Source organism: Triticum dicoccoides, chromosome 7A (assembly GCF_002162155.2).
Source record: "Triticum dicoccoides isolate Atlit2015 ecotype Zavitan chromosome 7A, WEW_v2.0, whole genome shotgun sequence".
Classification (NCBI taxonomy): domain Eukaryota; kingdom Viridiplantae; phylum Streptophyta; class Magnoliopsida; order Poales; family Poaceae; genus Triticum; species Triticum dicoccoides.
Window position 1 is genome coordinate 410701597 of NC_041392.1, and position 72089 is coordinate 410773685.

Consider the following 72089-nt stretch of genomic DNA (forward strand, 5'->3'; position numbering starts at 1 on the left):
AGCACTTGATGAATACCCATCTGGGATGTTCCGGTGTTGTAGACACGCGGCGCAAGACCTTCTTTGGGCAGTCGTCGCACGTAATGAGTGGCAACGGTGCACCGAAGAGCTTTTGGGCCAGCACCGAGCCTGGCCGACCGCCATTCTTGTATCTGTCGGCGGACCGCCAATGGTGTAGATCTAAGCGGCTAGAGGAGGAGTCAGTACCTGCATGCGGCCTTGCGGCCTTGTCGAGGCCTTCCGGCTCGGTGCCCGGCCAGTCCATGGCGCGGCACGGCCTCCCACAGCCGGGAGAGCTCAAGCCCAACCGGATCCGCTCCAAATCCGGCCGCTTGGTGCGAAAAACACTAAGCCGTGGTTGGGTAGCTCCGGGGCGTGGAGGGAATGGGGGCTAAGCGAGCGTGTGTCGTCCCCGAGCTACACGTGCTGGAGTTGGCCTAGCGGCGTGGCGGACCAACCATGTGGGGGTGAGAAGTGGCTTCGCTCGTGTGGGGGATGGAAGCCATCCCGCACGGGCGCTAGGTCTGACAGGACGACCTTGTCGTTGATGTGTGACCTCTATGGCAACCATCCTCTCCCCACTAGCCTCTTCGTTGACAGGTGGTCCCGTTCCTACATGTTAGTGAGATGAAGGCGAGTCCTTTTCTACAATTTCCGAACGGACGTCTATGTAGGCCGGGGCGCCTCTTCGTGTACCGTGGCAACCGTTCACTGACTCTTTGCCTTTCCCTCTCGATTTGGAACTGATGTGGCACGCTCTTCCTCCCTCCTCCATTTGCCTTCACCCTTGCTTCTGCCATTGTTCGATCGTCTTCTCCATGGAGGGAACAGACCGGAAACAACCCCATTATTCTTGCCCCGATCTGAATGATGACGTGGTGGAGGAACTCATTGATCGATGCGACGTCATCACCTCGGCTAGCATGGCAGGTTCGTTCAAGACCATTCTCGACTCAACTAATAACATCACTACAATGAACCCAAGGGTCCCAGAGCGGTTTGATCTCCCCTATCTTCTTCACCGTGACCCTGCTCACTGGTGTGCGGACGACGGAGGCCTCACCTTGTGCAAGTTGGTGCCGCTTGATAATGATACGTGTGATGTTAAGATGCCATCGCTTGAGGGTAAGGCTTGGGCAGGCGCAAATGGATATTGGGTTGTTTATATTTGGTACAACTGCGAGTGGGAACTTGTGAACATGTACACTCGTCACCAGGTTCCACTTCCAAAAATCTCACACTGCCTAGAGGTTGAGCACACCGGTATTCTACGTACGTTCAACTACGATCATGGTGACTGTCATCTACAGAAGATAGCAATTTGTCGAGTTCCCAACCGCTCTTGGGGTTATAGGAATGCTTTTTTTGTCGCTATCTTCGACAAGCTTGTTGCCGTCGTTAAAGGTTCGACTCGATGGATATTTCTCAAAAATCAGTTTCTATACATGGATGAGTATTGTGATGCAATTCAATATGAGGGTCTTGTGTTTTCTGCCACCACTCATGGCACTATTTTTGCATGGAATCCTTATGCTTTCGGTACGTTTGTCTTCCACTGTAATTATAATTGTTTCATCCACATGCATGCGGGTTAGCTAGTTTCCCTTTACTAATTAACCTTCTTGTGTTTCCAAGGTCATGTGAATATTCCACCACCTATACTTGAAAAGTTTTATAACCAAGGGGGAGATGACGATGATGATGATCACGAGCATGAGGACCCATATAGGAGTACTCAGTGGCGCCTGGTAACTTATTCCGATGGATCACCTCTTCTTGTCTGTATACAGGGCACCGCTGATGTGACTAAGGAAGCAGGTGTTGTCTCCCATGGTCGCACTCTCCGGACCTATTCCGACATCCGTTGCACGGTATTCGGGATGGATACTACTGTGCTAGCGCCAACACCTCCCCCTGGTTTAGTATTGATACTCTTGGAGGAAACTCTCTCTTCCTTGGACGAAACTATCCAATCATGGTGAAAGGTGATCCAGCTACTGTTGACACAACTTTACTACCATTTATGAGAAGCAACTGTATCTATACCTCGGACATTGCTATACTTCCCTGCCGTGGTTATCACAATATGGGTCATGAAATAATCCGCTTCAGCCTGGATGATCAGTCCAGCGTTGGTCTCGAGATTGACAGTAGCTGGCCCTTCCCAGAGAAACTCTTCTGGTTCAAAGCAAGTGTTTCCAACGCCGAGGAGTGGTTGAGCTGAAGTTCATTTCATTGCTTGTTATTTGTTGTGTGATGAAAACTTTAGTATTTACTAGAATGTTTTGTTGGAACTAATCTATAATCCAACATGTATCCTCGTTGTTGTTGTGTGTTGATGACTTGTTGTATGTAATGAATGGTACATTTGCATATGCATGTCATAAACTCAATATATAAATGGTTTTCGACTCACTTCTTGGAGTGTTAGTGTCGTAGTAGTATGAAGTTTCCACATCACATAGAGCCAACAATAGTTAGTTCTAGTTAGATCAACTAGAGCTAGGTGTCGCACGGAGGCCGAGAAATATGGTGATAGCGTGACTGAGTGAGGTGGGCTTGTACATAGTATGATGTAGGCACATGTCTTGCCATGTTTCCTACTCCTCCAGTCTAAATGTGGACAAGATTTGGTCGAGTCCTTCCTCCTTTTGCCGACACGTGGGACATCCAGCACCCAAGTCGTGTCATGCAAGAAAATGGAGTGGTAGTTGAAGCCACATGATGTCCATCTTGGGTTAAACTATAAATAGAATCTTACTACTCTTGAGTAACTCCAAAAGCGGCCACCGAAGATCTTTATTGGATTTTTTTCATCACCAGCACGTCGAGGTGAAAGATGTGAAGGTTCAGTGGGTCCTCTTGCGTTTTCACTGACATGTGGGACCGCATGTGAGCAAACAGATGACGGGCTCCGCACGTCTGCTGGCTGGCTGAGAAGAGAGATAGAGGAGGGCCGAGCATAGACTCCAAGAAATTTGTTCTACATAGCCAGCACCTCGATATAGGCTCGATATAGTGGGGTGGCATGGGCCATAACTAGCATTCTCGTCTACCAGTACAGCACATGCCACACACACGAGTCCCATCCGACACCAATTTTCTTGGAGTCCATGCTACAACCATCTCTTCTCCCTCCCGTTTTCTCCGCCATCGCGCAGTGGGAGGGGTGGGGGTTTGCCGATAGTCGGTTTGCTCAACTGCAGTCCCACCTGTAAGAGAAAATGCAACATAGCATGCATTCCCCCTTGAGCGGCGTGCCGGACCAACTGTGGTGCGACGCGAACACGGCAGGCTTTTCCTTTTGAACTTGTAACTTGTAAAATTTGGTTCTCCTCCATGGCGCGACCGGTAGATAGAAATAACGATTTTCCCTAGAGTAATGAGAAGTTTGGTTCTGGCGTGGTTCATGCATGGAGTATGTATGAAAATTATGAAGTTGATGTGAAAGGTAAGATAATTACTAGTAGTACCATATAATACTACATGGGTTTGACGGAAAGATAAAGATACATACATATCCATCAACGACATCCTCACGCCCTAGTGCGCCGGGTCACCAACCGACGTGTGACGAGCAGCGGCGTTGGTGGCAAGCTCAATGTGCTTCTGAACAATGCCGTCCAAGGTTGCCTTGTGGGTCAAGAAGGCCAGCGACCTATCGTCCTCCTCTGGCACGTAGTAGTCCTTGTGGACGGTTTGCGCATACATGTGGGTGATTATGTCGACGGTGTCTTGCTGCGCCAGGCGCTGCGTGGCGAGCGCGACCGCGAGGTGGACATTCTCCGACGCGACGGTGGGCAGTCACATGGCCACCAGTGCGTCGAAGAGGTTGTCACCATAGAGGCCGTTGAGGGTGGCGGGCATCGCAGAGCCTGGGCGCGTGGGCTGGAGGCGTATGTCAAGGTCAACCGTGAGCTTCTTGATGACAGTGAACTTGTTGAGGAAGTAGACGAGGACCTTGTCGAACAAGGAGACGAAGTTGTCGTCCAAGCGGCCTCTCGCCCTAGCGGCCTCAAGAACGACCTGGAGACATTCCTCGGTGCCGGGCCGCAAGCCGGCGTCGTGGACCATCTGGCACAGCCGGCTGATGCTCGCGCTCATCGCCTCCATGGGCCTAGCTTCTAGTCAACTGATCTTGCGATTGGAGTGGTCACTCTTACCCTTGGTTAGGGTGCATAGGTGCGTATGATTTCGTAGATTGGACTAGCGGGGAGCCTTTATATGAGAAGTGCAGACTGCATTGCATTCACGTGTGTGTTGACCATCTACTCTTCAGCCCTCTACTGCACTTGTTGTTGGCTGTATGACAGGTGGGCCAGCCACCTATTGGGCCCACGAGTCATTCACCCAAACGCGGGTGCAGTAAGTCAATGAAGTTGCACCCCCCTCCGTCCCAAAACACTTAGGCACGGTACATTAACTCCCTCCTTGTTTTTATTTCGTGACATATCAACCAATGAGAGATGTGGGCCATGCATGCTTTCAATGACTTGAGACTACCAAACATGACATGCAGTGGTTAGTTCATTGCATGCAATCCTATTAATTAGCAAAAAGACATTAAGTTCTCTCGCTTTCCCCTTTGTCCTGGTCACAATGCACAAGAGCATGGTTAATAGTATAGCCAGCTGCTGGCTATATGATGTTGCCATGTCATATAGAGCCATCACTTGTAGCCACTCATACAATAAGGTTAGCTATAAGGCTGGCTATAAGAGTACTACCTTTTCTCATCTTCTCTCTCTCTTTCTTCATATGTATTGTAGATCGGCCTAGGAATCTGCATATAGCGGCTCTTGCAGGAGTGCCCACTCCTCTTTTTCACTTGCTCTAAGATGACTTAGACTAGCCACAGTGGCAACGAGTTAATGAGGAGAGAGGTAGTTTGAGTAACTTCAGTAGTAACATTGAATCCAACTCAAAATTTTTGCTTATGTGGCAACGTGTTAATGAGGAGAGAGGTAGTTTGAGTAACTTAGCTAGTTACTGTAACATCACATGTCCCAATGCAATATGAGTCTATAACCTAATAAATGAGGCTTTGCATGTCACCATACTTATGTTACTACCCACTATGAAAGGTAGTAACATAGTTTAGGGATATGTGTATGTTACTCTTCATTGTGGCTAGTCATACACCTAGATGGAGGGAGTAGTCTCAAGTCATTGGATTCATACGCACGCCACGTCTCGTATTGGGTGATTTCTTTTTTCGTGGCAAAAAACAGGGAACGAGGTGGGTAGTTAATGCACCACGCCTAATTTTTTTGGGATTACTATTTGGTTTTCATAATGTGACTAATGCACCAGTATGGAGGGAGTACAATAGTAGTCTTTGATTGCAATTTTTTGTTGGTAGCTTACATAGCTGAGCACTCGATGAGTACAATAGTAGTCTGATTGATGAGACTTCAGATTTGTGCCATCTACCGGAAGGAATAAAACAATACGCCATGTATTTATTTACAGGGGGAGTAGTACATTTTTTGTGCAGTTTGTCTAATTCACATCTAGATGTTTTCCAAGGATGTCACATCTAATCTCCCACAAATAACGTAGGAACAAGGAACAAAAAAAACTGAGACAAGAAAAAAACAGGCCACAAACATAGTGGACATCATGTTAGATGTGACATAACTATGTCACATCTAGATGTGTCCTAGACAGACCTTTTTTGTGACATGCATTACTAGATATTGCTAGTCAAAGTACTAAATCCAGATGGACGTGGTACTACTACTAAATCCAGACGGTGGTGCTAGTACTAGTAGTAGTACTACCAATGTAGTAGCACTGTACTACCCATTGGTCAAATTATTACGTGCTGCTCCTCGTAGTGAAGTGACAAGACCCTGCGCCGGAGATGACACTTGAGTATAGGCGTCGTTTTCGGCATAACATAGTCAGCCTCACTGTATGCAGTCAATATCATCATGGCTGTAGAGCTATCCTGCTTACAACTAGCCGTGTTCGACATAATTTCCCGTGCGTAGATGCCCATGCATTGCACAGAATACCAAGATTGGGATGGACAGCGCTGGCAGCGGCCATCGCGCCAGATTTTTCCATGGCCTTCTAGATGTGGTGGGGAGGATATAAGGCTGATTGTGAGACAAGGAGTTGTTTGTAAATAGGGAACAAGTGCGGGCATCTTTTTGCAAAACTGGAGAAGTTTGGTTTGTATGCGTCAGATCTAGATCCGACGGCTATTGGTCAAAGATGGCAGGCAAAACATCAGCACCAACTCAGGACCTCTTTGATTCGCAGGATTTTGAAAACGCGGGAATAGGACACGGCAATATTACAAGTTTCAAACTGATATTACAAATGTTAGGAGTAATGTTGCACCTACGAAGAGCGAATCTAGGAAATTTACGTAAGAACTTTCGTTACTTTAGGTGGATGCAGCATTATCGTACAAACTAAAATCCACCGCCCTGACAAGTCACTAATGGGCAAATAAGTTTTCGAGTCTCTGGCCACTTGGTGTTTCAAAAACAAATTCAGCTTCTGCATAAACTTCGTCATTTAGGCTTAGACGTTTGCGGTGATCAGCACACCATTCATTGTTGCACCAGAGAATGCAAAACCTCATTACCTTGAGCACACTTGCCTCTAGAACAAAGAACATAGCCAATTTAATCTCAGATGTGCTGCCTCGGTAGTTGATCAAATCGATTTCTGTGAGATCGAGATCAAGGCATTCGATGAGATTGTTATAGTGCAGCACATTTTTCACTTTTGGGTCTTCTTTTATCTGCAAAAGAAGAGAACATATTAGAGCAGTTGGTTGTATAAGATTGTTGTGTCATCAAGAGGTACCAATATCATTCACTCATATGATAGGGTTGGCTGACTAGTGATATTTTTTTCACTCTTTTCCTCTCTCTTTCTCTTTCCTCTCATTTACTTAGGAGCACATGAAGAACTTGGGCATTTGTTATCTTCCACTATGTGGCCGATGCCATATTTCTCAAAAGTATGCCACACAATATGCATCGATGTCAAATCAAAACATTTTGGCACCGCTCTCGCGATGTGAGAGAGCTGGCACCGCTGTGCACACAGACCCACGTGTATAAACAAATCAATCAAACCAACTACACCAGCCTCTTACTCTCCCAAACAAGTGTTTTTTTATTGCCTCGGTCCTCTCTCTCTCCCACGCAAGTGTTTTTTCATTGCGTGAGTTAATTTGGCACCGGAGCAAAGTAGGTGATCCAGATTGGGGCACCAGGTGAGCAATGGAGGGGCATCGATGCCAAATGCATCACAAGTGAATTTGGCACGTGTTTTGTCCTACATAGTGGAGGGCCGTTATAGCCCACTTTTGTACTACCTCGTATTGAGTGTAAAATTTCGACCATAGATTTACCTAAGAAAATACCAATGCATGTCACCAAAAATTATACCATTTGAAATTATGTTCATATACGAATCCAACGATATAATTTTTAGTGACATGCATTAACATTTTGTCAGTTAAATCTATGGTCAAATTTTGATACTACAAAATAGGAAGAGTAAACCAGGACAGAGGTAGTACTTGCTCTTAGGGTAACCATAGAGTTACTAGTCTAAGTTACTTTCCACTATGACTAGCCTAGGCTACTATAGTAGTATAATAAAAAAACAATGCAGGTGATCACGTGAGAAAAAAATACTAAAAACATTTCTTTCGGTGCAGTGCATAGATGCAGTTTTGAACACTACACTTGTCATTGTAATTTGGCAAAATTACGAAAAAAATTGACCTACGTTGTGATTACCGTTTACTAATAGGAAAAAGTTTCACCTCGATGAGTAGATTCTCCGTGCACGGAAAGCATGTAAGGAATCCAACAACTTGATCCAGATTTGGGCCGATAGATTTTATTGTCAAGATCTTCCCTGTGCGCATAGACTGGGTCAAGCTTGTGGGAATCATTTTTTGGAAGATGGTCATAAATACATCAAGAAGGAATTTAAAAATGTGAATTTCAAGAAGACGGAGAATAAGATGAGTGTTGTACCTGAACGATTACGGATCCAATAAAGAGTTCGGAGAATTTGGCAGACGAGCACACCAACACTGTCAATTTCGGCGTGTCAATGACCCTGATTTTTGTTGGACCTTCTAGATCGGCTACAAGCAATATCTCAAGGAAAGGCGCATTCTCAATGACCATAACGTGGAACAGCTAGAGTGATCTCTTCCCAATTGATGTCTTGTTGCGGGGCCAGCAAGACACATAAATCCATCAGAGATTCGTCGAGGGGATGTGGAGGCTAATGAACCCATGGATCTGCTCAAGATGAAGGTACTCGAGCGTAGTATAGCTGCTGAGCAGGTGCTCCATAGCCTGCTTCGAGATGCCAACGTCGAAGAGGTCGAGTTGCTTGAGTTGAGGGAGAAGAAGGGTGGGCGCGGCATTAATCCAGGGAAGATAGCAGGAGTTGAAGCTGGCGCGGCATAGCGTTGGCGTGAGGCGGAGCGCGGACGGCGGCACAGAGCAACATTGTCCAGCTTCGAAGCTGAGCTCCTCGAGCTGATCTAGGGCAGGGGATAAGAACCACTCGTCGAACTTGGCTTGGACCTTGCAGTTGGTACTGAAAATTTGGATGTCAAGGCGTCTGGCTGGCCCAGGGTGCGATGAAAGGATCTTGGAGACTGCGGCCATGCATTTGCAATCCCCGTCGCAGAGGTAGCTGTCGACGGTGAGGTCGAGGGGGACGCAGCGCCACAGGGGCGTCACCGCCGGGAGAGCAGAGCGGTCCGCACGGCAGATTTGGTGGGGAGGAGGCCGATGATGACGAGCAGCATGTCATCGGGGAGGCTGTTGATGAAGTCCAAGCTCGCCAGATGTGGTTTTGGCTCGAGCCTCCTCCGCTTGTTGGCTTCCTCGCCGTCCATCTCAACCAGCGGCGATGATGGTGTACACGTGTGCTGGTGTGTGTTGTGTGCTGGCCTGCTGGGTGTGTGCGAGTGCGTCCTTCTGTGCATGCCGCCGCGTAGTGGTGAATTGTGCGCGAGTGCGTCCTTCACGCGGAAGAAGTGTGTCCTCAATGCGCCCTCAATTTACTAGCATGCGGGGTGCTACCTCGAGTGGTTTCAAATTTGTTTACTTCACCGCGTGTCAGATGGGCCTCTAGTTTACTTATTTTCACCCGCTGCCACATGGGCCAGCACACGAAGATAGAGAACACGAGCTGACAAGGCAGCATGTAGACAGGTTGACCGGTCAACTAAACAATATACGGAGCTATACACTGACACAGTGAGCGTATAATCCGTCGGTATAGCGAGTTTGAGTGAGAGGGGAGGTCCATGAGAGATAGCAGAGAGAGAAAGAGCTACTCCCTCCGTTCGATAATGTAGTGCCAACATTTTTTTAAGTCAAACTTTTGAAACATTGACCAAGTTTATAAAGAAATTACTTATATCTACAATACCAAAGATAAATGATAGTATGAAGTAAGTACATGTTGTGATGAATCTAATAATCGTTCCAGATGTAAATGTTTTTCTCCACATATACCTGGTCAAACTTTTCTGAGGTTTGACTTTTCAAAACATCCATATGCTTTTGGACGTGAGAGAGTCCCTAACTAGAGAGAGAGAGAGAGAGTGTGTGAAATAGAAAGAGTGAGTGAAAAAAGTGTGTGTGCGTGTGTGAAAGAGACATGGGCAACACACGATAAAAGTAGAGAAAATGCGTGTGTGTCTTATGCAAACATATCACACATGCATCTTCGACAACGGAAGCAAGGTGAGGAGATAGTGTGTGGTTGTTTACAACCGAGAAAGACCCCTAGCACGTGGCCAAGAGGGGTCTGGCAAACAAGGGAGAGAGGTCGAGAGAGACGTACGGAGAAAATGCAGACATTGGGAAGGAGAGAGTGTATGTTTGTCATAGAGAGATCCCATGGAGATTGTGATGGGACTACATGGGTGGGAGATCGAGTGACAAGGTGTGTGTGAGATAGAAGATACCCTGAGAGATATCGAGATAGACGTATGGATGGAAGGAGATAATACGTGTGTTTCTGATGGCTTGTAACGCCCCGAGACCGATGTGCCAGGTGTCTTCCAGTTATTTGATGTCGTTGTCATGTCATTTGCTTGCGTGTTGCATCTTATCATGTCATCATGTGCATTGCATCATCATGTTTTAAAACTTGCATTCGTCCGGGTTCTCCGAGTTCTCTCCGTTGTCCGTTCTGAGCCCAACCACACTTGCACGCGCCCGCAGCATGTCCAAAATAGTATTTTTATAAGTGGCTAGAAAATGTTCTCGGAATGGGTTGAAAGTTGGCGTGTGGTCTTATTATAGTGTAGATAGACCTCCTGTCAAGTTTCATCGCATTCGGAGTCCATTTGATGCCCCAACGGATAACTATAGCGGCAGTATAGCCGGTCTATCGTCGGACGTTTTCGGTCTCCGGAAACTGCTGCCGGGCTCTCTCTCTCTTCTCTCCTCTCAGCCTCGCCACAGTCCACCTAGGCCCACGCCTACCCTCTCTGCATAGTGCATCCACCCCTCGCGCGTGTCCGGAAGTTGTCCTGAACCCGACCCGGGGAGTCGTCACCGTTGGATCCGGATCATCCCCAAACGTCTACAAAACGTCTCCGCTTTGTTAATTGGACTCCCAAACCAATTTATTCTCGACCGCCTGATTACGATCGGACGGACCGAATACCCCCTTACCCTATTTCCCCTACCTATATAAACAACCTAACCCTAAAATCTCGGACGGCTGTCCCATCCATCCCTCACTCGCCGCCGCCGCTCATTCCAAATCCTCCTCGATTTCCTCAGCCACCCAACTAGCCTCCACCTTCCCGATCCACTCCACCCGAGCCAACCCGCAGCACCACCTACCTCACTCGATCCCGAATGGATCAAGGCGCTGCTTTCGCTCCCACATCTCCTCTGGATTCATCCCGAGACCAACCAGGCCCCGAGAGACCTCGATCCCCTGCCGTTGCCGGCAACCGCGTCACCAGGATCCAGCAAGGAAGAAAGATCCTCGCGCCAAGCAACCCTCCTGGCCGGCTCCCTCCTCCCGTGCTTCAAACCAGGGCGGATTGGAACCCGTGCTTGAGCCCTCCTATACCTCTCCTCGAGCTCGGTCACCTCAACGTTGTCCTCCCCTTCGTCTTCCCCTTCCGTTCCTTCCTTCCTCCTTCCATGCCGTAACTCCCTCCAACTCCCTCTGTTTTTCTTTCACAGGGAGAACAAGACACGCCGGCCTCCATGGATTTCGCACCGGAGCTCCATTTGCGCCGGATCCCCCTCTTCGACCTTCGTGGACTTCATTCCGCGCCTCCCTGTGATCGTCGGGGCCACCAAGTCCCACGCCACCGCTGGTCTTCTACCTGTCGAGGAGAGGAGGACGAAGCCCCCTGCCTCGAGCCACTCTAGTGCCGCTGTTCCTCTGCTTCGTCTGCTTCCAGCAGGACCACGAGGCGCGCCCACTGCCCCAAGCTCACCGTCCTCCCGCCGGAGAGCCCCACTAGCAGCGCCGCCAGGCCTCTGCTCCCGTTCCCGTCGCTCCGCCGCGCGCCAAGTCCCATGTCGTCTTCGTCCGAAGCCTCGCTGCCGTTTTTCTTCAGATACGAGCAGATCAGCACCACGTCCTGCTTCCTCTGAATCGAAGACAGGCGCACTGGCCTTGTGCGTTGACCGCGCCAGCGCTCCCCTGCCTCGTCTTCGCCATGGGCCTCCAGCGCCAAGGCCCATCCGCCGGTCTGCTGCTTCCCCGGCCCAGCACGCCCCTCTTTTGTTTTATTTCTCTTGTTTGGCCAGCCTGTAGTTTCGGCCTGAAGTGTGATTTTTTTTCCACAGAACGTTTTAGCTAATTTTCCAGAGAACGTAGATTTACAGAAAACCCCTTGCACAACATGCATATAATAACTCACAATCCGTGCAACGGATTAAAATGAATTATACATGAAAGTTGCTTAGAATTTTGTGTAGATTAATAATATCCAACTTTCATCTATGTTTAAAATGTTTAAAATGCTGTTTGGTTAAATTTGCTCGTATGTCATGTTAAAATGCTTTATTTCATAACTAAATAACCGTAACTCGGTTTGTAATAAACTTTATATGTAAATGGAGTAGAAAAATGCCTAGTTTAACATGATGCACTCTTCTAGCATGTTTAACAACTCTAAAATTATGTTTAGGGCAAAACATTACCAAACCTAATATATGCATATGAGGAGTTTTCGGACTTGTTGTTTTGTTGTTCCGGCCTCATTTAAACTTGACTAGATAGGTAGTTTTACTTTGCTTCACCCTCTTGCCATGTTTATCAACATTTAATATTGTTGGGTACATAAACGAGATCGAACTAAATAACTTGAATGTGGTGTTTCGTCAATATACAACGGAGTTGTATGTTGAGCTCAACTTAATTTGTAGGATTGTTTGTGCATTTTGCCATGCCACGCTTCATTAAACTGGACATGCATCATACTTGATTGTGCATCATGCCATGTTTATGTGGTGGTTGTTTACTATGTTGTTTGCTTTCTTTCCGGTGTACTTCTTCTCGGTAATCCGGTAACATCGCGTTTGTGAGGATCCGTTCGACTATGTCCGTTTGTCTTCTTCATGGACTCGTTCTTCTTCCTTGCGGGATTTCAGGCAAGATGACCATACCCTCGAAATCACTTCTATCTTTGCTTGCTAGTTGCTTGCTCTTTTGCTATGCCTATGCTGCGATACCTACCACTTGCTTATCATGCCTCCCCTATTGTTGAACCAAGCCTCTAACCCACCTTGTCCTAGCAAACCGTTGTTTGGCTATGTTACCGCTTTGCTCAGCCCCTCTTATAGCGTTGTTAGTTGCAGTTGAAGATTGAAGTTTGTTTTCTTGTTGGAACATGGAGATGTTGTTCCTTGTTGGGACATGTTTACTTGTTGGGATATCACAATATCTCTTATCTAATTAATGCATCTATATACTTGGTAAAGGGTGGAAGGCTCGGCCTAATGCCTGGTGTTTTGTTCCACTCTTGCCGCCCTAGTTTTCGTCATATTGGTGTTATGTTCCCGGATTTTGCATTTCCTTACGTGGTTGGGTTATAATGGGAACCCCTTGACAGTTTGCCTTGAATAAAACTCCTCCAGCAAGGCCCAACATTGGTTTTACCATTCGCCACCTAGCCTTTTCTTTCCCTTGGGTTCTGCGGACTCAAGGGTCATCTTTATTAAACCCCCGGGCCAGTGCTCCTCTGATTGTTGGTCCAACCTGTCAGCTGCTGGTGGCCACCAGGGGCAACTCTGGGCTGGCCTACCGGAACCTTGGACAATCCGGTGTGCCCTGAGAAAGAGATATGTGCAGCTCCTATCGGGATTTGTCGGCACATTCGGGTGGCTTTGCTGGTCTTGTTTTACCATTGTCGAAATGTCTTGTAACCTGGATGCCGAGTCTGATCGGAAAGTCTTGGGAGAAGGAATATCCTTCGTTCACCGTGAGAGCTTGTGACGGGCTAAGTTGGGACACCCCTGCAGGGATTTGAACTTTCGAAAGCCGTGCCCGCAGTTATATGCAGATGGGAATTTGTTAATGTCCGGTTGTAGAAAACCTGAAGTTGACCTTAATTAAAATACATCAACCGCGTGTGTAACCGTGATGGTCTCTTCTCGGCGGAGTCCGGGAAGTAAACACGGTGTTGGAGTTATGCTTGACGTAGGTTGTTCTAGGATCACTTCTTGATCATAGTTGTTCGACCGTGCTTTGCCTTCTCTTCTCGCTCTCTTCTGCGAATAGGTTAGCCACCAAATATGCTAGCCGCTTGCTGCAGCTCCACCTCATACCTTTTACCCTTCCTATAAGCTTAAATAGTCTTGATCGTGAGGGTGTGAGATTCCTGAGTCCCCGTGACTCACAGATACTTCCAAAACCAGTTTGCAGGTGCCGATGATACCGTGCAGGAGACTCAACCAAGCTCAAGGAGGAGCTCGATGAATATCTTGACCTTTGTGTTGTTTCGTTCTAGTTGATCAGTAGTGGAGCCCAGTCGGGGTCGATCGGGGATCTGTGTAGCTTTTGGGGTAGTCTTCTTTTATTTTGGTTCCGTAGTCGGACCATGATTGTATCTGGATGATGTAATGCTTTATTCATGTAATTGTGTGAAGTGGCGATTGTAAGCCAACTATGTATCTCTTTCCCTTATGTATTACATGGGTTGTGCTAAGATTACCTCACTTGCGACATTGCTTTCAATGCGGTTATGCCTCTAAGTTGTGCTTCGACACGTGGGAGATATAGCCGCATCGAGGGCATTACAAGTTGGTAATCTGAGCCTTCCCCGACCTTAGGAGCCCCCTGCTTGATCGAATAGCAGGCGTTGTTGAGTCTAGAAAAATGTTTTGAGTCATTTAGGATTATATATATCGGAGAGTTAGGAATTCTTTTTACTCCCCAGTCCCTCCGTCGCTCTGGTGAGGCATCCTGACGTAGAGTTTTGACTCTCCTCTTCTCAAATTTCACTAAAAATTTTAGGATCTCGCGGGTATTTTGGAATCATTCCGATGGTTTTGTGATGAGAACATTGTTCTTGGTGCCTCCTGACATTTAGGGGTTGTGGCAGTGTCCCGGGGAGTTGAGCTCCAAGGTGTTGTCGTCACAATTTTATCGTTGCAGTTCTGGAATACCTGAGATTAGTTTCGTCGACATCGAAAATCTCTTTTATGCAATTGTTGGTGAGATAACCTCGACGCCACCCAGTACTGGGGCGGGAGTTCGGGAGTATTGCCATAACTCGTATAACGGATGTTTTTGGAAGGTTGAGGTAGATGATTTCCGAAGGTTTCTTGGTTATGTGTTGAAGGATGGATACAGCTGGATGTAGGATTTGCTAGTTTGGGTGAGATATTATGCTTCCCCTGTATCCCCAACACCTGATTGCATAACTGGAAAATTTCGGGAGTTTATAAGTGGGAATTCAAGTAGCTCTTAGGATATCTTTCTGACAGATGTATGATACGAAATTGGGGTTCGACGTCTAGTGGTCCCCCTATTCACGGTTGGTTTTACAGTGATCTCGTTGTGTCTTAAAGAGTCCTTGGCTATGCCGACTCGGGGACGCTTCGTATGTCATGTGCACTACCTTGTACATGATGGTGTTGTACGATCGAGCCCGTGTAGGCCCCACCACAAAAACTTCGGACGAAATCTCTATCATATGTTTGTTCCGGCTTATTCTGCAAGCCAATCCTTTTTTTTGAGTTGTGGTATTCGAGTTGCTTCGAAGTCAAATGTGGATTCCATACCTTTCCTAAATGGTGTTCTTATACTCCGATGTGAATACTAATCCTTCTCGATCATCGAGTCTGTCATGTCAATCCTTTTCAACCGGTGTGTCTCTTTTCAAGTGGATCCGATCACTTCAACATTCACAAGATCAATTATCAGTTCTTCTCAATGGTGTTTGTTTCATCCGTCTCCAGGTTGCCTTTGTTTTTCCCGCCCACCCACCCTTTTTCCTCAAGGACTAAGATGTCTTTATCAAGTATCCTTTTATTCTTGTGAAGTCTCTCCATTCTTTTCCGTCAATGTTCTTACCCGGTGGTTTCCATGAAGATGTTCTACTAGTTCGTCACTTTTCATTCTTTTTCTTCTCCGGTGGATTCAAGTCAAGCTTTGTTGATCATATCCTTTCCTCGTTTCAATGTTTTCTCATGCCGGTGTAATTCTTAATCATTCACCTCTCGCTATTCAATTGTTCCGGAGTGCTGAAGATATCTCAGAAGGATCGTCTTTTCATTCAAGATCCGTTAATCCTATTTTGAGGATGTTTATCTCATTCAAGCCTTTTAATTCAACCATTGCATTCTCTCTTTTAAATCGTTCTACGGTGTTTCTTTTGAGTGGGCCCTAACCCACATGTCTTTTTCCAGGATCTTACCTGACTCTTCTTATTCTCCCGGAGTTAGTCTCAAATTCATTTCAAAGTTTGACGTAAGAATGATTTATCATCAGTCAAATGTCTTCTCCAAGATCTGTCAAAATCTTTTCATCGTTGGCTCAACCTTCCATTCTTCATCCCAGAGTATCTCAACAATTTAGTGGTGTTTCTCATCATGTGAAGACCGAAGAAGATTTTTTTCTCCCAATCTTGTTCTTGTCTCTTCAAGACTCGTCATTCTAGCTTGTTGCCATCCTCTCATAGTTAATTTTGGATTGTGAGAATTTTCTCACCTATCCGGAGCAATTCAAGATTCGTTTCAGTTTGTTTCTCCGGAGCCCATCATCTCAGAATTTATTCATTCTCAGCTTTCAGGTATGGTTCTCCAAATCTTACCGGTGTATCAATCAAATATCCTCTAATCAGTTCTTGATCTCTTCGTTCTGATGTATCTAAATCCCCTCAAGCTTCTTCGTTCATTTGCTAATTCTTTCCGGTGTTTCTTTATCTTTTCTTCATTCATTTTCAATTCTTACGGTGGTTTGTTCAAGATTCCTCTTCTTACGTTATCATACTTCCGTTCTTTCAAATCCTATCGGTGGATCGTCGAAGGCCTCTTCAAGTTTGCGCATTATCTATCTTAATCCTTTCTACGAGAATAAGTAGTATGCCAATTCCATTGGTTGTCATCAATTTGAATTGGTGAAGGATAAGCATAATGTAATTTTTATTCTTGTTTCATCGAGTGAATTTAATTCTTTATTCCGGAGGCTCATCAAATTCTTGATTTTCTTTTGTTCATATTTTCTTTATCAGAGTACCAAGCTCTAATTATCACGGAGATCCATCTAATCATTACAAGGTTTCACTTTGTGTTTTCAACTTCTCTTTCCTTCCGTTTGATCATTCTTTTGTTTAATGGAGTTCTTCGTGGAGATCTACATGATAGTTCATCAAGGACTTAATCCGTTCTAGAAACATTCATCAAGATTATTTTCAGAGGAGTTCAAGCTTTCTTCTTCTTGCAATCCAGAGTGCAATTCCTTCTACCGTATCATTTGAGGTGGTATTATGTCATTCTTGATAATTTGAATTCATGTTTCATGATTCACAGGTTGTTAAGAATGGGGTATTTTAAATCCATCAATCTCTTCATTGGAGTTATCTTGTGTCATGGCACACCTAAAGCCTTCCCTAAGGATTGTTGCTACTTATGGTGCTTATAAATGATCCAAGTTCTTCGTTTATCCTCCCGGTGAAATAAGTTTCTCGTCTCTTTGTTCTTATCAATCCAATTCTTTTCCCGTGAGTGGCAGGTTGTCACCTCATAATTTGAGATGTATTCCATAAGACCATATCAAGCTTATTCTTTTCGTTGTTGGTTTTCCAACAACTCCGTTCTACAATTTGTTGTAAGTGTGCTCCCTCAAGATCTTGTTTCTCGTCGTTCATTCCATTCCATTCTCACTTCTGTTCCGGAGGCATTGTGATATTGCTCTCTTCAAACCTTCTTCTGTTCTTGTCAGGTTCTTGTTCTTTTCATGCTTATCCATTTAACCGGAGTGTTGTACCCTTTTGCTCAAGTTCTTTTAATATTATCAAGTCTTGCTTAACTTCTTAATCGGAGTGGTTTCAATATATATCTTGCCCTTCAACCTTAAGGTTTTTCGCAATGTTCTTTGTTCCTCTTTTCTATCGGAGTGTTGTCAACTTTGTTCACCTTCGTTGTATTCTTTTCTCGAAATTGTTCAACCTCGCAAGGTTCTTTGGTTTCACCCTTTGGTCAAAGAAGCAACTTAGTTTTACCTCTTCTCTTTCTCTTCCGTTTTCCCTCCGGTGCCATTCTAGATCTCGGGACGAGATCCTCTCGTAGTGGTGGAGTGTTGTAATGCCCCGAGACCGATGTGCCAGGTGTCTTCCAGTTATTCGATGTCGTTGTCATGTCATTTGCTTGCATGTTGCATCTTATCATGTCATCATGTGCATTGCATCATCATGTTTTAAAACTTGCATTCGTCCAGGTTCTCCGAGTTCTCTCCGTTGTCCGTTCTGAGCCCAACCACACTTGCACGCGCCTGCGGCATGTCCGAAATAGTATTTTTATAAGTGGCCGGAAAATGTTCTCGGAATGGGTTGAAAGTTGGTGTGTGGTCTTATTATAGTGTAGATAGACTGCCTGTCAAGTTTCATCGCATTCGGAGTCCGTTTGACGCCCCAACGAATAACTATAGCGGCAGTATAGCCGGTCTATCGTCGGACGTTTTCGGTCTCCAGAAACTGTTGCCGGGCTCTCTCTCTCTTCTCTCCTCTCAGCCTCGCCACAGTCCACCTAGGCCGACGCCTACCCTCTCTGCATAGTGCATCCACCCCTCGCGCGCGTCCGGAAGTTGTCCTGAACCCGACCCGGGGAGTCGTCACCATTGGATCCGGATCATCCCCAAACGTCTACAAAACGTCTCCGTTTTGTTAATTGGACTCCCTAACCAATTTATTCTCGACCGCCTGATTACGATCGGACGGACTGAATACCCCCTTACCCTATTTCCCCTACCTATATAAACAACCTAACCCTAAAATCTCGGACGGCTGTCCCATCCATCCCCTCACTCGCCGCCGCCGCTCATTCCAAATCCTCCTCGATTTCCTCAGCCACCCAACCAGCCTCCACCTTCCCGATCCACTCCACCCGAGCCAACCCGCAGCACCACCTACCTCGCTCGATCCGAATGGATCAAGGCGCTGCTTTCGCTCCCACATCTCCTCTGGATTCATCCCGAGACCAACCAGGCCCCGAGCGACCTCGCGCCCCTGCCATTGCCGGCAACCGCGTCACCAGGATCCAGCAAGGAAGAAAGATCCTCGCGCCAAGCAATTCTCCTGGCCGCCCCCCTCCTCCCATGCTTCAAACCAGGGCGGATTGGAACCAGTGCTTGAGCCCTCCTGTACCTCTCCTCAAGCTCGGTCACCTCAACGTCGTCCTCCCCTTCCGTTCCTTCCTTCCTCCTTCCATGCCGTAACTCCCTCCAACTCCCTCTGTTTTTCTTTCACAGGGAGAACAAGACACGCCAGCCTCCATGGATTTCGCACCGAAGCTCCATTCACGCCGGATCCCCTCTTCGACCTTCGTTGACTTCGTTCCGCGCCTCCCTGTGATCGTCAGGGCCGCCAAGTCCCACGCCGCCGCTGGTCTTCTACCTATCGAGGAGAGGAGGACGAAGCCCCTGCCTCGAGCCACTCCAGCGCCGCTGTTCCTCTGCTTCGTCTGCTTCCAGCAGGACCACGAGGCGCGCCCGCAGCCCCAAGCTCACCGTCCTCCCGCCGGAGAGCTCCACTAGCAGCGCTGCCAGGCCTCTGCTCCCGTTCCCATTGCTCCGCCGCGCGCCAAGTCCCATGCCGTCATCGTCCGAAGCCTCGCTGCCATTTTTCTTCAGATACGAGCAGATCAGCGCTGCGTCCTGCTTCCTCTGAATCGAAGACAGGTGCGCTGCCCTCATGCGTTGACCGCGCGAGCGCTCCCCTGCCTCGTCTTCGCCATGGGCCTCCAGCGCCAAGGCCCATCCGCCGGTCTACTGCTTCCCCGGCCTAGCACGCCCCTCTTTTGTTTTATTTCTCTTGTTGGGCCAGCCTGCAGTTTCGGCCCGAAATGTGATTTTTTTTCGCAGAACGTTTTAGCTAATTTTCCAGAGAATGCAGATTTACAGAAAACCCCTTGCACAACATGCATATAATAACTCACAATCCGTGCAACGGATTAAAATGAATTATATATGAAATTTGCTTAGAATTTTGTGTAGATTAATAATATCCAACTTTCATCTTTGTTTAAAATGTTTAAAATGCCGTTTGGTTAAATTTGCTCCTATGTCATGTTAAAATGCTTTATTTCATAACTAAATAACCGTAACTCGGTTTGTAATAAACTTTATATGCAAATGGGGTAGAAAAATGCCTAGTTTAACATGATGCACTCTTCTAGCATGTTTAACAACTCTAAAATTATGTTTAGGGCAGAACAGTACCAAACCTAATATATGCATATGAGGAGTTTCTGGACTTGTTGTTTTGTTGTTCCGGCCTCATTTAAACTTGACTAGATAGGTAGTTTTACTTTGCTTCACCCTCTTGCCATGTTTATCAACATTTAATATTGTTGGGTACATAAACGAGATCGAACTAAATAACTTGAATGTGGTGTTTCGTCAATATGCAACGGAGTTGTATGTTGAGCTCCACTTAATTTGTAGGATTGTTTGTGCATTTTGCCATGCCATGCTTCATTAAACCGGACATGCATCATACTTGATTGTGCATCATGCCATGTTTATGTGGTGGTTGTTTACTATGTTGTTTGCTTTCTTTCCGGTGTACTTCTTCTCGGTAATCCGGCAACGTCGCGTTTGTGAGGATCCGTTCGACTACGTCCGTTTGTCTTCTTCATGGACTCGTTCTTCTTCCTTGCAGGATTTCAGGCAAGATGACCATACCCTCGAAATCACTTCTATCTTTGCTTGCTAGTTGCTCGCTCTTTTGCTATGCCTATGCTGCGATACCTACCACTTGCTTATCATGCCTCCCCTATTGTTGAACCAAGCCTCTAACCCACCTTGTCCCAGCAAACCGTTGTTTGGCTATGTTACCGATTTGCTCAGCCCCTCTTATAGCATTGTTAGTTGCAGTTGAAGATTGAAGGTTGTTTTCTTGTTGGAACATGGAGATGTTGTTCCTTGTTGGGACATGTTTACTTGTTGGGATATCACAATATCTCTTATCTAATTAATGCATCTATATACTTGGTAAAGGGTAGAAGGCTCGGCCTTATGCCTGGTGTTTTGTTCCAATCTTGCCGCCCTAGTTTCTGTCATATCGGTGTTATGTTCCCGGATTTTGCGTTCCTTATGCGGTTGGGTTATAATGGGAACCCCTTGACAGTTCGCCTTGAATAAAACTCCTCCAACAAGGCCCAACATTGGTTTTACCATTCGCCACCTAGCCTTTTCTTTCCCTTGGGTTCTGCAGACTCAAGGGTCGTCTTTATTAAACCCCCGGGCCAGTGCTCCTCTGAGTGTTGGTCCAACCTGTCAGCTTCCGGTGGCCACCAAGGGCAACTCTGGGCTGACCTACCGGAACCTTGGACAATCCGGTGTGCCCTGAGAAAGAGATATGTGCAGCTCCTATCGGGATTTGTCGGCACATTCGGGTGGCTTTGCTGGTCTTGTTTTACCATTGTCGAAATGTCTTGTAACTTGGATGCTGAGTCTGATCGGAATGTCTTGGGAGAAGGAATATCCTTCGTTGACCGTGAGAGCTTGTGACGGGCTAAGTTGGGACACCCCTGCAGGGATTTGAACTTTCGAAAGCCATGCCTGCGGTTATGGGCAGATGGGAATTTGTTAATGTCCGGTTGTAGAAAACCTGAAGTTGACCTTAATTAAAATACATCAACCGCGTGTGTATCCATGATGGTCTCTTCTTGGCAGAGTCCGGGAAGTGAACACGGTGTTGGAGTTATGCTTGACGTAGGTTGTTCTAGGATCACTTCTTGATCATAGTTGTTCGATCGTGCTTTGCCTTCTCTTCTCACTCTCTTTTGCGAATAGGTTAGCCACCAAATATGCTAGCCGCTTGCTGCAGCTCCACCTCATACCTTTTACCCTTCCTATAAGCTTAAATAGTCTTGATCGCGAGGGTGTGAGATTGCTGAGTCCCCGTGACTCACAGATACTTCCAAAACCAGTTTGCAGGTGCCGATGATACCGTGCAGGAGACTCAACCAAGATCAAGGAGGAGCTCGATGAAGATCTTGACCTTTGTGTTGCTTCGTTCTAGTTGATCAGTAGTGGAGCCCAGTCGGGGTCGATCGGGGATCTGTGTAGCTTTTGGGGTAGTCTTCTTTTATTTTGGTTCCGTAGTCGGACCTTGATTGTATCTGGATGATGTAATGCTTTATTCATGTAATTGTGTGAAGTGGCGATTGTAAGCCAACTATGTATCTCTTCCCTTATGTATTACATGGCTTGTGTGAAGATTACCTCACTTGCGACATTGCTTTCAATGCGGTTATGCCTCTAAGTCGTGCTTCGACACGTGGGAGATATAGCCGCATCGAGGGCGTTACATGGCTAGTGAGAGATAATCATACTTAGGGGGGAGTGTGTGCGCCTATGATGGAGTGAGGGATTATGGTACTTAGGGGGGTGCATGTCACGTAGAGAGAGAATAAGGGCGGAGAGTGTTGGATGGGTCTATATGTAGCGCGAGCGAGACATGTGTATGTGTGAACCAGGGAAATATAAAGTTTGAGAGAGATAGAGGAGCCCCGATAAGGCTGAGTGGTGCGTCAGATAGCTGAGAGCGGGAAAGAGATATTCCATCCGCTCGATAATGCAGTGCATGTAAATTTTTTAGAAGTCAAACTTTGGAAACTTTGATTAGGCTTGCGCAAATGTTATTTATATCTACAATACCAAAGATACATCATACGAAACTACATCTCATGATGAATTTAATGGTATATGTTTTCCGTTCTAGATGTAAATGTTTTTCTCCACGTACATGGTCAAACTTTGTGATGTTTGACTTTTCAATAAATCTATATGCTATGGACCGAAGAGAGTGCCTAAGTCGAGAGAGATCAAGTGCGTGTGAAGGAGAATGAGTGAGTGTGCAAAAGGAGTATGTGTGTGAAAGAGAAAGGGACAACAATGATAAATTAGAGAGAGAGTGTGTTTTTCGTTTCTGATGCAAACATATCACGCATGCATCTCCGAGATAGAAAAGCGAGGTGAGGAGATACACGAAGATAGCTAGTGTGTAATTGTTTGCAACGGAGAGAGACACCCCTATAACACATGTCCAATAGTGGTCTGGCCAACAAGGAACAAAGGTCGAGAGGGACACATGGAGAACACAAACGCATGGGGAGGGAGAGAGGGTGTGTTTGTGATAGAGAGATCCCCTTGAGATCATGAGGGGACTATATGGGTGGGAGATCGAGGGAGGTGTGTGCGCTATAGAAAGATGCCCCGAGAGAAATCGAGATAGACCATGCACATGTTTGTGATGGAGACTAAGATTAGCTAGTCATATACATATAGGGGGGACTGTGTGTGCCTACATTTGAGTGAGAGACCATCATACTTGTCTAGGCATGAGATTGTGTGTGTGTGAGAGATAGAGACGAAGAGAGAACGAGGGAAAGAGATAGAGTTTTAGATGGGTCTATCGAGTGTGAGTGAGATATGCATGTGTATGTGTGACCCAGGTAGATGGAGAGTTTGAGAGAGAGAGAGAGAGAGAGGGAAGAGCTCCGAGACGATAGAGTGGTGCGTGAGAGAGTTACGGGCAACGAGCCAAGGAATTTGTGTGCGTATGATGAGTGCACCCAAGATATTTAGCTTGGACTAGAGAACCATACATATTGTGCGAGAGAGACCTATAGATGGAGTATATATGCATGCTAACTAGAAAGACCCCCCCACAGAGAGAGAGAGAGAGAGAGAGAGAGAGAGAGAGAGAGAGACGAAGAGAGAGGGAGAGGGACCAATAAGGTTTGTGTGTTGGATGCGTGCAACAGAATTGAAGATTGTCGGTGAGAGAGAGAGAGAGAGAGAGCAGGAGTCCGGGAGAGGGGGAGGTCGCGTTTTATGCATCAAAGACTGATATAAACCATGTTTCGATATAAACTTGCATTCAAATATTTAAATTGGAGAACATGTTGTCTACAATCCACACATGAATGGAGATATGCATATATCAAACAAGTTCATTAAGTTGGCTTTCAACATGTTCATGGAGTACTATAATACTGTACAACATGCTACTCAATTGAGGTGTTCAATCTTGGATTCAGTTCACTATTTTGACCTGGTGAACGAGCTATTTCATTGAATCGGGATATTTCATTTTGGGTTTGATTCCCGTTTTTTGAGTGGGTCAATTATTTGTCATAGAGTAAATCGCTAGCAACGAGCATGTAAAAACACATTACTCCCGAGCATCATCTCTCCATCTAAAAAAGAAGTGGCAAGCTAATATTTCAAAATTTGATTCAAATCGACTTGGTATGGTAGACGTGGATGCTCGTTCTCCCAAAATTTGAACGAACCGTTAAACACCCTCTGCTCAATGGAATTCGCCCGAGCAAATAAATGGGAGACGCAAAATTACCGGCCTATGTGGGACACGCATCAATTGGCCCGTTGTACATCGAGGGTAGGTTCGTAACTTCATCCAAGCGCACATTCTCCTCGGCCGAAATGACATGTGTTGAATAATTCATAAACCATGGTCGGCAAAACACCCTCTCCTCGCCCGAAATAGCTCGCGCCCACTATTTCAAAACACGCTCTCCTCGCTCGAAATCGCTCGTGCCCACTATATTTTAAAACACGCCCTCCTCGCCCGAAATCGCTCGCGCCCACTATATTTCAAAACATGCCCTCCTCGCCCAAAATTGCTCGCGCCCACTATTTGGGAGAGGCAAAGTTACTCTACTATCCCCGACCCTAAGTACAGAGACCCAAGCAGAGAAGCCTAAAGGCAGGGGTAGAACTGTAACTCCCTCCCACATTTCAGACAAATGCATCCGTAAGACATGGTCCCCCCTCCCAATTCCCCATTCATACCTCGTGGGCGCCAAATCAGCTTCTCCCCGGAAGCTCCCTTCTCCCGAGCCGCGAAAACCCAGCCCCTCCTCCATGGCGCCCCCACCGCACCAAATTCATAGCCGCCCTCCTCTAATTCCGGAGACACTGTCCATTTGCCGTGGTGCACTGGGCCGTGTGCCTCTTACTCCGTGCTGCCCGAGCTGCATTGACGACGGCCGCGTGAACCGTACCGGAGCCGATTCACCCCCGCCGTTGTTCATGGTGTCGGAGTGGCTCCAACTTTGGACCCGTCCAGAGCCCCAGCGCTGCTTCCCCGTAGCCGTCGACCATCGCGACATCTCTGCTTCCCTACCGCTGGTAGCCACCGCAACTGCGCTAGCCTCACCAACTAGGCAGCTGGAGCTGCCTACTTCACCGGGCCACTAGATGGGTCGCACCCTCATCTCAAGTCACTTTATTTAGGTGTCAGTTGTCTGAATTTTTATTCTGGGCCGATCGATTCCCAATGGGAAGCAGCACCCCTCGAGCCGGCGGAGCTCCTAGGCTGCCGGTTGGCTGGTGTCTAATGTAAGGGTGCGGGGGCGCAAGTTTGCCGCGGAAGCAGCGCTTAGATAGCTATCTTAGAGTTGGTGGGTTGAAGGTACTGCCACCGCCGGATCCGGATGACGCCAAGCCTTTGTGGATTGGCCCGGGGGTGGCGCAACCATGGCAGTGCGGTGGGGCGGGGAGCGGGGTTTTGGTCAAGGCCACGGATGGCGGAGGCAGGCTGCTCTGCCGGTGATCGCTGGCTCTTCGAGGAAGATTCCGAACAGTGTCAACCGGGAGGCACAAGACGGCCATCAAGCCATCCGACGTAGATCGAATAGTACCAAAATGAAATAAAATCGTGTGACCCCAATTTAGTCTAGAGTAAAAAGACGTGTGACCACTCTCGTACCTTGTTGTTGACCTCTTAGGGTATTTCTTCATATCAGAGATATGTGTCGTTCTTAACATTATGCGTTTTCTGCATCTTCAGCCACACCATCTTCTGACTCACCGCAGCTGCTCCAACAAGGGAAGCATACACCAAAAGGGAGCTATAGTCCCCACTCAACAGTTCCCTGCATCGAATGCGCGTGACCGACATGGACAGCCACAACAACTGCAGGGCCATCGACAAGTCAGCACATGATGCTCACTCCTATGGATGGCGGCCAGATAGATTGTACCCTCATCTTACTGGTGTGCAACATTTATGGCTCTGTTATTCATCTAAGCATGGAAAATAGATTATCACATTTCACAGTATATTCATTTTGATCTCTTACGGGTCTTGTTCAGGAGTTAACGTCGTTCCATAGTTCAGCTAAGAGACTTATTCTTTAGGTAACACTGTTCCATAGTTATCATCCATCAACTAATGCTATCCCACAGGCTGGTGATTATAGTATTATACCACTTCTAGTATAACCTATGTTGTTCCTTAATACTTTTGTGTGTAGTTAATCTCGAGTACAAACGATACATATTCTGTAGCTTTCATCTGTGTTCTCCCTTTATTTTTGAGACCTTTTGCTGCTAGTTAACCCCAGTCCTATTATTTATGTCATCTCCTACAGGCACTCATTACATAAATCTAACTACTAGTTGTCTTCCATGCATGTCAGATATAATTGCACACACTGATTTATCCACAAGAACATCACGGAGCAATGTAACGGCCAACAAACTTGACGTCAATGATACCCAATATGATGGAACATGTAAAGGCAGTTCTTCACAAGACTTGCAGAAAGATGATGAATCATATTCACCCCATAAGGTCCTTGCTCTAACTTGGCCCTTGATATGGGTACAACATGCATATAATGTCCTGGAGTGCATCTACTCTGTTGCAATGCCTTGTGCTTCGCCTGCTGATCATGCATGTAAATATGGCATGCTTTCTTGTTTTTCAGTACCTATTCCATTAATCATAACATCTTTTCAAATTCAAGTAATGTCATTCTACTCTATCACAATGTCATCTTCTTAGTTTTTACATCATGCTTCTCAATATCTTATGCATTGTTATTCATCAGTATGTACTTCATCTGTCTACCATACCATGTTCTTTTTTTACATTGAAGTGATGTTCTAGTGGTCTCCTGCAATGCCATCTTAGTTTCCCAATCATACAAGCATATGTTGCCTTAGTGTTTTCTGTAATGTATTCCACTAGCATACAATTTTACATTCAAGTAGTGTTTTTTACACTGTTGTCCTGTTGTATCCCTAGCTCTTACATCATACTCCCTCCATCCGGATTACATGTCGCAGAAATCGATAAAACTGGATGTATCTAGAACTGAAATATGCCTAGACCCATCCATTTATTTCCGGATGGAGGGAATACATGTCAATATGTCAGGCCTTTCTATTCTTTAGTACCTATTCCATCTCTGATGTAGCATGTTTTATAATTGAAGCACCATTCTTCTATATAAGGCATGCAAGAGGAATACGACTATGTTAGAATCTGAAGGGTTACAAACCAGGTCTTTGCAAAAGATCCAAATGCCAGGAGATAATAAACCAACTCCAGTTTTCATAGATACTGCTCCAGCACAGAGAAACCCAACTCCCATTGATAATAAGCAGATTCCAGTGGCCAAAGAACTAGTCCGCTCCAGTCCAGCAAAAATATGTCAACTCCATTCTAAGAAGCGTGTGCGTATCCTCGCATCATGAAATTTTATAGCATTCTGATCATATTTTCTACATGTCTCTTACCCATCTCTCTTTTAGAAAATAAGCTTAAAGGATAGAAGACTTTCTGTACTGGGGTCGTATTCGAGGAAAGTATCTTGCGGGAATTCTCTGTGCTCCAATGCTGATGTAAGTACCTGTTGTATATCACTATATTTTTACATCGGCATGTATTTTGTTAATCAGTGTGAATCCAACCTTTATCTGATCTAAATTCAGTTGTAGCAAAATGTTAAAGGCGATAATGTTGATTTTTTAAGGAAAACTGCCTGGTAGTTTTGCATACTGAGTTGCATGAGTGTACTATCTCATATCATGCACATTACTGAACTGTAGTGCTGCTCTAGTTGCCCATTCATTCATTGTGTTAATGTTACTTCCATATTACCTTACCTGACTGATGATAGATGTTCCATATTGTGTTAATTTGGTGTAGGCTGGTGTGGTCTGGTTGCCCAAACATTCGTTGTGTCAATGTTGCTTTCCTATTATCTGACCTGGCCAATGATAGCAATGCTAGTGTGTTAATTTGGTGCGGGCTGCTGAAGATAAGAAGAAAAACTCTGAAAACAGCAAGGCAACCCCATTGTTTCTTTCCAATAAATCTAGGCCAGGTAATACGGCAATAACTCATGATTAATCTGTTCGGTTCCCCTCCTAATTTATGTTATGATGCAGTGGTCGACACAGTCTCCACTATCAATAATACAAGCCTGCAAAAATCGCCATCTGAATCTGTTCAGTTTCCTTTGTCTCAAATACAACGAAAAAAATGTATGTTTGTGAACCAATTAATGGTTGAAGCAATGATGGAAATGGTGGAGGAATTAGAGCTGCACATTCATGCGCAACAACAACTGATCAATGTTTTCAGAGACAGTGTAGCAAAGCAGCAAGAACTTCCCCACATGTTTATGGGCGTCATCCGCGCTGAGGTTGTATATTGTGACGTTGTAGATTGTTAGGTTCTATTCATTTATTTGCACTGGCATCAATCTTTGATTGCCCAGTGGATGTAATTTCATGTAATATATGCTGGATGTGCAATGTTTTTCCATGTATGTCGTACCTTTGCTTGACCGGTTTTGGTCATGTGCATAATTGCTCATCGTAAAGGGATCGAATTATCTAATTGGGACTAAAGACATGTACGAACTTTAGTGGGCCCATTAAGTTAATGGGCCGTTACCAGGGCGAAAATTAATGGTCGGCCCTCTTACCTCCCGGGTCGTTAACAGGCCGGCATCGAAGCGGGCAACAGGTGGGCCCATCTGATTTCACGGGCCGTTAACAGGCTGTTACTAAGGGCGGGCTACATATGGCCCAACTATACTATGGGCCTTTAGCAGGCCGAAAGAGACAGCGGGCTCATACTTGATCATGAAGAGCATGGGCCGCTAAGAGGCCTAAAGTCAGGTCGTACTGTAAATGGCCCAACTATGTTGTGGGCCTTTAGCAGGCCAAAAGAGAAATTGGGATGGTATTTGACCATGAAGAGCACGGGCCATTAAAAGGCCAAAACATAGGTTCGACTACAAATGGCCCTACTCATTTATGGGCCATCAATAGGCTGAAAGACACACCGGGCCGGGAATTGGCCCAATACTTAAATGGGTCGCTAAAAGGCCAAAACTAAGGTCCAACTACAAATGGCCCAATTCATTTATGGGCCGTCAACAGGCTGAAAGACACACCAGGACAGAAATTGGCCCAACACTTTAATGGGTTACTAAAAGGCCGAAATATGTACATCCTGAAAATTGGCCCATCCCTTGAATGGGTTGTTAACAGGCCGAAATCATATCGGGCCGATATTGAGCCCAAATATATAGTGAACTGTTAACGGGCTCGAACTGACGATGGGCTGCAATGGTGTCAAATCTTTAACGGGTCGTTGATGGGCCGAATTGGCACATCTCGTATGGGTCGTCGGCTTAAATGGACCTGACACAAGAAGGCCTTATATGGGTCGGCCCGCTAATTTTTACTGGACCGGCCTTTTTCATCGGAATGGGCCACTGTTGGGCCGTGCCATGTGTCGACCTATCATAGGCGCCTCCTGTCCAATGAGTGGATGACATTTATCCGAACGGTGAGCCAACACGTGTTTCCTCTGGCCAATGAGAATTTTACATGTGGAAAATCCTCATTGGTCTGGCTGTTAATGGGTTATCGGATCCAAAACCGGACTCGATAGCTTAACGGCGACCCGTTACGGTGGATGCCATGTGTCGGTCACCCTTGACGAAAGCACTTTCATGACGCGCTATTTATCGTCATGGAAGTGGACACTCCCGTGATGATAATTTTGGTAATGTCATGGAACACTTCTACGACAGCACAGGTATGACTATCTTGATTCTGTCATAAAATTGTCATGGATGTACATGCATGACAGAAAACGTGACCTATTGTGACAAACATGTATCATCACGGAAGTGTCTTTTTTTGTAGTGTGTACTCGTAAGTTAGCCACCATACATTGCTTAGCCGCTTGCTACAACCCCACCACTTATCCTTTCCATACCCATTAAGATTTGCTAGTCTTGATACCTATCGTGGAATTGTCACGGCAGATGTCCTCATGGAAGGACTTAGTTGTGGAGCCATTGCGATGAGGTTAGCTTAAAGGGGTTAAACGGGACAAAGGACACAGAGAGTTTATACTAGTTCAGCCCCTTGTGGTGAAGGTAAAGGCCTACTCCAGTTTGAGGTGGTATTGCTAGGGTTTCGATTACCGGGGAGCCAATACGCTTTGCTTAGCTTTCGATCTGTGTTTCTTGCCCTAAGCCGCTGTCGGGTCATCCCCTTATATACATGGGTTGACACCCTGCGGCCTACAGAGTCCCAGCCGGCTCATACAAACGTGTCCGGCTTGGTGACTTATCTTACATGCCTTATAACACAAGTTACATATACATGGCGGTTTATACTCACGGGCCTTAAGCCGCCTCTTGGTTTGGGCCCCTTAACAGGCCTACTTCATGAACCGCCACCTTCACATACTAATGGGCTTCGTCTAGATGAACCGCCATTGGGATAACCCGGCCCTTCCTGGGCGGGTCATATCCAATAGTTACATCCCCAACATTAGGCCCCAGGTTGATTTGAACTTGTTCATGTCAATCTTCAACACTTAGAAAAAATCCTCCTTCATCTTGTTGTGTTTACCTGTAAACCGCCATGACATCATATCCTAAAATTGCGGCAACCTGCCATGACGTCACCTGTTATTAATGTTACATACGGCCCAAATCTTAATAAATCTTTTCCTTTACTGATTCTCCGGAAGTCGAGGCGTCCGCGCCGTCACCTATCCGTTTTCCTCTCTCCTTTATTCTCGCGCATGCTGCTTATCCTTCTAGCCTTATAAATAGGGCCACGGATTCACTTCCCATTATCCCCATTTGCCTTCTCGCTTCTTCTTCCTCCTCGCGACGCTCCAGCGCGCCCGAGCTCCCTCGTCGTCGCTCTTCGTCGACTCCGGCCGCTGCATCACTCTGAACGGACTAGAACGTCGCGGCACTCCTCCGCCATCAACCATCATCAATAAGTCTTTGCCTTTCCTCTTCATGGATCTGCGTTAGGGTTTCTCTAGTCGTCAGTGTTCATCATCGTTCTTCCCATTCTCTGTCCTAGATCACATAGTCCCGATCCGGAAGTAGCACATATCTCGTGCGGTAGCAGTTTTAGCACTTATTTTTTATATCAGATTATATCTTCTTTGCAATAGATTTCATCTGAGCACCGTCACTCTTCTGCCGCCGCCACCTTAGGTTTAGATTTATTCCATTTTTCTGAACAGCCGCGGATCCTATTTTATAACTTCATCCCGTGAAACATGTTTGTCGCAACACTTAGTAAAATTTTGCTCTTGTCAGGCCTTGAATGCCAGTACGTATCATGGCGGCTTACACCTCCGGCCTATAATCACTCATATATCAGTAGTCCTCACTTAAGACGACAGTCTCCAAAAAATAGTTATAACATTTTCCGCCGGCTTAAATGTATTAACTTTAAACCGAAAAACTTTCTTCCTTTTAGGCCTCCCTTTCCGCGATGCCGCCAAAGATAGTTACTACATGTAACTGGGTTTCCTCCATCGTCACTGAGGGTACTTTGAAAGACTTTGTCAAGGTTGGGTATTTACCAGCAAAGAGTGTCATGCATTACCGCGCCCCTGATCCAGGTGAATAAAGACCTCTGCCAAAGGATAATGAAGTCATTGTTTTTACTGATCACATGAACCAGGGCTTCTCTTTGCCCGGTTCTAAATTTTTCCGAGATGTTCTGCAATTCTTCCAACTCCATCCTCAAGACATCAGACCCAATTCTATGTCAAACATTTAAAACTTTCAGGTTTCTATGAAGTATACCTTCAAGAGGATCCTAGTGTCAAACTTTTCAGGGAATTCTTCTATCTGAACCGCCAAACGAGTTCACAAACGGACCCAGCTTGGAACTTGGTGCAATCTCGATTCAACGCAGAAGAGATGCCATCTTCCCTCATGTAGTTCTGCCGAGTCACCCTAAGGACTAGAATCAGACGTGGTTTTACTGCGAGGATATCTCTCCGGCTGATGAAAATCCATTGCCGGGTTATCGTGCTGAACGTGTTCACCCAAAACATCAACTCCCTGAAAAACTTACCTCCACTGAACGTAAAAAACTCACCCCCACTATCACGAAGGTCAAGGCCCTGCTGGGGAATGGGTTAACATGCATTGATTTGAGCCGCTGACCCAGTTTGATGTGTACTTATACCAGAGAAACAGATGATCCATTACGCCACAACTCTTTGCATTTGATTGAAGAGGCAATTATTGAAATGACAAAAACACTTGTGAATGGAAAATTCGAAGACTGCAGCAAAGTGGATCTCAACCCTTTTTGCAAATTTAACCCTCCGCCAGATGTGAGTCTCTTAATTTTCCTTACTTTTATCTCATCATCCAAATACTATGTTAACTCAAGTATGCTAATCTTTTGCAGGCTAAATCTGATTTCTGGAAAGCAAAATATGACCATGAAGCTGCCAAAAAAGGCCAGGGCTGCCACGAAAGCCACCAAGAAGCATAGGAAAAAACCAACTGCCTCTGACCTGCTTAATCTAGATGAAACTTCTAAGTCGGAGGTAGCCCTTGACTCTCTTGGCTCCTTTTTCAATTATCTTATTGACATTGATTACTCTCAGGATGACATGGGGGCCAGTCAAGCAGTTGATGAAGAGGTAACTATCATTTCCTCCAAGTCAGAGCCCTTGCTAAGACAGAAAATTTGACGAATAGTACGGAAAGTAAGCTTTTCACACCCCTTAGCTCATTGGGATCCTCACTTTCTTTTGAAGGAACAGCAGCACGAGAGCCGACGCCGGACTCGGAATAATGGAGGTGAAGAATTTTCCTCCGGTTTACCGAACACCCCAATTCCACGAAAACGCCAAAATGAGGTTCTTCCAAACTTAGCTCCTTTTTACCCGCTGGCGAGTCTCTTTCGCCAGCCAGTCAATTCCTCTAATCCAAACTTCCAGGAGGTTTCTCGCTCTTCCTCTGGCGACTCATCCAAGACCCAGCTGCCGGCTTTCAAAACCGCCCCTGGGTAACAACGATTACTTTTATTCTGTACTTTACATTCTTACCATTATATTGATTTGTCATAACCCGTTCAGTGGACAAGCAAAACCTAACAAGAAGGCAAAAGTGTCCAAGTCGGTTGAGGATCCTAAAGTTGTTGAACCGGAGCAGCAAGCCTCTGTACATGATGCCTCTGAAAAACATCCAGAAGAACCTGCTTCTGACATTCCTCCTGAGATGCCTGACCTCTCCGTTGATCAAACCAACACTGACTCGTTGAATACTGAACCGTCAATCTCACTTAAGCCATCAGAGACGCATACTTATGACGGTCTGATCACTGGCACTGGTTTTATTGATCCGGGAAATCTAACTATTTTAGCCAAACATTTTTCCAAGCAAGAAGTTATTGAAAGACGGAAAGTGAGGTTTGATATCTCCCACTATGCTCAATTCAAAAGCAGTGAAGTATTGTCCAGTTATCTCAACCAAGTACACTCCAGCCGTGATTTTGAAATTGAGATGGTGAAACAGATGCACCAAAAATACAAGGTTTGTCTTCTGGCTTTAAATAAGTTATGTACATCCTGCCAGCCCCCAAGTCTACTAGTTATGATAAGATTGAATAAGCTATAGACTTAGAATAATCCATAAGCATCTGTAATAGAATCCTCCCAAAGTCGGCTGTCATAATTAGATTTAAGTCGGATATGCAAACAATTTAGCATTGAATCCATAGTCCCCAAGGGCCGGCTTAATCAGCATGAATGAGCCGGTACTTCTCAGTTGTAGAGAGCAGAACTTACTTACGTAGCCCCCATGAGCCGGCTGTGGCTGTCCGTTGCGCTGGCGGGTCATCATTAAACAAGAATGAGATATGAACAAATATCCATTAGCCCCAAAGTGCTAAGTACTATTGCTTGCAAAGTGCTTAGGACTTAATCATATGAATCAGTTTAGGAAAAAACTCTACTACAGGCATTAGCCCCCAAGTGCCAAGTACTCTTTCTTGCAAAGTGCTTGGGACTTTATTTATAAGAGCCATTTTACTTAAAGTAATTCTTTGACAGACATTAGCCCCCAAGTGCCAAGTGTTGTTGCTTGCAAAGGACTTGGGACTTATATTCTTGTAAGTATGAATGTGTTGACAAGTCTGTGCTTCATAAAGGCTGCTACTGCTGAGCTTGAGTCACAGTTAACGAATGCAAAGACCCGGCTGGCGAGTCTGGAGTCTGAAACCCGGAAGGCTGAAGCCAAATTTCAGTTTAGCATAGCTGAATCGGAAAAGCTAAAGACCAGTTTTAAGATGGAGAAAAACACTTGGGCTGAAGAAAAGACTGCTTTAACACAGTGAGCTGAAAAAGGCGAGGCAACTCTTCAAGAAGTAACCACTGAACTCTCCGGCTTAAAACACCGTGTCTCTCAGATGGTTTCTGCTATCTTTGGTGAGTTGCTTTGCTAATCATCAAAAAGTGAATCCTTGTCATGATAATATAAACTGTCATTTAACCAATCTGTAATTTGTGCAGGTCCCAGGAGCAGCAACCAGAATCAAGACGTAGTAATGAAGCTGAAAGCCGTATATACATTGGTTGAACAATATACACCAGAACTCAATGCACATTAGCTACCATTTCTCCAACAAACCAAGGACCCAATATGTTAAGTGATGTGTTGAAGAAATTGGCAATCCTGCCCACCAGAATTCAAGAGATAAAGCGGTCTTGTGCGAGAGCCGGTGATGTGACAGCCTTGAGCCGTGCTAAGGCATGGGTACCGGAGTTAGACCCGGCCGATGTAGCCAGTGGGTATCCAAGTCTGAAGGAAGATGGGACTTCTTTTGATCAACAAGACTTCGCTGCTTGTGTTGAAGAAATTCGTTCTCATGCGACAGTCATTGCTAAAGAAACCAATCTCTCCAAATATCAGTTGTCTTATGATGCAGAAAATCAGAAGATGTCTACTCTTGCATATAAAGTGATGGATCTGATTCCTCCAATTCGTAAGCACACCTTCGCCCCTGAAATTGACCCGTCCAATCTTATTGATGACAAAGCTGAATTCTATGCCTTGCATGGCATTGATTGGTCAACACCAAACTTCCAGATGGCGGAGGAGGACGAAGAACCGGCAAGAGATGATGCAGAGCCAGGCCAAGAAGAATGAACCGCCAGGCGGTTTACATACTTTATCCTATGAAAAACACTAAATTACGTTCGGCTCATGGAGCCATGTAATAGGGTAGTAAAAAACTTGAATCTGTCATGCCATCGTGCACGTTTCTGTTTTGTACAATATTGCTGATCCGCCAATTTGAAAGATGGCCCTCTCTCTTATGACAGTATTAATTTATGCAGATCAAACTTGAGTATTCTCCTGCACACAAACAAGTCACAAGTGCCCTGGCGGTTTACCGCCGGGCGGGTCATGATATCCAATTGAAGGCCACTGGGGACGAGCAGTCCATAACCAGGACTGGTCTGGCCATAATGTTTTACATAATAAAATGTCATGCCTATAGCATGTGCTTAAATTGCCCGCTTACCAGCTTGATCTGGTTTCAAGTTTGTAGAACTATAACTCCAATCATAATATTATGATACTCTTGATGACTTAGAGCCTGCCATCCTGGCGGGTTGTAAAAACCCAAAAGAGGCATCAAATATGAGCCATAAGTAGGGCAGCTTGACCCGATGTGCAAAAACCAGATGGCAAAAAGAAATCGTATAAAGAAAAGAAAACAAAAAATTTGAGGCTTTTGAGGATCGCCAAACCAAAGTATCTTCTTCAATGAAACTAGTCGGAGCCATTGGAAGGTGTGTGCTATCCGTGAGCCTGACTCGCAGTACCCAATCGACATTTGAACCCAGATAAAGTCAGACCTTGCTTTATCGACTTATCAGGAGTACACGGGGTCAGACTAATAGTATACATCATGGGCCGATTTATCCAAGTTTCAAGGAAGGCGGCTTATGAAGCCTGTATCTATCCTGACTAGCTGTAAGACGTGCTCTCACGTGACAACCGGCGTTTTAACCTTAACAAGCTCAGATCTTGGTCGAATACGCCATAAAGACTGATCGTTTAAGAGTTCGGTGGGTTAATCAGGATTACCTGATGGAGTTGAAGCAGCTGGCTACAGGTAGGATGGCCCGGAAAGGTTATGTTCTCTTTGGTCGAATACACCTATGTTTGAACAAACCTAGTCAAGAGGGTAGTAACGCTATGTTCTCTTTGGTCGAATACGCCTATGTTTGAATAGGAAGCCCCCAAGTGACATACTAACAAATCGTGCTTCGTTAGGGACCTATGTTTGAGCTGTGCTGCGCATCCAACTCTCTTTTGTCCCTACAGTTTGGGCGTCAAGCCTCTTAAATGAACCTATAAGAAGATGATAAAGACTCAGCTTCAAGGAAGTGAAATGATAGAGGCCCTGGATTATCAGGGATGCCAGCTTTATTATACTGTCTATAATATATACACCATCAGATTATGAACATCATGAGAGCCGGTGGCTCAAGTATAGTAAGGTCAAAGATGAGCAATGTTCCACGGCCAACGGGTCTCCTCCTCCGATGTGCGTGAGTCCTTATGGTCTCGAACAACGATAAGGTAATAAGACCCATTATGCATATTCTTGTTGACCATGAAAGGTCCTTCCCAAGGCGGTGATGGTTTATGCATATCCGTTTCATCCTGGATGAGCCGGAGCACCAAATCGCCTTCTTGAAATGTTCTGGTTTTGACCCGACGGCTATGATAACGACGCAGATCTTGCTGGTAAATTGCCGAACGAGCCACCGCAATATCATGCTCCTCATCTAACAGGTCAAGTGCGTCTTGTCATGCTTGTTCATTGTCAGCTTCAACGTAAGCCGCCACCCGGGGTGAATCGTGACGGATGTCACTTGGGAGAACCGCCTTTGCTCCACAAACCATGAAAAAATGAGTGTAACCCGTAGATCTGTTAGGGGTTGTATTGATACTCCATAATACTGAGGGTAACTCCTCCACCCAACAGCCCGGTGTTCTTTGCAAAGGAACCATAAGCCGGGGCTTGATACCTCGCAGAATCTCTTGATTAGCTCGTTCCGCTTGACCATTGGACTGGGGGTGAGCCATAGAGGAGACATCAAGTTGAATATGCTCTTGTTAACAAAATTCTTTCATGACACCTTCAGGAAGATTAGTACCACTATCTGTTATAATGCTATGGGGAAAGCCAAAATGGAAAATCACCTTCTTGATAAATTTAACTGTCATTGCGGCATCATACTTGCTAACTGGCTCTGCTTCAACCCACTTAGTGAACTTGTCCACCGCCACCAAAATGTGGGTCTTTTTATCTGAGGACCTCTTAAAAGACCCAACCATATCAAGCCCCCAAGTTGCAAACGGCCAAGTAATTGGAATCATCCTCAACTCTTGATCCGGAACATGAGATCACCGTGAAAATTTCAGACAATCGTCACATCTGCTGACCAAATCCTCAGCATCAGCGTGAGCCGTCAACCAATAAAACCATGATGAAAAGCCCTGGCGATCAGAGATTTAGAACCGACATGATGACCACAATCTCCTTCATGAATCTCTCACAGAATCTCACAACCTTCTTCAGACGAAACACAATGTTGAATCGCCCCTGTAACACTATGATGGTGCAACTCCCCATTAACAATCGTCATTGACTTAGATCGTCGGGTTATCTACGTGGCTAAAATCTCATCCTCAGGTAACTCGCCCCGGGTCATGTAAACGAGGTATGGCACTGTCCAATCAGGAATAGCATGAAGAGCCATCGCCAACTATGCTTCCGAGTCAGGAATAGCAAGATCATCCTCTGTAGGCAACTTGACCGAAGGGTTAAGCAGAACATCCAGGGAGGTGTTAGGTGGGACCGGCTTATGCTGAGATCCTAACCGGCTTAAAGTGTCAGCCACTTCATTGTTAGGTGGGACCGGCTTACGCTGAGATCCTAACCGGCTTAAAGTGTCAGTCGGTTCGTTCTTCCTATGATTAATATGCTCAACTTGGTAACCTTTCAAATGACCCGCAATAGCGTCAACCTCTCGATGATAAGCCTCCATGAGTGGATCCTTAGAATCCCAAGTGCCAGAAACTTGTTGAGCCACCAGATCTGAATTGCCGAAACACCTCACCCGACTTAAGTTAATTTCCTTAGCCATCCTAAGACCGTGAAGCAAAGCCTCATACTCAGCGTTTGTTAGTACAAGGAAACATTAGTTGGAGAATGTAAGAAAAATTTTCACCTCGTGGGGAAGTCAAGACAACTCCAGCCCCCAAGCCTTCCAACTGACTGGATCCATCAAAATGAATAGTCCAATATGTGTTATCTGGATTTTCCTTAGGTGTCTGCAATTCTGTCCGATCATTGGTAAAATCCACGAGTGCTTGCGACTTGATGGCCATACGAGGTGCATATTTCAAACCATGGGGTCCAAGCTCGATGGCCCACTTGGCAATCCGGCACGTGGCTTCTCTATTTTGGATGATGTCCCCCAAAGGAGCAGAGCTGACCACAGTAATGGGGTGACTCGGAAAATATTGCTTAAGCTTCCGGCTTGCCATAAAGACCCCATACACAAGCTTCTGCCAATGCGGATATCTCTGCTTGGACTCAATAAGCACCTCACTAATGTAATAAACCGGTTATTGAACCGGATATTCCTTGCCTGCCTCTTTCCTTTCCACCATAATAGCTACACTGACGGACCGGCTATTAGCAGCCACATATAATAATAGAGGCTCCTTATCAATAGGAGCAGCAAGAACGGGCGGCTCAGCCAACTGTTTCTTCAAATACTCAAATGTCTGATCAGTAGCATCACTCCAAATGAAGTGATCTATCTTCTTCATCATCTGATAAAGAGGGATAGCCTTCTCCCCTTACCGGCTTATGAACCGGCTCAAGGCCGCAATACAACCCGCCAAACGCTGAACATCGTTAACACACGCCGGCTTAGCCAAATAAGTAATGGCTTTGATCTTCTCCGGGTTAGCTTCAATGCCTCTGTTAGAAACCAGAAAACCCAAAAGCTTGCCCGCTGGTACACCAAAAACACACTTGGCCAGGTTAAGCATCATCTTGTAGATATGGAGATTGTCAAATGTCTTCTTCAAATCATCAATCAAGGTCTCCTTCTTCCTTGACTTCACCACAATGTCATCCACGTAAGCATGAACATTACGCCTGATCTGATTGTGAAGGCAATTTTGCACACACTGTTGGTAAGTCGCATGGGCACTCTTGAGCCCAAAAGGCAAAGACACATAGCAGAAGGCTCCAAACGGAGCAATAAAAGTTGTATTCTCCTGGTCCTTAACTGCCATCTTGATCTGATGATAACCAGAATAAGCATCCAAAAAACTCAAACGCTCACAACCCGCCGTAGCACCAATGATTTGATCAATACGAGGGAGAGCAAATGGATCAGCCGGACAAGCCTTGTTTAAGTCCGTGTAACCCACACACATCCGCTAAGTGCCGTTCTTCTTAAGCACCAACACCGGGTTAGCCAACCACCCAGGATGAAAAACTTCAACAATAAACCCGGCCGCTAAGAGCCGGGCCACTTCTTCACCAATGGCCTTCCGCCTCTCCTCGTTAAAACGACGGAGGAATTGCTTGACCGGCTTCAACTTCGGATCAATATTAAGAGTGTGCTCAGCGAGTTCCCTTGGTACACTCGGCATGTCTAAAGGCTTCCATGCAAAGATGTCCTGGTTCTCACGGATGAACTCGATGAGCACGCTTTCCTATTTTGGATCCAGGTTAGCGCTGATGCTGAACTCCTTATATGAGTCGCCAGGAATGAAGTCAACCAATTTAGTGTCATCTGCCAACTTCAATTTTAACAAAGGATCATGCTCTGCGGTTGGCCTTTTCAAGGATGTCATGTCCGCCGGGTCAACATTATCCTTGTAAAATTTCAGCTCCTCTTTTGCACGAACTGATTCAGCATAAGCCGCATCACCTTCCTCACACTCCAAGGCCACCTTGCGACTCCCATGTACCGTGATGGTGCCTTTATAACCCGGCATCGTAAGCTGCAAGTAAACATAACAAGGCCTTGCCATGGACTTAGCATAAGCCGGTCGCCCAAACAGAGCATGGTAAGGGCTCTTGATCTTGACCACTTCGAAAGTCAATGTCTCAGACCTGGAATCATGTTCATCTCCAAAGGCAACTTCCAAAGATATCTTACCCACTGGGTAGGCTGACTTACCCGGTACCACACCATGACAAACAGTGTTTGACGGCTTAAGATTCTTATCCATCAATCCCATGCGACGAAAGGTCTCATAATAAAGTATGTTAATGCTATTATCTCCATCCATTAGTACCTTAGTAAACTTATAACCTCCAACCTAAGGTGCCACCACCAGTGTCAGGTGACCCGGGGCGGATGATCCTCACGACTCCACAAAATAGGTTGCTCTGACCACCGTAAATAATATGGCACCACCGACTCAACAACATTCACAACTCTCTTGTGAAGCTTCTGACCCCCCTTACACAAACTGGTGGTGAAGACGTGGTATTGCCCACTATTCAGTTGCTTCGGGTTACTCTGATAACTAGACTGTTGCTGCTGCTGATTCCCCTGACTATTCTGCTAGTTGTAATTACCTTGGTTGCCGTTTCCTTGAAACCCAGAATTTGAACCGCCGCCTCCACGACCCGGACCATGAGAGCCAGACCCTGAACCGCCGTTCGGGCCACGGTTGTGTTGGATGGACTCCCTAAAGATTCTCATTATGATGCAGTCTTTCCAGAGATGAGTAGCCGGCTTCTGATCTGTTCCATGTTTTGGACATGGCTGATTTAATACTACATCAAGGTCAAACCTTGTCCCTTGATCCGGTGGTCCCTTACAACGCTTGTTATAATTGCGTGCATTGGTGTTAGCCACAAAATTATCATCCTTGCGCTTACCGTTGCCGCCCTGACTGGTAGGGTTGTACTGCTGGCCCTTCATGCCGCTACTCTTCTTTCCCTTTCCTGATATCTCATCCTTAGAGTCGGGGTCCTTGGTACCATCAGAGTCGGCATACTTAACAAGAGCCGCCATAAGCTCCCCCATGTCATTGCAATGACTCTTAAGTCACCCAAGCTTCTGCTTGAGTGAAATAAAATGGCAATTTTTCTCCAACATCAGAACCGCCGAGCCAACGTTGATGTTATCTGAAGAATGTATGATAGTTGAGACCCAGCGCACCCAGCTAGTCATTGACTCTCCCTCAGCCTGAACACAAGAAACCAAATCCACGATCGACATGGGATGTTTGCATGTATCTTTGAAATTCTGGATAAACCGGGCCTTCAACTCCTCCCATGACCCAATGGAGTTAGCCAGCAGTCCCTTCAACCAGGTGTGAGCCGTCCCTTCTAACATCATGGTGAAGTACTTAGCGTACGCAGCTTCACTAACATCCAACATCTCCATGGCCATCTCATAACTCTCCGCCCATGCCTCAGGGGGCTGATCTGCTGTGTAATTAGGCACCTTATGAGGGCCTTTGAAGTCCTTGGGCAGACGCTCATTTCATAGAGCCGCTGTTAGACACGTCACACCGAAAGCCTTAGAAGTTACACCTACCTCAATTGAAGTTGTTGGGTAAACCGGCGTGTGCTAATGAGCCGACAGCTGAGCTGCCAGTTTGGCCTCCCGACATGCTCTGCCCTGGTCCACTAAATCCTGCGCATTAGCACCATTGCACGCCGGGTCATGTCCATGAGGCTGGTTACAGCGCTGCTCCGTACTCGAGACTGCTGGTGAGTCAATATGCCTACTGTAGCTCCGGCTTGGACAAGGGGTTGAATGAATCCAGTCACGGCTATAAGAATAAGCCTGTTGCTGCACTAAAGCCGTTTGAAGAAGCTCCCTGGCCCTTCGGGTTTCAACTGTCGTCGGAGTCTCGCCCTCGACTGGTAAAGCTGCCAGTCGCGTCGCTGCAGCAATCATGTTGTCCAAAGGGGTGGAATAGTGACCCGGAGGTGTTACCACGCACTGAGGCGGGGTGTTGTTCATATACGGAGAACTTGTCACGCGTGGCTGACCCGGCACCCCACAGCCTGGCGCTTCAGTCATCCGATTCATCACCGGCGGGTTACTGGCCCCGGCTCCAAGGGTGTTGAAGAGGTCCCTTGACTCATAAACTAAGGGCAGACGACTCCGGTATTTTCTCCTCAAAACTTCGTTTGACGCATTCTGATCCACCGCGAGCCAATATGAATCTGTTGTGCTTGGGCACTTAAAACGGCCCGCTTTGCAGCCATCCTAGCATTTTCTGCTACTAATTCTGCCTTGGCTTGCGCTATCTCATCACACAACTTAGCTACTTCTGCCTTGTGCTACTCCTGGTTGTCTAGGGTTACCTCAACCTCCATCAGAGTCGCCAGAGCATCCAACAGATTTGTTAAAACTTGAACCGGCAGGCCCGCTGAACTGCCAGCACCGGCTACCGTTACCGCCGCTGCACTAGAAGTCATAGCCGCTGCAGTTGTCGAACCAAGAACCGTCTGGGTGCCAGCCATGAAGATCGCTACTTTGTTCGGTGGCTCACAGGGATCCGAAATACTGTCGCCATCGGAACAGCCCCCAAGCCCCCATCTTGAAGCTGATACATTGAATTGGTCTTGCTCGTGGACAATTCATCATCGGAGTAGATGGCCGTCTCACCGCCAGACACAAAACCTTCCAACTCAGCCCCATGGGTGAACCCAACAAAGACATGCTTTATGGCAGGTTGAACCCGGGCGGGTCGTGCATGCTGAGCCATCTCGATGATGTCGGTGCAGATGTCCGGTGCAGGGCCCGGTTCGCCGATCTTGTCGATGAAGACGTGGATTCCGCTGAAGGGGACCCGGTACCCATACTCAATTGAGCCGGACTCGGGGCCCCAGCCTGCATCGTCGATGTAGAGCTTGCTGCGACGACTCTTGGTCATCTGGCCCACAGCATACCCCTTAAGCCCTTCGAAGCTTCCCTTTAAGAACTCAAAACCACCGTGCGCTGGCCCCGCGGTGGGCGCCAACTGTCGTAGAATTGTCACGGCACATGTCCTCATGGAAGGACTTAGTTGTGGACCCATTGCGACGAGGTTAGCTTAAAGGGGTTAAACAGGACAAAGGACATAGAGAGTTTATACTGGTTCGGCCCCTTGCGGCGAAGGTAAAGGCCTACTCTAGTTTGATGTGGTATTTCCAGGGTTTCGATTACCAGGGAGCAAATACGCTTTTCCTGGCTTTCGATCTGTGTTTCTTGCCCTAAGACGCTGCCGGGTCATCCCATTATATACACGGGTTGACGCTTTGTGGCCTACAGAGTCCCGGCCGACTCATACAAACGTGTCCGGCTTGGTGACTTATCTTACATGCCTTATAACACAAGTTACATATACATGGTGGTTTCTACTCACGGGCCTTAAGCCTTCTCTTGGTTTTGGCCCCTTAACAGGCCTACTTCATGAACCGCCACCTTCACATACTTATGTGCTTCGTCTAGATGAACCGCCATTGGGATAACCCGGCCCTTCCTGGGTGGGTCATACTCAATAGTTATATCCCCAACAATACCCATGGTAATGGGATTGCTGAGTCCTCGTGGCTCACAGATTACTACTACAACAGTTGCAGGTACAGGTAATGTGATGATCTGCCATGAGAGCGATGCCTGATTGCGTTTGGAGTTCTTCTTCTGCTTCGATCAAGGGATTAGGTTCTGGGTCAGGGAGCATGGGATTAGTAGGGTGGATGTTGTCCTACCTTTTCGTTTGATTTCATCTATAGTCGGATCCTGCTCTTCTGTATGATGATTGCTTTGTATTGATGAACTGTTGTATTCATGAGGTAGCTTGTGGCGAGTGTAAGCCCTTTATCTTGTATTCTCATCTATTCAGTACATGGTATGTTGTAATGATATCCCAATCATGAATTCATCACGTGATTGGGAGAGAATCGCATCTTGGGCGGTACAGGCACATAATTCCTATTTGCAAGAATAATAACATCATTTATTCTACCCAAAGGTTTCTTAATAGTGGAATCTGCTAAGTGCAAATTAAGAGAACATTCATGCATATTGATAAAACCTAGCACATCACATAGAGCTTTTGGTATTGTGGAAATGCTAACACCAAAATCACACAAAGAATTGCACTCATATTTTTTCATTTGAACTTTAATGGTAGGTTCCCACTCGTCATATAATTTCCTAGGTATTGAAACCTCTAATTCTAGCTTTTCTTCAGCTTTCATCATCGCTTCTACGATATGTTTAGTAAAAGTCTTATTTTGTCGATAAGGAATGGATGAATTTAGCATGAATTGCAACAAGGAAATACAATCAATTAAATAACAATTGTCATAATTAAAATCCTTGAAATCCAAAATAGTGGGCACATCGCTATTTAAAGTTTTTACCTCTTCAAACCCATTTTGTAAAAAAATCATAAAGATTTTCACCCTCCGAATTATGGGGATGACTTGTAGATAAAGTTGACTCTTCTTCACTCCCCTTTTCATCAAGTTTAATATAACTAACCAAATATTCAATGGGTGTAACACCAATCATTTTAATATCTTCATCCTTACTATGATAAAAACCGAGCGAAATTGCTTTTTCTAAGAATTCTCACTTAGCCCTCAACCTAGAGATTCTTTCTTTACTTTAATACATGGAGACATAAAGAGTTTTAATGGATTCATTAATATCAAGCTTGGGTGGCAAAAGTTTAGTTTTAAGATTTTTCACATCATGAACGATTCTATCCATGCTCCTAGGCATACCATCAAGTTTACTCAATTTTTCCTCTACCGTAGTATTGAAAACCTTTTGGGCATTAATAAATCCTTTAACGTTACTTTCAAGATTAGAGTGCATCCTATTATTATTGTAATAATTACCTTAGCAATTTCCATAAATATTTGAGGAATTTCTAGGAAACGGCCTAGGATTAAAATTACCTCTATAAGCATTACTATTGAAATTGTTTTGCGAGAAAAAAATTCACATCTACGATATCATTATTTTGCTCAATCAAAGTAGAGAATGGCACAAAACTACGATCAATATGAGCACTTTTACTAGCAACCATTTTCATAAGCGCATCTACTTTATCACTCAAAGTATTAATTTCTTCAACAGAAATCACTTTTTTACTAGTAGAAGTTCTTTCAGTATGCCTAAAAGGATCAATACGGTCGACTAGAGGTGGTGAATAGGAGACTACAAATTTTAAACTTCCTTGTCAATTTTAAGGTTTAGCGGATAAATAGGGTTCATTAGATATGCAACTAGGTGAACACAACCTATATGACAAGCAAGCTTAAAGCAAAGTATGCTAGGCAACAATCTAATTAGCAAGCCAACAAGCATACAAGTCAAAGTAAAGTGAGGGAAAGGATTAACCACAAGTGAGGTGAGGACGCGGATTTTATCCCGAAGTTCACTCTTCCTTGAGAAAGAGCTACTCTCCATTTAGAGCGGTGCTGGAGCCAAAGCTTGTGGAACACCATGAAGGCTCACTGTAGTCTCTTTCGAGTCACCCCCAATGGATGAGCCTCTAATCACTCGAGATTGGTCTTGAGGCGACCACCACACATTGACAAACTTCTCTGGAGCACACCACAAGCAAGGAAGCTTCCATGGGAACCTCTAACTGCCTAGGAGCCCAATCTCAAAAAGTAACAAGTCAATGGGGAAGAAATGTTAGAGGGAACGCGATTTGCTTTGGTCAAGATGTAGAACGGGTGTTGCTCTCCCAATCCCTAAAGTTTCAACAAGTTTGGGTGGAGGAATCAATAGTATTAAGCAAAATGAGGTGTAGCAATGGTGGATCTCAACAAGACATTCAGGTTAGGCATGGAGGAAGAAGAAGGGGGCTTTTATAGTGTTTGTGCCCGGGTAGGCGTTTCGGCCCGTTGGACCTCGTGCGCACGGGCTAAGTCAGCCCTGTGCGCATGGGGTACTCAGAGACTTCCACACAAGACCCTGTGTGCAAGGGGTACTCAGGGACTTACATAGTACCCCGTGCGCATGGCGGTCAAATGATCTCATGCGCACGCGGTACTCAGAGACTTACGCAGTACCCCGTGCACACAAGCGCAGTACCCCGTCCGCACCTTGTGCGCATGGGGTAGCCAGAAACTTTCTGTTGCAAGCCCTTTGAGTAACACATGCATGCACACTATGGATTTACCGGTAGGAATGGGTAGGCTTGTGTATATGTTTCGGGAATGACATCCCACGCAACACATATCCACACCGACCCCTCTTAATAGTGTGGTCTTTCCTACGACACGAAGTAAAGCAAAAATAAAACCTTCAAATCACCAGAAGACCACGCCTTTGATCTTTTTGAATTGGGGGGTCGCACATCTCCATCAAAAGCAATATGGAGCCAATATCCTGAGATAAACTATATCACCAGATATTAGTTCAACTAACCACATTGTCATCAAACCAAAATAAATTGTAAGTGCCTAATGCACTTTCAATCTCCCTTTTTGGTGCACTGATGAAAACGTGGTTAGAACATGGCATAAAGGATATGAAGATATGAACTAGCCATGAGACAAATATTGATCATAGAGGCTCCCCCAAGTACACACATATGCATGAGAAGGCATCAAGTACACACATAGGAGGCTCCCCCAAGATTAATATATGTGTGCCGGAATAAAATATATGCACGATAAGGCATCAAGTACACATATAGGAGGCTCCCCCAAGATTAATATTGTCAAGACATGAGATCAACATAATAAACCTATAACGGTGCCTAGATCTCATGAAATGGTGTGGTTGAGCAATTATCGTGAAACACATAATAAATAACATAATAAGCTCAATATAACCAATGCATTAAGGTCCAAGATAAAAGCTAGTGCCTCACGAGAAAATACAAGAAGGTCACAACCACAACAAGACAAGTAAATAAGAGTATCTCACGCCAACTAAAACCAACCAACAAAGCAAAGAAACACGAGGCTTGAGATCTCAACACACACTAAAGAGCATGTCGGGGAAACTGATCCACGAACACCTATGAGGCCGGCGGACCGAGCCCCTTTTGGTTCGGCGGGGGGGCGGAGATCGCACGAAGAGCAGATCGAGGCGAAGCACACGAGCAGTTTACCCAGCTTCGGAGCTCTCCGGGGAGATAACACCCCTACTGCTGCTTGTTTGATTATCTTGTGTCCTTGCTCCAGAGAGAGAGAGAGAGCGTAGTGTTTTTCTGGGTTACGAATGGGTCGAACCTCCCCTACGTTGCGCATGGGCCTCCTTTTATATGCTCAAGGGGTCACCGACAGGTGGCAACGCAGAGAAGGGTACAAATGTAAAAAGTGGGGTGGTTGGTACAGTTACTTGTACAGTGCACCCTACCTAACCCTGACTGTAGGGGACAAGGGCATTAAATGCCCATCTGGGTCGCCCAAACAGTGCAGAAAAGGACCGTTAGGGGCGCCACCGTTCGCCAGATGGCGATCTTGTCAGCTTCGCATGCCACTGTGCACCGCTGGCTGCACAGCCTCCCGCCACGCGTGCCTGGAGAGGCCCCCAGGGCGACACGTTGGTGGATGCGCTGGAGCGTGGGCACAGAGTGGCCGCCTGCCGCGGCAAGCGCCTTGCCGCTGCTGTTATCTTGTCGGGCCCGGAAGCTTGTCGCTCACCGGGCCTCGAGGTACCTTGGTTGGTCTTCCCGGCAAGCTCCTCTTGCCGGGGCCTTGTTTCCTTGCCGGAGCGCGTGGCACGTCGCGGCAAGTTCCTTGGAGTGCCTTGGTTGGCCTTCCCGGCAAGCTCCTCTTGCCGGGGCCTTGTCTCCTGAGCTTAAATACTTTGTTCTTGAATGGCTCCAAGGGAACCACGGAGGATCTTGGCGTTCGCCCGGCAAGCCTTGCCGCGGGGTGCTGCAACTGCCCGTGCACAAGTTCGGGGTACTAGGGTACCCCTATTCTAGTACACCGACAGGAGCCCCCGGGCCTGGGCCAGACACGGTGCCGAGCGCTGTTGGGCCAGGCCCAAGACAGGGCACGGGCACACGCGGACTGGGCCACGCCGAATCTCGCTCCGTATCCACCGCGCTCTCCCCTAACGGCACGCGTTGAATGCGGCATCGTGGGAGAGATCGTGGGTGGTTCTTTATTCAGAAGGGCGAAACGTCCGCCCCGCCCCTCTTTATAAGCAGAGGAAACAGGGGCAGTTTGTTCCCCCTCGCTGGTTGCTACTACTCCATCTTCACGAACCTCCGCCGCTCCCCCCCTTCTTCTCGAAGCCGAGAGAGCAGCGCTCCGCCCCCCATTGCCACCAGCATCGCCAACGCCGTCGACCTCCCCCACCACCTCCGCCATGGCTCCGAAAGCCGACAAGGGAAAGGGCTGAAGTCGGCCGAGGCGCAGCGGCTCGCGGCGCTGCGGAAGGAGCGGGCAATCTTCTCCCCCCAACTCGGCGTGAAGGAGCTGAGGGAGTACTTCTACCTCTTTTGGGCGACGGAGACGCGTGCGCATCCGCGCACGAGGGTACTCCCGGCCGCTGCTTCGGAGCTGGCTCCAAACGGGTACCCATTCTTCGCGTTATTCTTCTATTGCAGGCTCTGCCCGCCCTTCTCGGAGTTCTTCTGCGATATCATGAACACCTACGGCTTCCGCCTCCTTGATTTCACCCCCAACGCCGTTCTGACCATGGCAGTTTTCGCACATTTGTGCGAAAACTTTGTCGGAGTCCACCCCAATGTTGCCCTTTTCCGCCACTTCTTCATACCTCGGGTAGAGAGAGGAGAGCCGCTTGCCGGAGGGATCGCCTGGATCTCGAGTGTCGGCAAGAAGGAGGCGTACTTGGAGGGTGAGCTCCGCAGCAAGTGGGATGAGTGGAGAGCGGAGTGGTGCTGGATCGTCGAGGAGAATCCGCAGCCCTTCACCGTCGTGCGCCAAGCTCCAATAGTGCGCGGCAATGACTGGAGCAACGTGGCCCCGGAAGACGAGAGGCTGAAGATCGCCATTACTAGGATCCTTCGCCTCAGGCTTGTCGGGCTCACTGTAGGCGCTGTAGGCGCAGATTTCCTCGGCCGCCGCATCGCCCCCCTGCAGGAGAGGGGGAGGCCCGCCTGGGAATTCAAGAACTCGGCGGACATCATGAGGCTGCGGCCGGGCCTCAACTACAACTTCACCGTCTTGGAGCTGGATGCAATGCTCCTAGAGTTGTTCAAACGCGACCCCCAGCACCCATTCACGCTGCCGAGGGGCGTCGTTCCATTGTGCAATAGTTCTTCGCTTGACCGGATCCGCGCCATGATGCCGTTGTGCGATTCACACGGAATCGTTCCAACTTGGCAAGAGCCTGCGGATGACGTCGTGCAAGCGTTCTTCGACAATTTGGAAGAAGTGCCGGTCCACGCTGACGAGCAGAAGAGCCTCACCCGTGACACCACCGACGAGGAGCTGCAGCGCATCGCCACTAGGGCGGAAGAGGTTGCGGCCGCAGCTGCCGCGGGCGTGTTCGGGTTCACTATGGAGGAGGCGGAGGCGGAAGAAGTGGCAAACCTTGCCGAGCGCGCGGAGTTCATTGGCGAGGAAGAGCCTGCCGGTTCTGAAGCCGAGCCTAGGGAGGTCGGCGAGGAAGAGCCCGAGCCTTCAGAAAGCTTGCCGCGGGCGGAGCCCCCGGCCCCGCCAAGGAGGCGTCTTCGCAGGGCCGCAGACGTAGCGGGGCGGCAGCTGGGTCAACAGCCGCCGAGCCGTGCGACACGCTCTACCGCGACAAGCAATGTTGCCGCGGGAGCGCCTCACGCAGCAGCGGCAACTGGAGCGGGATCTTCCCGAGCCACCGCCACCGCCCCTGCCAAGCGGCAAGGGATCCTACTCCTCCGCCTCGCCGCACCAAAGGGGAGCCGGACTTCGATCTTTCCGCGCTTAGCTCCGACGAGGAGGAAGAAGAGTAAGCTTCTTTGGTGCTCTTGTAGTTCTTCAATTTTGCTGTTTTTATCTTGTATCTGACTTGCTTCAATCTGGACTCCTTTCTTTTCAGGACGCTGGCCCAGAGAGCGGCGAAGAGGGCTAAGGCCGGGGTGATTGTCATCGAAGATGACCCCACCGTGTCAGCAGGGGGTGGGTCCGAGACCACCTTGACGGACCCGGCAACCACTCCTCAAAGCAGCCCCCAGCGCAGCCCCCAGCGTAAGTTCATAGTTAGCTTTCTGCTGTCGGGCGCGCATGAGTGCTTTTTCCTTTATTGATATCTTGCTTGTTGATTTGTGTAGGAGCAGAGCAGCCACATCAGGAGCGCCCGGAAGCTGGTCCCGAAGTGCCATCTGCTTCGACTACGCCGCCAAGGGAGGGGTTCCCGGTAAGGGAGCGCTCTCCAGCAAGGGAGAACTCTCCGGCAAGGGGCAGCACCGTCGATCCTGCGGAGGCCGGGACCGCAACTGCCGATCTTGGCACAGGTAATTCACTTGTCCAAAAACTTTCCCTTGGGTTCTTCTTCTTCTGATTTTCTTCTCTTGGATTTTTGATTGATTTTTCTCCCTTCTTCGTTCTTCAGACCCATCTGCTGCTGAGCCAATGGAGACAGAGGGCGCCGGCGAGGAAGGGACCGGTGCTGATGAGGCGGCCGGCGAGGAGGCCGCCAAGGCTGCCGCCGCAGAAGCCGGCGAGGGGTCGGGCGATCGCACTGACGACCCTGAGGCCACAGGAGCGCCAGGCGCTGCACCGACCGCCGATCCTTCTGCCGCTGCTGCGGGGCCGGGCTCCGAGGAGCCCCAGCCCGGCGCCTACTTGAAGGCCGGCGACGATATCTTCATCAAGCTACCCTGGGCGTCGAGCTCCAGGGCGCCGATCGAGGGGGAAACTTTTGATGGGGAGGTGCTCGCCTCTGCTGGACTGTCATTGGTCGACGCGCCCAGCAGCAGCAGTGGCAAGCCTGAGGAGGAGCAGCTGTTGCGGAAGCTGTTGTCACTCTACCGCGCACGGCAAGCCAAGCTGGCTTCCCGGGAAGCGCTTTTCGCGAAGGCGGGAGTTGACATGGAGAAGTGCGCGGAGGAGCTCCGGGGCCAAAATCGAGAAGCTCTCCGGTCCCTGGCACAGGAGCGAGAGCGACTCGACGAGGAATGCACGACCTTCCTTCTCGAGAAGGCCGAAGCTGAGGAGGAACAAAGGCTGGCCGCCGAGAAGCAGTCCGCGCGAGAAGGCGAATTGGTGCAGCGGAAGGCCAACCTCGACAGCTACGAGGAGGAGCTCGCCGAGCGCGAGCAAGCACTTGGCGGGGCACTCAGGGAAGCAAAGGACGCTGCCGCAATCGCAGAGGCCGCCAAGAAAGAGCTGGAGGAGAAGGTGGCGCAGCTGGAGGCCAACATCGGGAAGAGCGGCGAGGAGCTTGCCACGCTCAAGCGTGAGGGTGAGAAGGATGCTGCCGCCCACGGTGAGCTGCAAGGTCTTCTCGCTGAGAGGGGCAAGGAGCTCAGCGCCGCCAAGGATTCCAATGCAGACCTGGAGTTGAAGCTGGCCACGCTGACGCAGACGCTGGAGGCCGCCAAGGAGCGGGAGAAAACCTTGTCGGAGAAGGTCAAAGCTGACAAGGCGCTGCTGGAGAGCATCGCAGTTACCCAGAACTCGTTCAGAGACACTATGGAGCACTGGACCGAGGGTCTGGTGAATATTGCCACAGTCATCAACGAGGAGCTGGCGCAGCTGGGGATGGAGGACTTTGGGTATCCCTCCGACGAGAATCTCCAACCCAGCGCCAAGCTCAGCCTGTTCTTCAAGGGCGTGGCGACGGCACTCCAGCGGCTCCGGGAAAGGATCCCAAAGCAGCTGGCCGACGAGTCGCGCAAAATCTGCGCCGGGGTTCTCCAGAAGGTGCTGATGAAGGTGGCCTTCCACAATCCAGGCCTCAACTTCACCAACGTCCTCAAGTCCTTGCCGCCAGACGCCGATCGGGACGCACTCAAGGCCCTTGTCGCATCCATTGTGGACAAGGTGAGCGAGATCAAGAGGGTTGAGGGCGACCGTGTAGACTAGGCCGCCCATTTCTTCTTTTCCTTTGTCGCTGCTAATCATGTTATGAAAACAGTCTGTTAGAGCTGCGACAAGTTATCTTGTAATATAACTTTATTTCTGTTATCAATTGCTATGTTATTTCCTCTACTAGATTCCTTCCTTTGTATGTTTTTACCCTACGCTTCTAGGGAACTTGTCGGCGCAGGCACCCGAGCCGCGAGCGCTGAGTGCGGAACTTCAGCAGCCTGCTGGCGGCGCTGCTTCCGACAAGAAACCTTGTCGCGACTAGATGCAGCACACTTAAGTTGTTGAGCGGACCCGAAACAAAGTAAGGGTGCAACTAGCCACGAGTTGGTTCCTCCGCGCACAGGTTTTCCATACAAAGCAGGGTCGTTCGAGGAAGATAACTCGAAAATTTAAAAATTGATTGCTCAAACTTTGCCAACTTAGCTTTTCTGTCGTTTGCTTCCCGGCAAGGCAAAACTTTGCTTGAACGACGCCTGGTCCATACCGCAATCTTCTCCTTCCCCCCGGCAAACTTGTGTCGAGGGAACCTTCTTTTCCTTTGTTGAAAAGAAGAAAGAAGAGAAAATAATAATATGGAGCCCTTCGGCTCGTTATTGCTTACCGGCTGTAGGTGCTGCACAAAATGTCAGATAACACATGCAAGAAAGAAACTAATGCATGAAATGGACAAGTTGTGCGGAGCACATGGGGTTCTATTTATGCACGGGATCTGCGCCCGGCTTTGTACAAAGGATTACATGCAACAGCGGCAAGACTTGTACAAAATGTGGTTGCCGGAATGGGTTCCGGCAACCGCGCCCTACGGGAAAAACTTACGAAGATGTTCTATGTTCCAGGAGTTGCTCACCGGAATGCCATCTTCGGTCTCAAGGCGGACAGCGTCGGGCCTTGTGACTCGTTTCACCCGATAAGGGCCTTCCCACTTTGGCGTCAACTTGTTGGAATTCTTGGCGGACTGAACGCGCCGAAGAACAAGGTCGCCTTCCTCGAAGCTTTTGGCTTTAACTTTGCGGCTATGGTAGCGGCGCAAAGCTTGCTGGTATCGAGCAGCTCGTACAGCAGCCTGAAGACGATCTTCCTCAAGGAGCAGCGCGTCGTCTTGTCGCAGCTATTCTTGCTCAAGCTCATCATAAGCGAGCACTCGAGGCGATCCGTATACGAGTTCCGTGGGGAGAACTGCCTCTGCTCCATAGACTAGAGCGAAAGGTGTCTGGCCAGTGGCTCGATTTGGCGTCGTTCTGATCGACCAAAGAACCACCAGCAGCTCCTCGATCCAGTTTCTTCCGCACTTGCGCAGCCTGTCAAAAGTTCTGGTCTTGAGCCCACGCAGCACTTCAGCATTTGCCCTCTCTGCTTGACCGTTGCTTCTCGGATGAGCAACAGAAGCGAAGCAGACCTTGGTGCCAAGGTCTTGGACGTACTGCATGAAGGTGCGGCTCGTGAATTGCGTGCCGTTGTCGGTGATGATCCTGTTAGGGATCCCGAAACGGCAAACAATTGACCTGAAGAACTTGACTGCTGACTGTGTTGTCACCTTCCTCACTGGCTGCACTTCCGGCCACTTTATGAACTTGTCGATTGCGACGTACAAGTACTTAAAGCCCCCGACAGCTCGGGGGAAAGGGCCAAGGATATCGAGCCCCCAGACCGAAAATGGCCAGGATAAAGGGATCGTCTGGAGAGCTTGAGCTGGCTGGTGTATCTGTTTGGAGTGGAACTGGCACGCTTCACACTTGGTTACTTGTGCAGTTGCATCCTGGAGGGCTGTCGGCCAAAAGAAACCTTGCTGGAAAGCTTTGCCGGCAAGTGCTCTTGCGCTAATGTGGTGGCCACATATGCCTCCATGTATCTCTGCCAACAGCTTTTGTCCATCTTCCCGGCAAATACACTTCAATTTCACACCGTTGAGTCTTCTTCTGTACAGTATGCTATCGACAAACTGGTACATACTTGACTGCTGGGCTACTTTTTCTGCTTCTTCTTGCTCTTCGGGAAGTTCTCCTGTCTGAAGGAAATGGACAATTTGCTGTGCCCATGCTGGAGCTTGTGGCTCGACAACAAGGACTAAAGGCACATCTGCTGCTGCGGGAACATCCGCTTCTACGGCAAGGACTTGCGGCCCTGCCGGAGCTTGATGTTCCCCGGTAAGCTTGCCGGAACAAAACTTGTCGGGAGCGTCTGCTTCAACGGAACAAACCATAAGGCTTGCCGGAGCAGACTGCCCCTCAGCAACCTTGGTGTTGATCTTGGGGACTTTCTTGGCGGCCGCTTCAAGGAGTTCTGCCGGAAAGTAGTCACCAGAAATCAACTTTCTCTTCTTGCTTTGTGCAGTTGATGGTGTTACGGATGGTTGAGTCAACTTGAGCACAAAGATCCCTGGTTCCACAGGTAACTTCAGTGCGGCGCACTTTGACAGGCCATCAGCAATGTCATTCTGAGCTCTTGGGATATGTTCCATCTGTAGGCTGTCAAAGTGCTCTTCTAGCTTCCTCACTTCATCAACATATGCTTCCATCAATGGACTCTGGTAGTTCTTGTTCACTTGGCGGACGACAAGCTGTGAGTCACCCCTGACAATGAGCTTCTTGATCCCAAGGTCTGCTGCGATTCTGAGACCGGCAAGCAATCCTTCATACTCTGCAGTATTGTTGGTTGCTTGCTCCTTGGGAAAGTGCATCTGGACTACGTACTTGAGGTGCTCTCCGGTGGGCGCGACAAGCAGCACGCCCGCACCGGCGCCTTGCAGCGATAAAGCACCATCAAAGTACATCAGCTACTCTCTGCTTGCCTCTTTGACGGGGATGCTCGTCTCTAGAATTTCTTCATCTGGTGTTGGCGTCCATTCTGCTATGAACTCTGCCAATGCTCTGCTTTGGATAGTTGAAGTGCTCTCAAACTTGAGGCCAAAGCTTGACAGTTCCAGCGCCCACTCGACAATCCTGCCTGTTGCTTCTGGATTTTGCAGTATCCTCTTCAGCGGAAAGCGAGTGACGACTGTGATCTCATGTGCTTGGAAGTAATGGTGCAACTTTCTCGAGGCCATGAGGAGGCCGAAAAGCAACTTCTGCACACCAGAGTACCTTGATCTAGGCCCCTGTAGAAGGGAACTGACAAAGTAAACTGGACGCTGCACCATTCTCTTCTACATCTTATCATGCTCCCGCGCAGATCCATCTTTGTCGGGACTAGAGCTTGTCGGCGAAACCCCCTGCTTGTCGCTGGATGTATCTGCCGTGGTTGCTGGCTCATCATCTGCCTCCCTCTCCGCCACTAACGCAGCACCAACCACTTGATTGGTTGCCGCTATATATAGCAGCAACTTCTCTTGCGGCTTAGGTGCGACAAGTGTTGGAGTGGAGGACAGATATCTCTTCAAGTCCTGCAGCGTAGCCTCCGCCTCCGGAGTCCATTTTATTGGACCTGCCTTTTTCAAAATTTTGAAAAATGGCAGGGCGCGCTCAGCAGATCTAGAGATAAACCTGCTGAGAGCAGCCACGCAACCGGCAAGCCTTCGTACATCCTTGATGCGCTTTGGTGCTTCGATCTGCTCAATGGCCTTGATCTTGTCGGGATTGGCTTCAATTCCCCGCTGAGACACGAAGAAACCGAGAAGCTTGCCGGAAGGAACTCCAAATACGCACTTCTCGGGGTTAAGCTTGAGGTTGATCTTGCGCAGATTTGCAAATGTCTCATCTAAATCTTGAATCAGGGTCGCCCTGTTCTTACTCTTGACCACTATGTCATCCATGTAGGCTTCCACATTTCTGTGCATCTGCGGCCAAAAGCGTGGTGGACTACCCTTGCGAACGTTGAACCAGCATTCTTCAAACCGAAAGGCATCCGTACGAAGCAGTACGTGCCACACGGGGTGATAAATGTTGTTTTCTCTTCATCCTCTTCTGCCATGAAGATCTGATGGTATCCTGAGTATGCATCAAGAAATGAAAGCAAATCACATCCGGCTGTGGAGTCAACAATCTGGTCAATGCGCGGCAAGGGAAATGGGTCTTTGGGACAAGCTTTATTAACATCAGTGAAGTCAATACAAAGCCTCCATTTCCCGTTAGCCTTGCGCACGACAACAGGATTGGCCAACCACGTGGGATGGAGCACTCCTCTGACAAGGCCTGCTGCTTCCAACTTCTTGATTTCTTCTGCGATGAATTCTTGGCGCTCCACTGCCTGTTTCCTGACTTTCTGCTTGACGGGCCGCGCATGAGGACAGACGGCAAGGTGGTGCTCAATTACTTTCCTGGGAACACCGGGGATATCAGACGGTTGCCACGCAAACACGTCGACATTCGCCCGCGGGAAAGCAACGAGCGCGCTTTCCTATTTGGGATCGAGAGTGGCGCTAATGGTGAAGGTACCACCAGTGTCGTCCTCCTTGGCGGACACCTTCTTGGTCTCAGCTGGAGCTGCCATTGCCTTCTTACACTTGCCGGTGGAGCTCGATGGTGCGTCCTCGACGATAGCGCAGCACTCCGAAGAGGTGCGCTTATCGGAGTGGGCATCAGAGCTCTTGCCGGACTTGGTCTTCTTCTTCCCCCCGGGAGCTTCAGCGGCAAGTGTCTTGCGTTCTGCTGCGGCTGCTGCTTCCCGGTAGATCTTGTCGGCACAGATAAGAGCATCCTTCATGTCGCCGGGGACAGAGATGACACTTATCGGGCCTGGCATTTTCAGTACGTTGTATGCATAGTGAGAGGCTGCCATGAACTTGGCGAGTGCCGGACGGCCAAGGATTCCATTGTAAGGTAATGGAAAGTCAGCAACATCAAATGTGACCCTCTCAGTCCTGAAGTTCAGCTCGCTGCCAAATGTTACCGGCAACGTGATCTTTCCCTTCGGCTTGCTCCTTCCCGGGTTGATTCCTTGAAATGTACCGGTCTCTTCGAGTTCGCTGTCAGGGATCTGGAGTTTCTGGAGCACCGCGGAGGAGATCAGGTTCAAGCTGGCCCCACCGTCAACTAGCATCTTAGTGACCTTGAGGTTGCGGATTGTTGGTGAAACCAACATCGGCAAGCACCCGACCGCAGTTGTGCGATCAGGGTGGTCCTCAATATCAAAGATGATAGGCGTGCTGGACCATTTCAGAGGCTTGCGTGACTCGACGGGTGGTTCTGCTGCATTAACTTCCTGCACCCACTGCTTGAGCTGGCGGTGCGAGGTATGCAGAGAAGCACCACCGTCAATGCACATGACCTCTGTGGCTTTCTGGAACTCCTGCTCATCAGTCTCCTCATCATCCATATCTTGATCGTTATCGTCATCTTCATCCTAGTCGCGGCCGCGAGGAGGTCTGTCTCCTTGCCGCTGCTTGGCCTTGCCGCGGCGTCCTCCTCGGCCGGGACGCTTCTTGCCGGATCCCCCAGCACCTTCCTGGGCCTTCTCCTTGTCGCGCCGCTCGTATTTAGCTTTCTGTTGCTCAACAAGCTGCTCGACTTTCCTACAGCTCTGGATATCATGGCCCTTGGTGCGGTGGATCTTGCAATACTGCTTGTTGGTGCCGTCCTGCTTGTCGGCGACCGCCACCTCCGCGGCAACCTCCTTGCCGGAGTCACCAGCTTTGGCTTTGTTGGCGCCACCACCGTTGCCGGACTGCTCAACAACTAGCACCTCTTTGCCTTTCTTCTTCCTGTTGTTCTGCCGCCGGTTTTTCCTTGCCGGGGCAGCATCTTCACTGTCAGATCCTTCCGCTCCTACATTCTCTCCGGGGAGTCTCCTCCCTTCCTCAGCACGTGCACACTTGTCGGCCAGTGCATATAACTCACTGACGTCCCTGATCTTGCACATCGCCATTTCCTCCCGCATCCTGCGGTTTCGCACATTCTGATGGAACGCACTGATCACCGCGGCAGGGTGGACGTCTGGGATGTTGTGCTGCACACTGCTGAATCTCTGAATGTACTTGCGCAGGGGCTCTCCTTCCTTCTGGGCGAGCAGATGAAGATCACTCTCCTGGCCATGAGGCTTGTGTCCGCCTGTGAAGGCGCCGACAAACTGATGGCACAGATCAGCCCAAGAGGATATGGAGTTGTCCGGCAAGTGCATGAGCCAGGATCTGACGTTGGGCTTGAGCACCAGCAGGAAGTAGTTGGCAAGGATCTTGTCATCCCGTCCCCCGGCAGCCTGCACTGCAATGGTGTAGATGCTGAGGAACTCCGATGGATGCGTCTTGCCGTCGTACTTCTCCGGTACGTCTGGCTTGAAGTTCTTTGTGCTGGGCCACTGGACTTGCCGCAGCTCACGAGTGAACGCAGGGCAACCTACCGCGTACGGTAGATCGCCTGTTTGCCATTGCGCATGCATGTCAATAGAGGGCCCAGCGCGCTTGTCGGATTGATGTCGCGCTTCTCTTCGGCGCTCGATGCGAGTTCGAGCGTCTTCTTGTTGTCGATCATGAAGAACTTGGCGCTGATCACGACGAGCTCGTGGATCCGACGATGCGGTGGAGTTGCTGTCGAGGTTTATCTGGCGAGTCGGTGATCTTGGCCTTCGAGGTGGTGATTGCATGGTAGTTGCACCTCCACCCGTTTCGTCGCCACCGGCTCGCGCCCGGCAACCCTGCCGCGGCGGCGACGCGCTCGGCTGCCGTGGAGTGTCGCCGTTGGTGTAGCCGATGAGACTCTGAATGGTGGCCCTCCATTCGTCGATCTTGTCCGAGGTCGGAGGGTAATCTAGGAGCAGTTGAGCTCGCGCCAAAGCTTCTGCTGGAGTGGTGGGTGGCAGTGGCGGACGACGCGAGGAGCGGGACGTGCTCGGACTTCTAACTATGTTAGAAGGAGCAGTATCCCGTCCAGGCGACCGTGCCCCGCTTGTGCCAGCACGCTGGCGTGCACGCTGGTCTTGAGCGCCCCGAGATCCACCAGCTTGGTCTTGGCCTATCATGCGTATGGCACTGCAAGTGCCATGACGCTGTTGGTCTTGCGCCTCCTGAGAGCGGCGTGGAACATGTACAGTCGCCGAGGTTTGTGCAGCCTTGTCCTTGGACCTGGAAGCATCATAAGCTTCCTCGTCGACGTCCATTCTTCTGCCGGCGTCCATTCCACCATCCGTTTGCTCCAACGGTGGCGGAAGTGACGTGGACGGAGCGGCTGCCGCCGAAGTCTTCTTCTTCGGTGGCATGTTGATAAAGGGAATGAAGATCTAGCTCGTGTGAACGCCGGATCAGGTTCACACAATCTCGACGCCCCCTACCTGGCGCGCCAAAGATGTCGGGGGAAGCTGATCCACGAACACCTATGGGGCCGACGGACCGGGCCCCTTTCGGTTCGGCGGGGGGCGGAGGTCGCATGAAGAGCAGATCGAGGCGAAGCACACGAGCAGTTTACCCAGCTTCGGAGATCTCCGGAGAGATAACACCCCTACTGCTGCTTGTTTGATTATCTTGTGTTCTTGCTCCAGAGAGAGAGAGCATAGTGTTTTCCTGGGTTACGAATGGGTCGAACCTCCCCTACGTTGTGCATGGGCCTCCTTTTATATGCTCAAGGGGTCACCGACAGGTGGCAACGCAGAGAAGGGTACAAATGTAAAAAGTGGGGTGGTTGGTACAGTTACTTGTACAGTGCACCCTACCTAACCCTCACGGTAGGGGACAAGGGCATTAAATGCCCATCTGGGTCGCCCAAACAGTGCAGAAAAGGACCGTTAGGGGCGCCACCATTCGCCACGATGGCGATCTTGTCAGCTTCGCATGCCACTGTGCACCGCTGGCTGCACAGCCTCCCGCCACGCGCGCCTGGAGAGGCCCCCAAGGCGACACGTTGGTGGATGCGCTGGAGCGTGGGCACAGAGTGGCCGCCTGCCGCGGCAAGCACCTTGCCGCTGCTGTTATCTTGTCGGGCCCGGAAGCTTGTCGCTCACCGGGCCTCGAGGTACCTTGGTTGGTCTTCCCGGCAAGCTCCTCTTGCCGGGGCCTTGTTGCCTTGCCGGAGCGCGTGGCATGTCGCGGCAAGTTCCTTGGAGTGCCTTGGTTGGCCTTCCCGGCAAGCTCCTCTTGCCGGGGCCTTGTCTCCTGAGCTTAAATACTTTGTTCTTGAATGGCTCCAAGGGAACCACGGAGGATCTTGGCATTTGCCCGGCAAGCCTTGCCATGGGGTGCTGCAACTGCCCGTGCACAAGTTCGGGGTACTAGGGTACCCCTATTCTGATACACCGATAGAGCACCAACACCACCACCATGTCTCCCCCTTTGTCATCAAGACAAAAAAAGGAGACAAATGGCGACACATAGACCCACTAGACAAGAGGAGGAGCACTCGAAGCATTCTCATCATCAAAGCGCCATCCTGCCATTGGAAAGGAACGCGCTGTAGCCGCACCGTCGACGTCCTCTGACCCTGGGCCAACCTCCTCACTAGTTGCGGCCCTTGCTGCCTTTTGCTGACGCCTCACAAGCTTCTCCTTGTTGATTTCCTTAACCTGACGGCGCTGGATAGACTGGCACATGTTGAACATGTTGCTCATAGTCTTAAACAAAGACTTCATCTCCCCTTTGGCGAAAAAGCCTCAGAACCTATCGTCTTGGCCTTACCGCGAGGGATCTATGTAGTGGAGGACATACCAGGAGTGTATGTGGCATGATCCTCAGGCCTAGGATTGTGCCCCACCTTGGGAGGCACATATGGAGCAGGAGCAGCTGGAGGCACATACGGAAGTCTTGTACTGAGAGATGTACTTAGCCGGAGAGATGGACTCAATTAGCGCCTGGATGAATGGAGCATAAATCAAAGACTTGTTCTCCTGCACACACTAACGGAGCTCATATAACATGAAGTCCAGAACATCCACTCTTTTCTTCCTATGCAGGTACACAAAGACTTCCAACATGGAACTCCGAATGTTGTGAGAATCACCGGCCTTTGGTGTGAGGGTATACCGAAGGATATGGTGCATCGTATCATAGAGAGGCACGAGATGCTTGATGGAACCGGTGACAAAAGACTTATCTTGCTTGTATGTGAATGCAGTCTCATCCTTAGTGTGCTGACCACTCTCACGAACTCTGCCAAACTCATCATTTGCCGCTTCTTCATCGAATAATGGGTAGGGAATAATCTCAGAGAACTTGGACATAGGAGCAGAGCACAGATGCGTCCCAGACATCCAAGTGAGGGTGCGAGCAAAAACATTTGAGAAGAAAAAGGTGGCGAAGAACTGCATCACAAGATCCTCATTGTACGGATAGTTAAAGGTGACAAAAGGAAGGAGTGCCAACCTCCCAAGGGCCGAACACACACCCGGAAAGAGATGATCATTGTCGCGGAGACTCTCAACATTAACTTGCTTGTGCGGAGCAAACTTCTTGGCCTTGGTCATGGGCAACTCATGGTACACTCTTCCTTGAAAGTCATTCTTGAACCGGGGATCCACTCCCAAACCTGTGGCAACATCATATGGATGGTTCTTTCTTTCAACCCAAATCTCTTGCTTGGTCCATTTGGCAAGGGGAAGGTTCCGGAGATCTCGCCCTCCCAGAATGGCTTGCTCAGGACTAGACATCTCTTCTTCTTCATCTTCATCATCTCCATCAATAAGGTCATCCTCAGCCTCTGTCTCAGCATCTGCGGGGTTGACAGAATGAGCATTGATACGTCTCCTACGTATCTATAATTTTTGATTGTTCCATGCTATTATATTATCTATTTTGGATGTTAATGGGCTTTATTTTACACTTTTATACTCCCTTCGTTCCTTGATATAAGGTGTATAGATTTTTGAGAAAAAAAATCCAAAATATAAGGTGTATTACGTTGCACCACTCGTTTGGATAATTTTTTTAGGGATTTTATTACATTTCCTTATATCATGCAAGCTCCTCTATTTTCTCATGTCAATTAGTCAGGTGTAATCTCGCCCCAAACTTGTGAAATTTTCCCTCCACATGCATTCTTTAATTTTCATGCCAGAAACTATACACCCTATATTTAGGAACGGAGGGAGTATTATTTTTGGGACTAACCTATTAACCCAAAGCCCAGTGCAAATTGCTGTTTTTTTGCCTATTTTAGTGTTTCGCGGAAAAGGAATATCAAACGGAATCCAAACGGAATGAAACTTTCGGGAATGTGATTTTTGGAACAAACATGATCCAGAGGACTTGGAGTGGACGTCAAGACACAGACGAGGAGTCCACGAGGCAGGGGGCGCGCTTACCTCCCCTGGGCGCGCTCTCCCCCTCGTGGGCCCCTCGTGGCTCAACCGACCTACTTCTTCCTCCTATATATACTCATATACCCTGAAAACATCCAGGAGCACCACGAAACCCTATTTCCACCGCCGCAACCTTCTGTACCCAAGAGATCCCATCTTGGGGCCTTTTTTGACTCCATGGCCCCTCCGATGATGTGTGAGTAGTTTACTTCAGACCTTCAGGTCCATAGTTATTAGCTAGATGACTTCTTCTCTCTCTTTGAATCTCAATACAAAGTTCTCCTCGATCTTCTTGGAGATCTATTCGATGTAACTCTTTTTTGCGGTGTGTTTGTCGAGATCTGATGAATTGTGGGTTTATGATCAAGTCTATCTATGAACAATATTTGATTCTTCTCTGAAATCTTTTATGCATGATTGGTTATCTTTGCAAGTCTCTTCGAATTATCAGTTTGGTTTGGCCTACTAGATTGATCTTTCTTGCAATGGGAGAAGTGCATAGCTTTGGGTTCAATCTTGTGGTGCTCGATCCCAGTGACAGAAAGGGAAACAAAACGTATTGTATTGTAGCCATCAAGGATAAAAATATGGGGTTTATATCATATTGCTTGAGTTTATCCCTCTACATCATGGCATCTTACCTAATGCGTTACTCTGTTCTTATGAACTTAATACTCTAGATGCATGCTGGATAGAGGTCGATGTGTGGAGTAATAGTAGTAGATGCTGGCAGGAGTCGGTCTACTTGTCATGAAAGTGATGCCTATATACATGATCATGCCTAGATATTCTCATAATTATTCGCTTTTCTATCAATTGCTCGACAGTAATTTGTTCACCCACCGTAATACTTATGCTATCTTGAGAGAAGCCACTAGTGAAACCTATGGCCGCGGGTCTATTTTCCATCATATAAGTTTCCAATCTATTTTATTTTGCAATCTTTACTTTCAATCTATATCATAAAAATACCAAAAATATTTACCTTATCATTATTATCTCTATCAGATCTCACTCTCGTAAGTGACCGTCAAGGGCTTGAAAACCCCTTTATCGCGTTGGTTGCGAGGTTCTTATTTGTTTGTGTAGGTACGATGGACTTGCGTGTGGCCTCCTACTAGATTGATACCTTGGTTCTCAAAAACTAAGGGGAAATACTTATGCTACTTTGCTGCATCACCATTTCCTCATCAAGGGAAAACCAACGCAGTGTTCAAGAGGTAGCAAGCATCTTCTTGAGAGTTGATACGTCTCCAACATATCTATAGTTTTTTTATTGTTCCATGCTATTATATTATCAATCTTGGATGCTTTGTAATCATTCTATAGTCATTTTATATCATTTGTTGGTACAAACCTATTGACATAGTGCCAAGTGCCAGTTGTTGTTTTCTGCATGTTTTTTTACATCGCAAGAAATCAATACCAAACAGAGTCCAAATGCAACGAAACTTTACGGAGATTTTTTATGGACCAGAAGACACCCAATGGGCCAAGGCAGCGCTAGGGGGGTGCTCTGAGGGGAGCACAACCCACCAGGGCGCGCCAGGAGGCCCAGGCACGCCCTGGTGGGTTGTGCCCACCTCGGGTACCCCCAAACTGCCTCTTTGCTCTATAAATACCCCAATATTATAGAAACCCTAGGGGAGTCAATGAAAGTCAATTCCAGTCGCCGCAGAGTCCAGAACCACTAGATCCAATCTAGATACCATCACGAAGGGGTTCACCACTTCCATTGGTGCCTCTCCGATGATGCATGAGTAGTTCTTTGTAGACCTTTGGCTCCGCAGTTAGTAGCTAGATGGTTATCTCGTTTGATTCTCAATACAATGGCCTCTTGGAGATCAATATGATGTTACTCTTTTTGCGGTGTGTTTGTTGGGATCGGATGAACTTTGAGTTTATGATCAGATCTATGTTTTCTATATCCATCAAAGTTATTTGAGTTTCTTTTATCTCTTATATGCATGATTTCTTATAGACTTGTATTTCTTCTCCAATATTTGGGCTTTATTTGGCCAACTTGATCTATTTATCTTGCAATGAGAAGAGGTGCTTTGTAGTGGGTTCGATCTTACGGTGCTCGATCCCAGTGATAGAAGGGGAACCGACACGTATGTATCGTTGCTACTAAGGATAAAACGATGGGGGTCTATCTCTACATAGATAGATCTTGTCTACCTCATATCATCATTATTATTGCATTACTCCATTTCTCCATGAACTTAATACACTAGATGCATGCTGGATAGCGGTCGATGTGTGGTGTAATAGTAGTAGATGTAGGCAGGAGTCGGTCTACTAATCTTGGACGTGATGCCTATATAATGATCATTACCTGGATATCTTCATGATTATTTAAAGTTCTATCAATTTCCCAACAGTAATTTGTTTACCCACCGTTTGCTATTTTTCTCGAGAGAAGCCACTAGTGAAACCTACGGCCCCCGGGTCTCTTTCTCATATTATTTGCCTTTGCGATCTACTTTTCCTTTGCTTTTATTTTCAGATCTATTAAATGAAAAATACAAAAATACCTTGCTGCGTTTTATTCTTATTTATTTTATTTGGCAATTAATCTATCAATCTACTATAGTTTTATTCACGTCTGTTTGCCTATCTTGGGGCGCCGCTACCCGAAAGGATTGACAACCCCTTTTACACGTCGGGTTGCGAGTACTTGTTATTTGTGTGCAGGTGTTGTTTACGTTGTGTTGCTTGGTTCTCCTACTGCTTCGATAACCATGGTTTCATCATTGAGGGAAATACCTACCGCCGTTGTGATGCATCATCCCTTCCTCTTTTGGGAAATACTGACGTAGCTTCAAGCGACATCGAAAGGAATTTATGGCATTGTTGCCGGGGAGGATCTTCAACATATACCAGGTTCCTAATCACAAATCTCATATCCTCACAATTTACATTATTTTCCATTTCCCTCTCATTTTCCTCTCCCCTACTTCACAAAAAATTGCCGTTTTTTTCGCCCCTCTTTTTCGTTCGTCGTTTTCTCGTCAGATCTGTTTTTGTTTGCGTTCTTGTTTGCTATCTTTGCTTGTGTTTCCATATGTCTTCTATTTGGTTGCATCTTCGCTTGCTAAAAATCTATTGATATGGATCCTCATCCACTTGCTAATCTTTTCAAAAGATCCAATTATGATGAACCAATTATGAGTTTTGCTTGAGATTCGTGAATCTGAAAATTGTGATGTAGAAATTTATGATGTGATTCATGATAGCTCCTTGAATGAAAAGCATGATTGCAATGATTTTACTATAAGTTCTATTAATGTCAATTGTGCTAATAATATGCAAAACCCCAAGCTTGGGGATGCTAATTTTTCTATGTCAACTACTTGTTGCAATGATCATGATTGGGGTGATAATGATTCTTATGATCTTGAAAATTTATTTAAATCCCATGATGAATATGCTTGCGATAATACTAAAAGTGGGTTTGGAAGAGTGTAAACTTTAGATAAAAATAATCCCACATATTTGGAGAGTGTTCAATCTAATGAAATTTCTGATAAAAGTGGGTTTGGAGAGGTCATAACTTTATTTGATGATAATCCCACTATTTTGGAAGAGTGTCAACTTTGCATGCATCTGGATCATGTAGAAAATATGTTATGTGATAGCTATGTTGTTGAATTTGATTATGATCCTACTTTTAATTATTATGAGAGAGGAAAGTATGGTTGTGGAAATTTTCATGTTATTAAATTACCTCTCGTTATGTTGAGATTGATATTGTTTCTTTCTTCTTCCTCGCATATGGTAGTTTTTGCTTGCCTTGATAAATTGTTTTCCTATAAAATGCCTATGCATAGGAAGTACGTAAGAATTAAACTTGTTTTTCACATTCTACATGATGCTCTCTTCGTATTTCAGTTTCTATCTTTCATGTGAGCATCATAGAAATCTCAATGCCTAGCTAGGGGCGTAAAACTATAGCGCTTGTTGGGAGGCAACCCAATGAATAAAATTTATTTTTGCCTTTTGCTTTCTGTTCTTGATTGTTTGAACAATTATGATACTATTATTATTTTGCTTTTTGTGTTTTAATTAGTGTTTGTGCCAAGTAAAGCCTTTGTATCTTCTTGGGTGATAGTTGTTTGATCTTGCTGAAAAAATAGAAACTTTTACGCTCGCAAAAATAATTTTCATTTTTAACCAGAGAATGATAAAATACCAGTTCCTTTTGCAGTAGATTAATATACAAATTGCCCATGTTGTCCTAATTTTGCAGAGTTTTGGGGGTTATAGAAGTATTCAGAATATCCAGATTGCTACAGGCTGTTCTGTTTTTGAGAGATTCTATTTTCTTTGCGTTGTGTGCTTGTTTTGATGGCTCTATGGTTTTCATTGATGAGTTTTTTCCATAGAAAAGTTGGAATACAGTAGATATAATGAAAGAACAAAATATTAATTGGTTTACTACAACACTTATAGTAGTGATTTGTTTTCTTATACTAACAGATCTCATGAAGGCTTTTGTTGAGTTTTGTGTGATTGAAGTTTCAAGTTTTGGGTTATCTTACGATGGATGAAGGAATAAGGAGTAAGAAGAGCCTAAGCTTGGGGATGCCTCGGAATCCCAAGCTATTATCCAAAAGAGAGCAAGCAACTAAGCTTGGGGATGCCCCGAGTGGCATCCCGTCTTTCTTCTAACGACCATCGGTATTTTACTCGAAGCTATATTTTTACTCGTCACATACTATGTGTTTTACTTGGAGCGTCTTGTATGATATGAGTCTTTGCTTGTTTTATTTTGTTTTTTAAGTCTTGATTCCTTGCTGGACATACCTATTTGAGAGAGCCAAAATTATGTCATGACTTGTTAGAATTGCTCTCTATGCTTCACTTAAATTTTTATGAGCTATGGACTTGCTCTAGTGCTTCACTTATATCTTTTTGAGCACGGTGTGCTTTAGTATTTTTGAAGAAATGCTCTCTTGATTCACTTAGATTTATTTGAGAGCTAGTAAAATTTTCAAGAAATTCTCTCTTGCTTCACTTAAATTAATTTAAGAGAAAGAAATATTATGCTCGTGATCTTCACTTATATTTGTTTGAGCTTATCCAAAGCAACACATGAAAATTAGTCCCAAAGTGATAGATATCCAAGAAGGATATAATAAAAACTTTCATGAAGATCATTGGACAAAATAAACTTGATTCTTAGTAATAGTTTTGAGATATGATGATGTGATATGTGAGTCACGTTGATGAGTGATTATGCTTTAGTAAGAATATTGGTGTTAAGGTTTTTGATTCCCTATGCAAGCACGAAAGTCGATAATTATGCAATGAAATTATATCCTACTTGTGGTGCATTATTCAGTGTTAATTATGCTTAATGCTCGCTTAAGAGATTATTCGTTTCTTGGCTAGTCGCTTCTCAATCTTTTTCTAGACTTCATTTTGCACTAAGTATGATCACTACTTGTGCATTCAAAAACCTTTAAACCACTTTTGCCACATGAGTCCACTATATCTACCTATATGCGCTATTCTTTTGCGATTCTAAGCAAATTTGTATGTGCCATCTCTAATTTTCAAAATAAACTTCTCTTTCATGTGTTCATACCACTCGCGGAGTGGTGAGGGGTGGCTAATTTTTTCCATGCTAGATGTGTTATTCTGACGATGACTGTTTATTCATTTGTCATTGCACGAGAGTAAAGGCAAAGGTATTAGGGATGCCCAGTCCCGAAATAAAAAATGAATTTACTTTATATTGTCACATAATAAATTCCTTGGAAAGTGTTGGTATGGAAAGCACCCGTGGATACAGCTAGCCATGGAAAGTGAAAGTATGGTGGAAAAAGAAATAAACTTTATTTTCTGTTTGGGAACCGCCTATGATATATCTAGCATGGAAAGTGTTGGGAACTCTAAGTTGTTTTCGTTGGTGGGAAGGACACACCTCCCAAAATGTTTTTATCTCTAAGTTTTTCGCTTTGAGCTCTGGCACCTCTACAAATCCCTACTTCCCTCTGTGAAGGGCCTTTCTTTTACTTTATGCAATTTTTATTTTTGAATTTGAGTCTCCATCTTCTCTTATAGAAGAACCAACTAGGAGGCACTATGATCGTACTTGAGTATTGAGTGTAGTTAATATGTGAGTGTGTTTCATGAATGGATCAATGATTGAGCATGATGGGCTAGGGATAGCTTATTTTAGCGTTGATATTTTGAAAGACATGGTTGCTTGTTGATATGCTTGAGTATTTATGTTATCATGTCAAAACTAGACTATTGATTTGAACAAAATAAAAGTCCAAATGTCCATGCTATAAAGAAAAGAAATATGATATGACATGTTAGGCAGCATTCCACATTAAAAATTCTGTTTTTATCACGTACCTACTCAAGAACGAGTAGGAGTTAAGCTTGGGGATCCTGATGCGTCTCCAACGTATCTATAATTTTTGATTATTCCATATTGTTATATTATCAATCTTGGATCTTTTATAATCATTTTATAGTCATTGTATATCATTTTTGGTAATAACCTATTGACATCGTGCCAAGTACCAGTTGTTGTTTTCTGCATGTTTTTTTACATCGCAGAAATCAATACCAAACGGAGTCCAAATGCAACGAAACTTTACGGAGATTTTTTATGGACCAGAAGACACCCAATGGGCCAAGGCAGTGCCTAGGGGGTGCTCCAAGGGGAGCACAACCCACTAGGGCGCGCCAGGAGGCCCAGGCATGCCCTGGTGGGTTGTGCCCATCTCGGGTGCCCCCAGACCACCTCTTTGCTCTATAAATACCCCAATATTCCAGAAACCCTAGGGGAGTCGACGAAAATCAATTCCAGCCGCCGCAGAGTCCAGAACCACCAGATCCAATCTAGACACCATCATGGAGGGGTTCACCACTTCCATTGGTGCCTCTCCGATGATGCATGAGTAGTTCTTTGTAGACCTTCGGGTCCGTAGTTAGTAGCTTGATACGTCTCCAACGTATCTACTTTCCAAAACACTTTTGCCCTTGTTTTGGACTCTAACTTGCATGATTTGAATGGAACTAACCCGGACCGACGCTGTTTTCAGCAGAATTACCAAGGTGTTATTTATGTGCAGAAACAAACGTTCTCGGAATGACCTGAAACTTCACGGAGCAACTTTTTGGAAAATATAAAAAATACCTGCAAAAGATGAAGGCCAGGGGGCCCACCACCTCTCCACGAGGGTGGGGGGCGCGCCCCCCTACCTCGTGAGCCCTCTTTTGCCTCTCCGACTCCAACTCCAACTCTATATATTGTGTTTCGGGGAGAAAAAAATCAGAGAGAAGAATTCATCGCGTTTTACAATACAGAGCCGCCGCCAAGCCCTAAAACCTCTCGGGAGGGCTGATCTGGAGTCCGTTCGGGGCTCCCGAGAGGGGAATCCATCGCCATCGTCATCATCAACCATCCTCCATCACCAATTTCATGATGCTCACTGCCGTGCGTGAGTAATTCCATTGTAGGCTTGCTGGACGGTGATGGGTTGGATTGGATCTATCATGTAATCGAGTTAGTTTTGTTAGGGTTTATCCCTAGTGTCCACTATGTTCTGAGATTGATGTCGCTATGACTTTGCTATGCTTAATGCTTGTCACTAGGGCCCGAGTGCCATGATTACAGATCTAAACCTATTATGTTTTCATCAATATATGAGTGTTCTTGATCCTATCTTGCAAGTCTATAGTCACCTATTATGTGTTATGATCCGTTAACCCCGAAGTGACAATAATCGGGATACTTACCGGTGATGACCGTAGTTTGAGGAGTTCATGTATTCACTATGTGTTAATGCTTTGTTCCGATACTCTATTAAAAGGAGGCCTTAATATCCCTTAGTTTCCGTAAGGATCCCGCTGCCACGGGAGGGTAGGACAAAAGATGTCATGCAAGTTCTTTTCCATAAGCACGTATGACTATATTCGGAATACATGCCTACATTATATCAATGAACTGGAGCTAGTTCTGTGCCACCCTAGGTTATGACTATTACATGATGAACCGCATCCGACATAATTCTCCATCACCGATCCATTACCTACGAGCTTTCCATATATTGTTCTTCGCTTATTTACTTTCCCGTTGCTATTGCTATCATCACTAGAAAATACCAAAAACATTACTTTTACTACTATTACCTTTTGCTACCGTTACCACTACTATCATATTACTTTGCTACTAAATACTTTGCTGCAGATATTAAGTTTCCAGGTGTGGTTGAATTGACAACTCAGCTGCTAATACTTGAGAGTATTCTTTGGCTCCCCTTGTGTCGAACCAATAAATTTGGGTTGAATAATTTACCCTCGAAAACTGTTATGATCCCCTATACTTGTGGGTTATCAAGACTATTTTCTGGCGCCGTTGCCGGGAGCATAGCTCTATTCTTTGAGTCACTTGGGATTTATATCTGCTTATCATTATGAAGAACTTGAGAGATCCAAGAACCAAGATTTATCCCTCAACTACGAGGGGAGGTAAGGAACTGCCATCTAGCTCTGCACTTGATTCACCTTCTATTTTGAGTAAGCTTGCGACACCTACACCTGCTTCTGCTATTCGTTCTGATATGTCGCATTTTATTGATGATGCCACTTCTGCTATGCATGATACTTATGATGAAACTACTTCTATGCCTGATACTACTATGCCACTTAGTGATTTTATTGATGAACAAATTGCTAGGGCTAGAGAGATTGAAAATATTAATCTGATAATACTGATGAAAGTGATGATGAAGAATCACTTGTTATTCCTGAGGGTTATGTCTTTGATCAAGAAGCTTCTTTAGCTATTTTAGCTTGCAAAGATAGAAACAAACTCAAAAGGTTATTAGCTAAATGGAGTAAGCAATCTCTAAATGCTAGAATGATACCTGACCCTGCTTTTGCTACTTCACCTATCTTTGTTACTGATAAGGATTATGAATTCTCTGTTGATCCTGATATAATTACTTTGGTTGAATCTGATCCTTTCCATGGTTATGAATCTGAAACTGTTGTGGCACATCTTACTAAATTAAATGATATAGCTACCATGTTTACTAAAGATGAGAGAACTCTCTACTTTTATATCCTTAAAATATTTCCATTCTCATTAAAGGGTGATGCTAAGATATGGTTTAATTCCCTTGATCCTGGTTGTGTGCGCAGTCCCTAGGATATGATGTATTACTTCTCTGCTAAATATTTCCCTGCTCATAAGAAACAAGCTGCTTTAAGGGATATATATATAATTTTGTGCAAATTGAAGATGAGAGTCTCCCACAAGCTTGGGGGAGGCTTCTCCAATTACTTAATGCTTTCCCTGATCATCCTCTTAAGAAAAATGAAATACTTGATATCTTTTATAATGGACTAACCGATGCTTCCAGAGATTACCTGGATAGTTGTGCTGTCTGTTTTCAGGGAAAGAACACCGGATGAAGCTGAAATTCTATTGAATAATATGTTGACAAATGAAAATAAGTGGACACCTCTGGAGCCAATTCGTGAGCCTATTCCTAAACCAACTCCGAAGAAGAGGGGTATTCTATTTCTCAGTCCTGAAGATATGCAAGAGGCAAAGAAATCTATGAAAGAAAAAGGTATTAAAGCTGAAGATGTTAAGAATTTACCTCCTATTGAAGAAATACACGGTCTTAATTTACTGCCTGTTGAAGAAACATATGATCTTGATCCATCACCTATTGAAGAAACTCATGGTCTTGATAACCCAACACAGGTAGTAAAGGTAAATTCTCTCTATAGACATGATAAAGCTGAAATCCCATTTACTAAGTTTGCTAGCCCATGCTTAGATGAGTTTGATAAATTTATGGCTAAGCAAGAACATTTTAATGCTTATTTTGGTAGACAATTGAAATACAATTCAAATATGCTTGAACACTTGGGTGATTATATGGCTAATGTCAAGGGTGAACTTAAACTTATTAGTAAACATGCTTCTATGGTTACCACTCAAGTAGAACAAGTACTTAAAGCTCAAAATGATTTGCTCAATGAATTGAATAGTAACGATAATGATTATGCTGTTAGAGTGGCTACTAGAACTGGTAGAATGA